General features: G+C 37.1%; 2 protein-coding genes across 2 annotated transcripts; one reads left to right on the plus strand and one right to left on the minus strand.

Moving 5' to 3' along the window:
• Positions 1 to 8,727: 8,727 nt before the first annotated feature.
• On the minus strand, positions 8,728 to 10,874 carry LOC149844845 (uncharacterized). The gene is made up of 2 exons (XM_089997358.1): positions 10,478 to 10,874; positions 8,728 to 9,391 (listed from the first exon to the last, which is right to left on the minus strand). Exons 1-2 carry the CDS (start codon positions 10,661 to 10,663, stop codon positions 8,855 to 8,857), a joined length of 723 nt encoding a protein of 240 aa, XP_089853484.1. The 5' UTR covers positions 10,664 to 10,874; the 3' UTR covers positions 8,728 to 8,854.
• A 23,468-nt stretch (positions 10,875 to 34,342) lies between these two features.
• On the plus strand, positions 34,343 to 40,176 carry LOC149844846 (ubiquitin-NEDD8-like protein RUB2). The gene is made up of 3 exons (XM_089997359.1): positions 34,343 to 34,475; positions 35,155 to 35,414; positions 39,807 to 40,176. The coding sequence occupies exons 1-3, from the start codon at positions 34,383 to 34,385 to the stop codon at positions 39,919 to 39,921; spliced, it is 468 nt and encodes a 155-aa protein (XP_089853485.1). The 5' UTR covers positions 34,343 to 34,382; the 3' UTR covers positions 39,922 to 40,176.
• Positions 40,177 to 72,089: the final 31,913 nt, after the last annotated feature.

Below are 72,089 nucleotides of genomic sequence, written 5' to 3' on the forward strand. Positions count from 1 at the left end.
ATTACTGAGTTGATGAGCACGTTTATTGAATTTAATTTTTTTGTATCACAAAAAAAAAAAATTTAATGACATGGGTTAACTAAACAGGTGGTGGATTTTGATTACTGAGTTGATGAGCACATTTATTGAATTTAATTTTTTTGTATCACAAAAAAAAATTTAATGACATGGGTTAACTGAATAGGTGGGAGATTTGGAGTAATTTTGGACTAGTGAATTCATGAGCACATTTACTGAATTTTTTTCTAGTGATATAAAAAAAATATTAATGACATGGGTTAACTCAATAGGTGGTGGGGTATTTGGATTGTTAAATTCATGAGCGCAGTTATTGAATTTCTTATTTTATTTTGTAATATAAAAGAAATAGTAATGGCATTAAATAGATGATTGCTCACCGATTTTTTGTCCAATATGTTAGAGCAACAACCGCAGGTCCTCAACAACTATATATTAAATATTGTGCACCTGTAATTGGTTGGTTTTACAACCTAGTTTAAATTAATTTTGGCTTCTTTACACATAGTTGGTGTACACGTTGGGAGTAATAAATAAATGTCTTTCTATGTGACACCTGAATTATTCAGGATATAAAACCTAGGGTTGGTCATGACCAAGATGCACACATTCTCTGTTTCTATAATTTCTTGTTATAAAAGTACCAAAATACCCTTTTGACTATCAAGGGTTGGTGAGCTATGTGCTACACTTGAATGCAGCCTTTCAAAGAAACTCCTAATCATGTTTGCTCCATGGTGACAAAAATGAAATTTTAATTTGAGTTTTAATTTAAATTTAGAAAACCAAATGTTTTTTTACAAAACCAAGTTTAACTACCAAACCAACTTTGTGAGATAAACCATGTTTATGCCCAAAACCTAATACTGTCTTACAAACGTGCGCTAAAAAAATCCATTATAAATAAAGTATTCTTTAAACTTTTGTCACCATGATATTAAAGTGCAGATTGTACAAGTAACTGTAAAATAATAAGAAAGACAATTTCTTTTCTTTGATGGCTCAATTGTTCATTTATTTATGATTAGGGCTTTGCTTGGGAGTCAATGTTGGGAGCATAGTGACAAACGTTTTTTTTTGGCAAAAATCTTGTTTTTTCAAAAAACTCGCAAGAAACTAAATTTTTTTCATAAATCTCGCATCTTTTGGGCAAAATCTCATCAAGAAAAAATAAATTTAAAATTATAAAAACTATTTTTATTAGAAAATATTAATAAAAAATTATTTAAAAATAAAAATACATGGTTTTGTCACGATAAATAACCGTTTAAAACGTAAATATCATGCTTAAATTGAGGTATTTATGTTTTTTCATAAATCTCCCAATATTTTTGAAAATCTCACGAGAAATTATCGTTTTAAACTTTCAGGCGATTTCTCGCGATATTATTGTGAGATTTATGTTTGTCACTATGGTTGGGAGGGGGTGGGAGAAAATGTCAATCAGTGTTGTGAGAGGCGTACGCCTCAGTACATGAAGCGTACGCCTCAGAGGCGAGGCGCACCCTAAAGGTACTGAGGCGTTGCTGTGATGCGCCCCTCATCAACCTCCGACCAGTTGTGACCACCAACCACCGGAGTTGCTGTGCTGCAGCTGCTGCTCAGTCTTCTCCGACCACCGGACGACGGGCATATCCCTCGCTTCCGTACCAGCTGGGCGCGTGGTCCTTCTCTTACTGCCTCCCCTCCCACCGCTTCACTTCCATACCAGTTGTGAGAGGCGTACGCCTCAGAGGCGAAGCGCAGGCTCAACGCCTCGCTTCGCCTCATCGCATTTAACAACCTTGATGTCAATTATATCCTAGTGAGAATTTAGTTGAGGCTTTGTTTGGGAGCCAAAGATGAGAGGAAGACGGTACTTAAAGAGGAGTTTAATTAATGCCACTTATCCCCACAAATGTTTGGGGAACCCTGTTTGAACACCAACCGGGGCTCCGTTTGTTTGGTAGGAGCTGTTAGTGCACATCACCTTGTGTTGGGACTTCGCAAGTTCAAAGCCCAATGGTATGATGTATAACTAGCGAGGGTATGCCTAACCCCAAGCTTGCCTTTAAAAAAAAGTGTTTGGAAACCCTGTTTTGGGAGATGAGAATGGTGTTGAAAGTGGAAGAGTTTGAGATGGGATATTTTCAACTACTTCCCCGTAAGAACGTAGCTGACAACTCCAGCCTCATCTCTTATTTTCTTCGCCACTCTCATCGCTCTCAAAAAAAAAAATCTGAAATTGAGAGACAAGATGCGAAATCCCCTCCAACATTGAGACCTCAAACTTTTCAATTTATTTCAAGATTTTACATATTACCAAAAACTTGCACAAACTCTCATGACATTCACCTAAGACTTAGGCAGATGTAAGATCCTGCAATATGTTGATCTTTTTGCTCATAACTTTGAGTTAACTGTACAAAATAAATATTAGGGATGGCAGTGGGGCGGGGCGAGGCGGGGGACAAGGTCTCCACCCCCGCCCCGCCTCAAGATTTTATCCTCCACCCCCGTCCCGCCTCCCTGGCGGGGATGGATTTTATCCTCCACCCCCGCCTTCATCCCCGTTTCATGTCCTCCATCCCCGGTTCAAACGGGGATGAGGCGGGGCGGGGATATTGCGGGGAAAAGTGGTTGGGGCGGGGTTGGGGCGGGGACGGGGCAGGGCGGGGAAAAGTGCACGTCCATCCCCGTTTCATACCCTTCATCCCCGGTCCAAACGGGGCGAGGCGGGGCCCCGCTTTCCCCCTTTCCACTGCCATCCTTAATAAATATAAAGAAAAGGAAAAAAATACTGGATCCTTGAGGCAATTAACACTCTCCAATAAGGGTGTCAATGGGTTAAGCATGACCCAATATCGACTCATACCAGATCTAATTGGGTCAAGGTTTGATAACAGAAGAAGATGTCTGATTAACTGTCCAAGTTGAACCGGTTAGCCTAATGAGCCAGGTTTGGTTTATGAAATTTTCCTGCCAAACTCGGGTCTGAACCGAGTTCCCACTAAAATGTATCATTTTGTAATATAAAAATATTATTTTATGGCATATAAAACGTTTTATATGATCTTTATCGGATCTGGGTGTAATTTTTTTCCTATGATAAATCCTGCTTGGAGAGAGAGAGAGAGAGAGAGAGAGAGAGAGAGAGAGCAACTACTACTCAATGTCAATATTAGACTTTGAACAAAGTGAAGAAGCCCTTGACATTTTTGTTTTGAAAGGCAAGCTTGAGTTAGGCAGACCCCACTAATTATTATTCAACGTACCACACTGGGGTTTTGACCCTGCTACCTCTCCCACCACAAGGAGACGTGCACTGACAGCTCCTACCAACCACCAGAGCCCTTAGCATTTGCATCTAACTACGCACTTGAAACAAAATCCTTTGAAAAGGTACGTGGACACATTTAGGGATGCCAATGAATTAGATTTTATCCATATCCAACAAAATTGGATTCAGTTTAGTAAGCCAAAACTATATCCGGTTATAAGCTGAAGTGTATATGGTTTTGATTTTTTTTCTTCTGAATCCGTAAATATCTGAATTTAACTGATATCCAAATCTATTTACATGTAAAAAAAAAAAACGAATCTGATACGAGCTTTTCACCATCCGAATCCGAATTCAAATCCATTTAGCCAACATCCGATTACTCGAATTTGGTATCGGGCACATCCGATCCCAACATGAACCGTTTCCATTACATTGTACTTGTTACCTTATGCTATGGATATTTATGTAATTTTTTTCTACAACCTACTAATTTCGAAGAGGGCCAATCCTTTTTAAATGCAACAACACTTAAAAGAAGCCATTAATGAGGATGACCATAACATGTTCACATGATGTTACCAGCCAATGAAAGGCTTCCACGTGGGTGTAAAAAAACAAAGCAATTGAAACGATCCGTTGGATTTAGCTCTCCGGTCTCCGCACATTAAATGCACGCATTAAATGGTGTTCTCATCGCAAAAAAAAAAAATGCCGACGTGGCACCGGGGCCCACACGTATTGGGGTTTAATGCCGACGTGGACGGGAGCATTGATCGCTGAGATCGCCCACGCGGGCATTAAATGCTCCACTAAAGTGGGTCCGGTTTTGAGATTTTTCTTTTTCGGACCCGATGGGTCTTTCACCGTCGTGTCGGAGTCGATGATGGCCGTCGGATGATCACGAAGCAGCCACGGCAGCCGTCAATGTCGGGCGGCGACCTGTCCAGTTTGGATAGTAGAATCAGGTCTACGTGGATAAAAATCCGGATCAAGATTCATAGTTAGGGCTTGGATGTGAAGTTTTTGGACCAAATTCGAATCCGTCACAGAATGGATCTAGGACTGGTAAATGAGCTAAACTAACTGAACAGATGATGTTAAGCTTGATTCAGTTTTTTTTTGTGTCAAGCCAAGCCAAGCCAAGCTCAATTTCTTGTGTTAAGCATGACTCGACCTAAAACTCTGAAGTCACCAAGGTTCGGCTTGGCTGATGCAAGGGGTGACGCCCATGGGATTTGAACCAAGACTGCCCATCAAACAGCCTAAGCCTCCATCCTACTAGCTAAGCCAAACCCCTTAGGTCTTACAATATAAGTAATTGTTACAAACTTGTAATTAAGCAATAGCATTTGAACTCTAAATTTATTGATTGCAAGCCAAACACATTGACCATTTTACTATGTGATATAAGATACATGAAAAATACATTTATTTATTTATTTAAGAGGCTTAAGTCTAATATGAGTTAAGCTGTGAGTGGCTCATCTAATTTCCCAGGCCTAAATGGATCGGGTGATAAAGCAGTATCACCATCAACTAGTGATAAGGTTCATCAGTTATTAGGCCATGATGAACGGTCATAATGCCTTATCAGCTATAGGTGGTGATACGGTTTGTCACCTTATTGAAAAAGCTAGGGATGAAGATGGGATGGGTCAGAGCGGATAAAATCTATGCCATAAAGATACCGGTACGACTCATGACGTGAGTACGATTTTTTATTTTTTATTTTGAAAAATAGAACGGGGCACATTTTTAAGTTCGGGTCAGGTTACAATATCGGACATTATTCAGATTCGGATCACCATTTTCTGAGTGATCTGCACTTGGTTCCAGATTGTATTTATGTGCGTGTATATTTCGTATCCAAATTACATGTTTTCGGTATTACAAAATAAAATTCAAATCCAATTCAGTTCATGTTAATCTAATGTAGTTTAGATTATAATTTAGATTTGGATGTGGTGCTTAAAATTGGGGTTAAAATTTGGATCAACTGTGATCTGGTCCATGTCAGATTCGTTTCTACCTCTACCTATTACGCCACCTTTATCTCCGGTGCGTTTTGAAATGCCCATCATATAGATCTATATCATTCTTCCATCTTTGGCATTTCTCGGCATCCATATATATGGAAACACCAAGATGGCTGGCAGGTTGTTGCATGCCCACCATGCAGCAACGCTGCGTCTTTTGACAAAACAATCCATCGAGCACATCCATAGGAATGCTGTCAATATCGTATCAGGCCATGAAATGATTCAGGTAAATCGGCCAATTCCGATTGAGCTGAATGGTATTGAATCGACCAATTTTCAACTAGAAAAATGACGTGTTGAAAATATATTAAAATAATATTTAAATTTATTAAAATTATTTAAAAAGTTAACCATTTTTTTAAAATTTTAACACATAAGCCGAATCTGCCTTGTACCATGTCGATTTCTAGCCGGCGTCCCATTCAGGCCAATTTGCACCGATGTTGACAACCTCGATCCAGAGGATTTGATGTCGAAAAAAAAGAATGAAATCAAGAAATATGAAAACACAGATGGTTTCCTACTGTAGAATATTATATAGCTGAGTGTAGCCAATTTTTCTCATATTAAATGGGTCTTTGCATAAATGAAATATGTTAAATGAAAGGTGCTAAATGGGTTTTTATGCTCTTCTGGTATTTTTTTTTTTGCAGTTTTGACCCCCATAAATATATTGGGCATGGTCGATTTATGAGGAATCCATACCTGGATCATGTGTTTTTGATAAAAAAAAAATTGTTATTTGGGGCCTCAAAAAATTATAATTAAAGATTTTGGATCATGCATTGATTCTTTTAACGTTATAAAAACTCACCCATGTGTCCGAATAGAACACTTCAATAGCTGATCCCTATAAAAATCAAAGGTTAGAATTTAAAAATAAAACAAAAAAACCTCAAAAACTCATTTAACAAGTTTCATTTAGCAGACCCATTACTATATATTCTAACCATACTTATATTATACATATGTGATCTATGTACTATATTTTATAGTGATCAGCTCTTGAAGTTTTTGATTCAGATACATGGGTGAGTTTTTATAACATTAAAAAAATCAATTGTCTAAAATCTTTATAAATTTTTGCGAAAAAACAATAAAAAGATCAAAAAAACCCATTTAGCATATTTCATTTAGCACTTACCCATTTCTCTCTCTATATATATATATAGAATAGAGAGAGAAATGGATGAAATATGCTAAATGAAACATGCAAAATGGGCTTGCTGCTCTTTCAGTATTTTTTTTCTTAGTTCTGATCCCATAAATGCGTTGGGCATGGTCGATTTATGAGAAATCCACACCTGGATCATGTGTTTTTTATTTAAAAAATGATATTTAGAGTCTCAAAATTTACAAATATTTTGGATAGTTGATTTTTTGAACATTATACAAACCCACTCATGTGTCGGAGTTGGACACTTTCAAAATTTAAAAATAAAACAAATAAAACCAGGGAAATTCATTTATCACATGCACATTATATATATATATATATATAGAGAGAGAGAGAGAGATTTGGATATGGATCCTCATCAATCACAATGAAAGAAGCGTGTGTGCCCACAAAGGCTTTGAATCGGGCCCAGCACGCCCGATCCGATCCGAATACGGGCCATTTTCATTTTTCAGCGGCTTAACGATTTAACTCCACGCTCAGCCTGGTTGTGGGATCTCGCCGAGGTGTCAACTTCGGATCCAGATCTTGGGCTTGATGATGGTCTGATAGTTCGAACCGACCTGAGACTTGGACTACGGTGAGTTGTGTCAGGAATACGGCGTACGATCTTCCGCTTGCTACGCCGTATTGATTGGTCTCTACACTCCGCAGAAGCGATCTTCTTCGAAATCCGATGGCCACAGAGAGCTCAGTAAAAGATCGCGTGCAGAGTAAAAGCAGACGACCCATATGCCCTCGATACTTGCAGGAAAATTACTATTATACCCTTTTCTGATTTTTTCATGGTCATATTTGTCCCAGGAGAAAGATTCCCCTCACATTAAATGGGCGATACTAGTGGTGTATTTAGAAATAAAGGACAGTTTATTTTAATGTATCTATTAATGAATTATGGCTTCTAATGGATGGAGGTAATAAATGAAAACGAGGCATATGGGACGGATCATGCAATTTGGGTCTTTGTTAAATGTGGATTGATGAAACCCATTAATGCAGTTGCAATTTTGGGAACTCAAAAAAATACAATCAATTATTATTATTTTTTTTTGGAGGGGGCGGGGGTGTTAAATGAAGGTAAATTTCATGTTGGTGTGCCCACATTTAATGTGATTAGCTACTGCTAATTAATGATTTAAAAGAGACATGCCACCATATGAATTAGTCCATTCTACCTCCACATGCTTGAATTGAATATGAAAAGCCACAGTTCTAACACTATGTTCAAGATGGATAAAACCATGAAGAAGAAGATTTCTGACACACAACTATGGTGATTTCAGGGTGGAGGTGGACTGGTTCTAGGTATCTTTGGGCCCCAGCCTAAGACCTAATACTGATGACCCTTTCTTAGGGTGTGGGCAGGTTTGAAAACCCAGGGCAGTTTTTCTTTGGCCTTCCATACGCCCCACTTTCCACTGTAGCTACATCAAACAATTAGTTTTCAAAGAGGGACAAGTTTTCAAACGCAAAAAAACAATAGAAATGGGTAATCTCTCTCTCTCTCTCTCTCTCTGCCCCATAGGTTTTAAGTGATTTATGATAGATTTGAACTGTTAGATGTGTATGTGTTTAACCTGCTTGATTTGTTGGGAATAGACTTTTAGACAATGTTTTTTTAGATGAAAAAACATTTTTTTCTGAGCAAAAAAAAAAAAACTGGCACCTTCATGGCCATAAGGTTTTGGGTTACCAAAAAAAACATGTATACAAATTAGATTTCAGCGATCCAAAAGCCAAAAGCCGGTTCTCACTAAACAAAACTTATAGATCACATCTACATTACATTAGAAGTGAAAAATAAAATACTTAAAACTATGATTTTTGAAGGGGCCTAACCAGACCTAACAAAAAAAGTGGGCCTAAAGAACCAATGCACTCTTTAAGGCCCCCTCTTCTCGTTAGGTCCATCAAAAAATAGTTTTTAGTATTTTTTTTCACATCTAACACCATAGTTGTGATCTGTAGGTTTTTGTTAGCAGGAAGACTTTTGGATAGCCTGAATCTGACCTGTATACAGGTTTTTTCAGTGATCCAAAAATCAATGGCTATAAAGAGATCAAATTTTTTTGGTTCATAAAAATACATTTTTCATCGAAAACAGGAATCCAATAGTCAATTCCTACTAAATCGAGCATGATAACAAACACAGTTCGCAAGTATCATAAAACAATTCAAACTAAGACTTAACTAAAAAAGAAGGCCTAATATGTTCAGTTCTCTCTATATGTTCTCCATTTTACTGTGATTAAATAATCATTACAAAAAGGCATTAACAACAATCTCCCTAGCCCAAAAGAACAAAAATTCATATATCTATTTTCTATTTCATAAATCATATTTTTTCTCCAGAGTCATTTAGATTAAAGAAGAGTTGAGATCTAAGCGGGGCTTCTTGGCCAGGGAGGAGGAGGAGGAGGAGGGCAAGGGCACGAGGGCGTCGCAGCGAGGGCATTTCGGGTTCTCGCCAGAGATGAGGACGTAGAGCAGGCAGCTGGGGCACCCCGCCGCGAACATCGCGCCGGCGGAGGGCTCCTCTGTCGCCGTTCCGGCCGGCTTCTCCCCAGAGGCCAACGATCTTTCCGACGAGGCGGAGGACGAGGACGCTGGAGACGGCGAGATCTCTGGGCGCTTCCGGCCGGCCGTCCGATGCTCGGCCCGCTCCAGCGCGGATCTGACCTTCTCGAGGGTGCAGACGCTCTGGTTGCGGACGGAGGGAGAGGTGGAGGGCAGGTTGAGCGTCAGATCGAGGGAGCCGGCGGCAAGCTTCAGTTCACGGTCGAGATCGTCCGGCCTCGCCGACGACGACGACGGAGGGGGGAAGTTGAGGTCGTGGACAGAATTTCTGCTCTCGACGACGATGGGCGCGCTTCTGTGAAGGTAGATCTCTCCGGACTGCAGGGGAATGAAAACCGTGGATTTGAGAGAGAGAGAGAGAGAGAGACGAAATCGCAGAAAATCGGGAAATGATGAAGAATTGGAGATTTTGCGGAAAATTCAGAGATTCTCGCGGAGTTGATTTCCTGAATTTGAAGAAAACGAAGGGAAAATGTACTCGATTTCAGCAGTTGGCGACGAAATTGATTTCTGGAATTTGAACAAACTGCTCGAACTCGAAGGAAGTACTTATCTTTAGAAACTCGTAAATGGAATCAGTTTCCGAGGTTAAATCCGTAGAGGAATCGATTTCTCAGATTTTCCATAATTTTAGTAACGAAAAAGAGCTGTATTTTTGTGAATTGGTATAAAACGTCTTTGTTTGGAAATAAAATGAAAACGAGAAATGATGAAAGCGGACTGCGACGAGACTTGGCAAAATACAGAAACTTAGAAAAATTCTTCTGCAAAAAGTTGTGATTTTCAGCTTCTGATATCAGGATGAGAAGGAATTAATGCGTTTATGCGTCAGTTTTCTCTGAAATTCTCCAGAAATACAGGATTTTTCAAATGGAACAGAGGAATCAGGGTCCTCGAAATCGGAAATTTCTATTCCTTTCGGGAAATGTGTACAAGAAACCGTTCAGAAAAGAACCACATGAATAAAAAAAAACTAAAAAAAATCTTCTGTTGATTCATTGGAACACTTATCTAGGTAACTATTGAACAATTCACCTGCAGGAAAATTTTAAAATATGAAAAAAAAATTCGTAACAATTTTTCTATTGCGCAAATTTTAAAAATATGAAATTTTATTCGTAAGAAACCTTTTTTTAATTAAATTTCATTGAAGTTCAACTTAGAATGATCAATGTCAAAACTCTCTTCCCTAAAATTTCTAGAAATACATACAAATCATTGCAAAAGGTAATCCTCCGCGACAAATTTTCTGAAAAAAAAAACAATCTTTTACGCAAAATATCCCCCGTTTGATTAAAATTCCCAAATTCAGATGAAAATGATTCCTCTATTTTCTTCTCTATCAGAGGCGAGAAACGAAGGCCAAGAAATTTGAACGTAAAATGGAAAAAAATGGAGTTTTACCGTCATGTCGAGCCTCTTCTCCCATCCAGAAGGAACCTTCGAATCTAGATCCAATTCTTTCGATCCGATCGGCAAGCAACCCCCTAGAAGATCCCTCGTCACCAGATTGCCCCCTTCCGCCTTCACCGCCTCCTCGTTCCCCCTCTTACTCATCATCTGAAACACGAAGCTCACGTCGGCCGCCATTCAAACTCCCCCCGACCCCCGTCTCCTCTAGAAATCGAATGGCAGAGAGAGCTACTTGCTTTCGACTGCAACAACGAAGAAGGAGATCGAGAAGAGGAAGAAAGAAGGAGAGAGAGACTTTAATAACGATGAAATCCGTTAGGACGAAGAAAGGAGAGGAGAATGGCGTGGTGCGTGTTACTGTCCTTAGCTTTCATTTAATGCCCTCCCTGAAAATGATGGCTTGGGGGTCAGTTCGGTTTGCTTGTATGTGAAATGACTAATTTGCCCTGGTGGGCTGGGACTCCGTCCATATTTCCTCGGCTTCTTCTCCTCCTCGCCGGTCGTCGCAAAATTACTCGGCAGCGCAGTCCGTAATTCGGAGCTAGTGGGTTCTTGGACCGATCCGGTTGATCGAGGTCACAGCCGTCCTGGTCATGTTTCGGCCGAACTGTGGCGTAAGGACAATTTAAGGCTAATAAATGAGGGCAGCTTTGCCAGTTCCAGCTGGGCTGTAGCAAGCTCCAGCTTGAGGCGAGCGCAGCCGTGAGCTGGGATTAAAAAACCACATTTCTCGCTGCCTACCACTTTGGAAGGGTTTTATTTTTATTTTTTTAATGTGACCATATAGATGTGATTTACATGATTTTATTAGAATGCTCTTAGACCCGATTTAGACACAAAAATAGGTTTTTATAAGAATTAAAAATTAATGGTCTATAAATTTTATAAATATTTAATGCTTACAAATCATAAATTTTATAAAAAACATGATCAGTAAATCAATCATACAACCCAAAACACCTAGTCACTTGTGATAGTAGGTTGCTGGTTGGCTCAAAACGTAGTAGGCATCTGCAATTATATATATATATATATATATAGTACCTCCACCGAATAGAAATCATATTCGCAGGTTGCATCTTCTCAATTATACCTTATAAATGTATTCAACATATTTTATTTGATAGGAATCATGTTTTTAACCACATTTGTTGGACATAAAAATAGGTTTTTGAAAGTCATAAACTTTTGATAAATTGTGTACCATCAATTTTTGGAAGATCTTAAAAAACCTACATGTACGCCATAATCACATTATCCAACTTGTTTTTCATTAAATAATAATTCTAGATCATATCTTTAATCAACAAAAAAAAAGCTCAAAATTAAAAAAAAATAAAACTTCTATCATGTGAGCAGGTGCTTCGAGAGCACCGTATCATTACTATATTTAAAAGGAAAATATAAGGTAGTTCCGTACCATGATATCATATGGTACACACTCTGGTTTGTACCAAGTGGGAGATCAAGCCCAACATATTTACTATGTTTAAAGGTTTTATCATGTCTAATACATTATAAGACCTCATTTTTAAGACATTCAAAATCAATGGCTCACAATTCATGAAAATAAAGGTGGTCTAAAAATAATATAAAACATCATATTTTAGTCAACTATAATACATAAAAAATAATAAATAAAACGTGTTAAACATGATTGAAAGGTTAGATTTTGCATTTGGAGCTTAGATCTATGTAAATTAAGTGTCTATCATCATAAGCTATGGTAGTCCACTATTTGCACAGAAGCACCCCCCGCACATAAGCATGTATCTATCTATATATAGTCACTAGAATATGCCAACTAGAAATATGAGCATTTTAACACTTTTTTTGCAAATCCAACCATGTGGATGTGCTTGGCATAGTGAATTTGCTATGAATCAACCACTGGATTGTGCATTTTCGATGTAAAAGTGTGATTTCTAAATGCTTGACTATTTATGAAAATTATGAGCCATTGATTTTAAAGCCTTAAAAAAATCTTATTTATGCATCAAAATAAGATGATTCAAGAGCAGGTTCTTATAAAACCAAACTTGCATATCACATTTGTACAAATAGTTTCAAGAGAAAAGAACAAAAAAAATTCATAAAAATCATGGTTCACACATTAGTTCTCATATTTTAGCGACTATATTTATATATAAAACTATATAAGTCACTTGTGTGGATGTTCATAAGGTATCATTGAGTTGAAACAAGCAATATCTTATTGACAGTGTTCTTTTAAGTGAATCTACTCTTATAGATATGTTCTACATGGTCAGATTGGTGGGGATGAACTTTTGAAACACCAAAATCTAGTGTGTGCAAGTTGTTTTGATGATTAAAATATCAACGACCATAAATGCATCAATTTTTACGACTTAAAAAAACGTATTCTTTTTGTCAAATTTTCATGATCTAAGGGCTGATTTTTAATAAATTGAATATGTTAAACACATCTGCAAGGTCGGGTTGAGTCAAAACAACTTGCACCTACGAGTTTCAACTCATTGATGCATGTTCACATCCGCACCAAAGACTTATTGATGCAAAGCATCATGAAGATTCGAGCTTTGAAGATGAATTGGATCCAAATCCAATTCCCAAAATCCGATCCAAGATGCGATCCATGGTAGATCCAATCGAGCAGGACCATCTGGGTCCAATTGGATCTCTGAGTACCTAGATCCGCTTTGAATATCATGTTTCAATTTTTGGGATATTTTTTTTCTCAAAAATTGTATTTTTATGTTTGATTTCATTTTGTATGTCTGAAATCATTTAAGACTTTTTATGTATTTTATTTATGTTATTTTTTTTATTTTTAGGTGTCGGTTTCTACGGATCCAGATAGTTCTGGTGCCCTGTAGGATTCTTTTGTGGCATTAGAGGGTGTATGGGGAATGCAGGTAGTTTTTTTTATTTTTCGTAATTGCATTTTCTAATGCATTTTTGTGCAAGATCCAATTCTGGTGCCCTGTAAGATTCTTTTGTGGCATTAGAGGGTGTATGGGGGATGCGGGTAGTTTTTTTTTTATTTTTCGTAATTGCATTTTCTAATGCATTTTTGTGCAAGATCCAATTCACCGTATAATCTGGATTCGGATCTCGATCCATTTCAATAAAGCCCTAGTTGGCGCCATTTGGAATGGACTATTTTGGTGAATCATTTAAGACTTTTTATGTATTTTATTTATATTATTTTTTTTATTTTTAGGTGTCGGTTTCTACGGATCCGGATAGTTCTGGTGCCCTGTAGGATTCTTTTGTGACATTAGAGGGTGTATGGGGAATGCGGGTAGTTTTTTTTTATTTTTCGTAATTGCATTTTCTAATGCATTTTTGTGCAAGATCCAATTCACCGTATAATCTGGATCCGGATCTCGATCCATTTCAATAAAGCCCTAGTTGGCGTCATTTGGAATGGACTATTTTGGTCCTCATTCAAAATCCAGCCTTGACTAGTCCAAGTCAATATGGTTGTTGGTCACTTAATGTCCTTGGCCAAAAATAGTCCAAGTAAAACTTGTTTTGGGAGCAAAGCTTGGGAAGGCCATACCATCTTTATGATGTCTCTTCCCAAAGCTCCAAGGCCTTTATGAGGGGGAGATCGACCAAGGGTGAGGGGTGGTGGCTTCTTCATTTTGAAAAAATTTCTGTTTGGTGGCTGGAAAATTCGGTGGAGATAAATCTTGTGTAAAGAAGACTCGTTTCTTCTTGGGCGTGAAGGTGATCTTGTCTAGATCGACCTTGCGAGTTGAAGCAAATGTTCTTGGTCCGAGTTGGTTGCTGATTCAAGCTACTGTTCGTGGTGTTTCATTTGGTGTCTGCTGCTTCCCAGCGACATCCCTTGCTACCTTCAACCATATCTCACATTCACGGGTTCACTTGTTCTTACATTTTCGTTATTTTATCATATATGTTTTTGTTTCTCTTAGAGCATATTACTTGTGAGTTGTAGTAGATTATTTGTTGAATATTTGGAATGAATGTTTAAAATATTTATGTTATTAAGTGATTCTACTAGTCACAAAACATCCAGTTCGATTTGTTATTTCATAATTTGGTTTCCTGTCAAAACCTGAATTCCCAAATCCTAAGTTGTCTGGGATGACTCTAAAGAAATGATCCTATCGGCCTCGATACTGATCAATTTATGGCGTTCTTTAGCTTTTCAGAAAGCTAAGACGATTATATACAACTTTATAGTTGAGGGCATTGCATAAATCAGCATTCTGCACTCTTGAAAAGTGCTCTTAAAGTGTCAGACTGACAGGAACCCACTGTCACCAGTTTGGTTCAAAACACACCCGATGGTGTTTGGTATTTTTTAATTATCTTGAGATTGCCTGAATGAAAAATCATGTTGTTTGATTTTGTAGAAAGCTAAAACCTAGATATAAAACTCTTATGTTCAGAGTCTGAGTTGAATCCTCGTTTAGGTGTCTCAAAAATATCAGTCTTTCTACTATTGTCGAATAGTTGGAAATTTAATTTATTTGATAATATCTTATACAATTTTCAGAATTCAAAAATTTGTAGTGACTCATAGAAAACTAAAAAAAATCCAAATTTTAGTTCGTTGGAAAGGTCTGAATCTGACCTACGTTTTCTCAGTTGGTGGTTTTCTCAAACTCTACTGTCTGACGGGTCACAAACCCCTTCAAACAGACTGTCTGCAGAGTCCAAAAGTTTGTCATAGATGTGTCTGTTTGTCCCAGTCCCAAGCTCGTGGAACAAACATCTCTGATCTGAACCCAGTGATTTCAAATTCGTTGGAAAGACGTATGAGTCACACATAACTTTCCTTTGGACTGCCTTTGTCAAAAAAGAGTGCACACGTCCCTAAAACCCTATTTGCCTGAGTCTTGTTCGGACTCATCTTCTTGAAAGCTTCCGTGCGTGTTAAGATCTGTTTGGATCTTGAATCATGGATCGATGTTCATCGAGTTCACATCATTTTGGTATCAAAGCGAGGGTTGCCATATTTTTTAATCTGACACGATTCTTGATGTTGTGTGGAGTAAAAAAAAAATTAGGTACCATTTACGATGACACGTCGAATGGACAGTCAAGGTGAAAATGACTTTAATAGAGGAAATGATGAACGTGATCATCATTATGAGGTGCGAGATTTGCAAAGATAACTCGCTGAGGCTAATCGCCGAGTTGAAGATTTAACTTGTCAAATGACCGAGAATATTAGAGTTCATGATCGGCAAGTTGAGCGGAGTCCACACAGTTCTCGAGGAACTCATGAGACTCATTCATGTGATTTTGATGAAGACTTTGAGTCACATCGACGAAGTCCAGAGAGAAGAGATAACCTACAACCTAAGAGATCCCATTGGAATTCAAGCTTCCGTTTTGATATCCCAGAATTCAAGGGAACTGGAACTCCTAAAGAATTCCTAGATTGGATTAGCGAAGTCTGCGAAATCCTCAAATTTAAGGAAGTCCCTGAGGATCAAAGTGTGGGATTAATTTCCCTCAAATTAAAGGGTCGAGCTGCAACTTGGTGGCGACAGCTCAAGTAAACTCGCAGACATCAGAGTCGTGCCTCGATTCAGCGTTAAGAGCGCATGGAGCAGAAACTCCATGCCCAATTTCTTTCGTTAAACTATCATCGTGAACTATATCAAAAATATCAAAGTCTGAAACAATAAACTTGTTTGGTGGACCAATACACCGAAGAATTTCATGATCTTATTGCACGGAACGACATCTGTGAAAGTAAAGAATAACTTGTATCAAAGTATATTGGAGGACTGAACTTCCAATTACAAGATATGTTGAATTTTGTAGAGTGTTGGACTGCGTTTGAGGCACATCAAAAGGTACGCCAATAGGAAAGGTCTACCCAGAGGAAGACCTTAGCTAGGCCTAGTGTAACGCCCCAAAATCCCAACTTGAAAAATCCTTTAGATTTTTAGAGATTTTTTTTTTGAAAACATTGCGCAAAGTGGAAAAATATAAGGAAAAATCAGTTGAAAGTTTTGGGCGGGTTACAGAGTGAACAACAACAAGAAGAAACATTTTATTATCACTGTTTTACAAAATGATACAGGAGAAATAAACATCATTTCCATTTTACAAGACAACTGCCAAGATCTTAAGTTCTAGAGTGTGGGTTCAGTCCTCCGCCGCACATCGAGCTCCATCGCACCATGAGAAGTCACCACCTGTATCCCCATAAAACGGGGTTAGTACTCTTTCGAGTTGGTGAGATATCATCCACAATAATCCATTTGCGAAAAACATAGCATTTATAACATGATATGCATCCAATAACATAAATAACCAAGGTAACAATACAAGAGAATATATCATGACAGAACATATAAAATATCACAAACAATGCATATGTACAAGTGGGCATATATGTGCATCGTGGTGAGACAGTTAGCATATTTGAAGTGATTAAACAAGTGCAACTGCAATAAGTGAAAAAGCAGTACAAATTATTATCAAATGGCTAGCATGACTATTTAATTAACATCAACAGTCAATGGCAATAACAAATATCTCATTAATTATAACTAAGAGCAGAAACATACGACCCTAAAACACAAGGTTGATATTAAATAATGAATAATATCATTAGATAGCAAATATGCATCTAGGTGCATAACCAAGTGTACTTGAGCATTTTAGCCATTAAGCAATTATGTAAATAAGCAACTGAACAGTTAAGCAATTACGATGATAGAAATCACTATACTCATAAATCAATTGTTAATCTTAATTAGGCATATCTAGCAACATTCCCTTCTTCTGAGGTACTTAGGCCCATCTGGCCTTGTGTTCCCCGCAGGGCAACATGATCAAAATGTCGAGGTCACACTCGAACATTTAAGAACTCTAGCTCTACAAACCAAAAGGAGTACTTCGCCGGTGAAGGCGATAACAATTATTTAACATTCAGGGTGTGATACTCTTAGATAAGTGTGCTTAGTTCACAACATGGGTCCATCGCCCATGCTTACTCGCCACGGAGTTCAAACATTCCACAACTTTTAAACCAGTGTCAGAACCCTAATATGAGGATTTATGAAATGTATCACACAAAATGTGAAAGTACGTGTAACCACTCATTTCTAACATAAGTGACCTCGACTCACGAGGTAGGTCCATCGCCCCACACTAACTTGCCACAGAGTTTCTGACATTCAAACAAGTCTCAGAAAACATAGCATTTATAACATGACATGCATTCATTAACATAAATGATCAAAGTAGCAGGACAAGCGAACATATATATGTGCGTCGTGGTGAGACCGTTAGAATATTTGAAATGATTAATCAAGTGCAACTACATCAAGTAATGAGACAGTAATGGATAACGCTAAGTAATAAGCGACAATGCCAAGCACTAACATACTTAAATAGTAACATCACATATTTAAGCAAATGAGTAAGGAAGATACTATTCTTGCATCATGATAAAAAAAAAGCAGTGTGTTCATGATAAAGCGACTAACAGGATTATGGAATTGACATTAGCATTCAACAATGAATATTTCATTGATTATATATCCAAAGTATGACACCTCTAGAATCATATCATACCAGATGTACTAAGAAAAAAAGTACGTGTAACCACACATTTCTAACATAAGTGAACTCGACTCACAAGATGGGTTCATCGCCCACACTAACTCACCACGGAGTATCTGTCATACAATCAAGTCTCAAGGACAAGTATATTTCTACAATATGCTTCAAGTTGCCTTTGTACTTACAGGACAGATCAGGTGTCAAGGGTGAATCGTGTGTCCAATGCAATCATACACAAAAATATTCAATCATTCACTGAATGCTAAGACACTTGAATTATTAACGTAATTCATTCAATACATCTAAATTCGGTGACAAGATGTGCAAGTGGAACATATTCATTCGTGCCATAACATTGATATCACATTGTTTTCATGTAGTGTGTAAGTATACATAAATCAAAGCAATACGAGTATGATATCGCATGTTGGCTAATCAAAATTTGACCATACTTAATGATAAACAAGCTTAATTAAGTCGTTGGAGTTCAGTGATAAGGTACACCATGGTACACATGAACTCTTCATTCTATCAAGCATACTACCAAATTTTTGAAATGCCAAAGTGCAAACTACGTGCATTGAACAAGTTGCATACAGTTTTACCTATGCAGTTGTACTCGTGACATGATGAACTATATGACATTTTATGTAGCAAGTTGAGATGTATGTTTAGCGAAGGAATTCATGTGGTTCATTGATGCAAAGGAGCTGCCATAGATTCAATCAAGTATAATGGAACCATCAATCACTAAAGTCAATGAGAACCACCGTGCATCATAAAAATCATAAGGTTCATGCCATCAAGGGTTGCTATAATGTCAAAATGCAGGAAAAATATTCCAGCACTATGCTCCATCGTGTGCGCCACCAAAGGGTGAAAAAGTAGCGTGTAGGAGTCTAACATAGGCTGCAACGGGGCAGCTAAGAGTCACAATTTGGCAATGTGAAAGGGGACTGTTCAAGAGATCGCTTTTCTCCAATGCTAAAGTGCACACCGTCGCCTACCGGTTTCCCCATAGGAGAAGATCGGAGGCTGTTGTGCAAGAGCACAGGTTGCTGCCAACTGCTGGGCAGATTGGAGCAAGAGGTACCCAGCCCACGGCTGGGTCAATACTCATCCCGGTCTGGATTATGGGGTGAGCACGACAACTGCACCCGGTGTCAAGCGCATCTTCATCCGTCTTGTCATAGAAATATCCGTTAAAAATCTTGTTGTTTACAAAACTATTTTATATTTATATTTTTTATTCAAAGGCATGTCTGTAACTAAGAAAACCCAGTGTGCTGGGTTGCTTGGTGTCTCAGCTGCGATGCACCCAACTCGGCCCCAAAATGAGAGAGATCTAAACAAGATAAAAAAACTATGACTTCCTACAATAGCAGAAAGCTCAATATTTTTTAGATGTTTAGGCGAAGATTCAGCCCTGACCCTAAACATAAAAGTTGTAGAGATATCTCTTAGATTTCTACAGAATCAAACCAATTAAATTTTTATTGAGGGAGTCAGGAGAAATCATGAAAATATGGGACGTTGTCCAGGGCTTTCTAAACTGAGCAGAGACTTACAAAAATCTCAATGTTCTATATTTGACAGGGATTTTGAAGGACCTTGCAGACCAAATTGGGAAAAGTCATCAACTACAAAGTTGGAGGACTGAGTCTTGGCTTTTCAGAATGTTCAAGAACACAGAAATATGATCTGTATCCAGGGAGATACAGTCAATTTATCAGAGTTGTCTCTAACAACTCTAGAATCAGGAAGAACCAGTGTATGCAAAAACTATATTTTTGATAGGGATTTTAGAGGATCATGCAGACCGAATCAGGATAATCCTTTAACTACAAAGTTGGAGGCCTATGTTTTGGCTTTCCATAATATTTAAAAACACTAAAATCTGACTTGTATCCAAGGAGATACAGTCGATTTATCAGAGTTATCTCTGACAACTCTAGAATCGAGAAGAACCAGTGTATGCAAAACCTATATTTTTGATAGGGATTTTATAGGACTATACAGACCGAATCAGGCCAAGCCTTTAACTACAAAGTTAGATTCTTGTGTCTTAACTTTCCAAAAGGTCCAAGAACACTAAAATCTGACCTGTATCCAGGAAGATAGAGTCGATTTATCAGAGTTGTCTCTAACAACTCTAGAATCGGGAAGAAACAGTGCATGCAAAAACTATATTTTTGACAAGGATTTTAGAGGACTACACGGACCGAATTAGGCCAAGCCTTTAACTACAAAGTTAGAGGCCTGTGTCTTGACTTTCCAGAATATTCAAGAACACTAAAATCCAACCTATATCTAGGGAGATGCAGTCAATTCATCAGAGGTGTCTCTGACAACTCTAGATTCGAGAAACTCATTTTGACAAAATACCGAGTATGGACTGGGCGAACGGACCAGGTCTGAACCGTGTGTTCAGACCCCGGGTCAGAGCCATCAAACAACAGAAAAGAAGAAAGAACAAAAAATAGAAAAGAAAGTGAGCCAACCGAAATGCCTCAACTACCAAAATGCACACATTTTTTTTGAAACCATGTGTGTGAGTCGTGGAATGCACCACATCTAGTGCTACGAAATGAAAGTAAAGAGCAACAACACGGATCTAATTTGCCAAAATCACATGCAACTCAACATATATGCATTGTGGAATCCAGTTTCATGTACACACAAGGAATGAAGAACACATTACTTCAAGGAACAATAAAAATGAAAATGCACATGGATAAAGAGAGAAATCTCACAATGCTATTCCGAAAATCCAAGGATGTCGACCTTCCTTTTGCTTAGAGTGTAGAGGGGAGTCCCTCACGTGGTACCCACCCCTACACACAAGCACAAAATGGGAGTAAGAGAAGGTAGGGCTCACAGTTGGGAGGAAGAGAATAGAGAGGAGGGAGAGAGAGAGAGAAGAGAAATTGCCCAAATGCTTTCTCTCTCTTTCCTCTCAAAGCTTAAATAGGTAGGGTCAATTGGTTGAATGACTGTGATTGATCCTCAAAAAAGGAAGGGCTGAGATGGGTTGCACACCCATCTAGGCCATGGCATGGTTGGGGTTTTCTAAACCCACCTCCCACGCCCCCTATGAGAAGCAAGCATTTGATTTTTCTAAAAGTTTTTTCAAAAATGCCACTAAATAAAGTCTATTATGCCTTCTTGCCTTTAAAACTTTTCAAAAAGTGTCCCATGGATGGAACCAATCAGATTACATCCTTTTAGCTACCTTTAAATTCTTTCAGAAGTGCCATGGGCTACCGCCCACATGGCCAATCAGAAACGTTTCTGAGAAAAGTCTTACCATATTTTACCATAATGCCATCGCCCAGCTTGGTCAACTTGACCAGCTGGTCTCTAGGGTTATCCATGTCTACCTATGGTCGACCATGGGCTAGGTCAACCCCTTAGTTGGTCTCAAACCCGATAGAAATTTAAATATAACCCGAATATTAAAATATATTCTAAATTATTGTTTTTCGTAAAAAACCATCTTTGGTATGACCCATGCCTCTTAAAATTTACATTCCTTATTAATTTACATAAAATGATGGGGTTTTAACATCGTTTAAATTCCTCAATTTGAGATTCTGGTTGATCTTATGCAATTCGGATAAAAATTAGGATTTTGATGACCGATGCATCAAAATATGCATGCATATGCATTTATTTCAATACGTATATAAACATTTGTCTGCATTAGGGTTTCCGATATATATATATATATATATATATATATATATATATATATATATATATATATATATATATATATACTTACACACACACACACACACACACACACATATATATATATATATATATACAAATGCACATACACACAGACATATGCATATACATATTTATGTATAAATACATAGCTAATGACAATTATGAAATTTCATCTTCTATTGGATAATTTTCTTAGAAAATTCGTGGGTCTTACACCTAGTCTTGTGACTAGACCAGCAACGCAGGTCCCAACGGTCCCCACTGTAAAAGCTATCCCACCCTACCGACACTCCAATGCGACTAACCTGTCTAGGGTTATGAGTCAAAATGCTTCGGTAAGAACCCAAGTTCACACTTCTAGTTCCAATACCCCCATCAAGTGCTACACTTGTGGGAAGTCGGGTCACAAGTCCACTGAGTGTAGTGGCAATGCCCTGTTCATTGAAGGATCGCATGTTGAGGATGATTCTAGATTGGATCCTGAATCCAATCTTGTTTATGATCAAGATCTTGAGAATTTTGAGGGAGATGTCGAAGAGGAGCATGTGAAAGAGGTGTTGTCGTCTGATAGAGGCGAAGCATTCATTTCTAGGAGGATCTGTTTAACCCTACGTCAAGAAGTGAATGATCGTTGGCTTCGAACTCACATATTTGAGTTTGCATGTACCATCAATGGAAAAGTATGTTGATTTATCATTGACTCCTATTGCTGTGAAAATGTGATATTGATCAAAGTCATGACCAAGTTAAACTTGAGTTGTAAAACTCATCCCCGTCCATATCAGATGTTGTGGCTCCAGAAGAGCATCGATGTTCGTATCAACCAACATTCTTTGGTCAATTTCTCGATAGGCAACACCTACTTTGATCAAGTTTGGTGTGATGTGCTTCCTATGGATGCGAGTCACTTGATTTTAGGAAGACCTTGGCAATATGATCAAAATGTCATACATCATGGTAAAACCAACGTCTATTCCTTCACTTTTGAAGGTAGAAAGATCAAGTTGCTTCCTTCAAAAGATCTGTCTCCTTTGTCTTCCGCCTCATCATTTGTTGTCCAATCCACTATCGTTCCTCCATCTTCTTCTGTCACCCTCATTTCTCCTCATGAGTCCCTTAAGATCGCTGCATCTCAAATCAAGGGACCCAGTGTGTTCATCGTGAGGCATGAACTTCAGGATCAACCAAAATCTCATTCTGTCATGAAGGATTCCCCACCGGACCCTTCTCCTAAATTCGGTAGTGATATTATCACTGAAGTTAATAAGGAAATCATGAAGGAACCCTCACTTGAATTTGAGGTTCCTATAAGTGCGTTCATTTTTTATCCAGTCCTTGAAGAGGTGAATACAGAACCCACCTTCATTAGAGAGATCGATGAGTTATCCGATCTTTCATCACTTTCTGATATAGAAGATCATGAAGAGTTGTCTCACATCATTTCTGACAACCCTTTATTCATGGAGAATCCTGAAGGTTGTCCAAGCTGGTTCGAGGATAACTTCATCTTTGATAATCTGCTCTATGGTGATGTTGATGAAGGCATCAAAGTTGAAGAAGCGTTTGCGTGTGAGGATGTCATCGATGAATTCACACTTATCATTAATAATCTCACTTTTGATGTCAATGTCGAAATTGAAAGGCTCGATTCTAGTATTAGAGAGTCTATCGAAATTCATGTCAATGAATCCTTAGAAATTGAAAATGCTTTCAGTAAACCATTAGAAAGTTTTGAGCCTCATGTGAACCCTAAATGTAATATGAGTAAAGCTGAAATGATAATCATGCATACCCCAAATTTATTTTGGAAACATCATGATTTAGTCAATAATATAGACTTTACATTCTTAATAAATCCTCATAGTAAATATGAATTGTTATTATATTGTATTGCTCGTGAATTGTCGTATGATTGCCAAAATGTTTATGAAAAATTTACAATATTGAAAAATATGATAAATAAGCAAATTTTATCTCTGGTTGACCCAAAATTTGTTACTATCTGCAGAGCATTGATACAAGGTAAGTTTTTTAAATATAATATTTTACATGCTTTTGAGTTTCAATTCTATTGTTCTACCTCTATTTTTTCTGAATTTCATTTTGCTCAGCATATTGCATTATATTGCATCAAATATCCTTGTCATTCTTATATAGAATTTCTTTCCTTGTTTAGTTCTTGTTTATTTGCTTTGAACAAATTCTGCGTTAATTATATTTTGAATGTATGCAGGGATTATGGAGTGACGTTTGAGTAGAAACAGGCTCCGAGGATGAAGACTTTCAACCCAGGGGGAATGATGCAGAGCATCCTGAAGATTCAAGCTTTGAAGACAAAATAGATCCAAATCCAATTCCCAAAATCCAATCCAGGATGCGATCCATGGTAGATCCAATCGAGCAGGACCATCTAGGTTCAATTGGATCTCCGAGTACCCAGATCCGCTTTGAATATCTTGTTCCAATTTCTGGGATATTTTGTTTTTTTTTAATTATATTTATATGTTTGATTTCATTTTGTATGTCTCGAATCATTTAAGACTTTTTATGTATTTTATTTATGTTGCTTTTTTTATTTTTAAGTGTCAGTTTCTATGAATCCGAATAGTTCTGGCGCCCTGTAGGATTCTTTTGTGGCATTAGAGGGTGTATGGGGCATGCGGATAATTTCTTTATTTTTTGCAATTGCATTTTTGTGCAGGATCCAATTCACTGCATAATCTAGATCTGGATCTCGATCCATTTCAATGGAGCCTTAGTTGGTGCCATTTGGAATGGACCATTTTGGTCCTCATTCAAAATCCAGCCTTGACTAGTCCAAGTCAATATGACTGTTGGTCACTTAATGTCCTTGGCCAAAAATAGCCCAAGTCAAACTCATTTTTGGAGCAAAGCTTGGGAAGGTCATACCATCTTTATGGTGGCTCTTCCCCAAGCTCCAAGGCCTTTATGAGGGGGAGGTCGACCAAGGATGAGGGGTGGTGGTGGATGGAAAATTCGGTGGAGAGAAATCTTGTGTGAAGAAGACTTGTTTCTTCTTGGGAGTGAAGGTGATCTTGTCTAGATCGACCTTGTGAGTTGAAGCAAATGTTCTTCGTTCGAGTTGGTTGCTGATTCAAGCTACTGTTCATGGTGTTTCATTTGGTGTCGGTTGCTTCCCAGCGACATCCATTGCTACCTTCAACCATATCTCACATTCGCGAGTTCACTTGTTCTTACATTTTCGTTATTTTATCATATGTGTTTTTGTTTCTCTCGTAGCATATTACTTGTGAGTTGTAGTGGATTATTTGCTGAATATTTGGAATGAATGTTTGAAATATTTATGTTACTAAGTGATTCTACTAGTCACAAAACATCCAGTTCGATTTGTTATTTCATAATTCAGTTTCCTGTCAAAACCTGAATTCCCAAATCCCGAGTTGTCTGGGATGACTCCAAAGAAATGGTCCTATCAGCCTTAATACTGATCGGTTTTTGGCGTTTTTTAGCTTTTCGAAAATCTAAGACAATTATATACAACTTTATAGTTGAGGCGATTGCATGAATCGGCCTTCTGCACCCTTGAAAAGTGTTGTTAAAGTGTCGGACTGACAGGAATCTACTGTCACCTGTTTGGTTCAGAACACACCTGGTGATGTTTGGTATTTTTTAATTATCTTGAGATTGCCTGCATGAAAATTCATGTTGTTTAATTTTGTAGAAAGCTTGAACCTAGATCTAAAACTTTCATGTTCAGAGTCTGAGCTGAATCCTCATTTAGGTGTCTAAAAAATATCATTCTTTTTACTGTTGTCGAATAGTTAGAAATTTAATTCATTTGATAATATCTCATACAATTTCCAGAATTAAAAAATTTGTAGTGACTCATAGAAAACTAAAAAAAATCCAAATTTTAGTTCGTTGAAAAGGTTTGGATCTGACCTATGTTTTCTCAGTTGGTGGTTTTCGCAAACTTCACTGTCTGATGGATCAAAAACCCCTTCGAACAGGCTGCCCATGAAGTCCGAAAGTCTGTCATAGATGTGTATGTCCATCCCAGTCCCAAGTCCGTTGAACTGACATCTATGATTCAAATTCAGTGATTTTGGATTTGTTGGAAAGATGTGCGAGTCACGCACAACTTTCCTTTGGACCGCCTCTATCAAAGCAGAGTGCACGGGTCTCAAAAACCCTATTTCTCCGAGTCCTATTCAGACTCATCTTCATGAAAGCTTTCGTGCGTGTTAAGATCCGTTTGGATCTTGGATCGTGAATTGGTGCTCACCGAGTTCACATCACTTATCATATATATTGATACTAATGAAGGTACAAAACTATTGAACTGATGCAAATTGTGCTCACTCAATTAAACCAATGTGTTTAGTATAATTTGTTTCATAAGGATTAGTCCTTGGATCATGTTTTTCATATATAAAAATATATTTATTGAGTTATAAAGTTTTGATACATTATTGGCTATCGATTTTGATCTTTAGGAAACAAACTATACAATCACATGATTCAAAGCCCTTGTTTACTAAATATAAATTTTTTATTTACTGCAAGATTTTCTTTTATAGAAAATGACTAAGAATGAGATTTTGTTAGCATGGGCTTAATTGTGAGTGCTTTCGGATTGGACCAACTCTGTTTGGGTGACATAGTTAAGAGGGGCGATGAGGGATTCATGAAATCCCCATCGTCTCCATCGACATACATGGATATCGATACAGATTGTCTTGACTGCAAGTTGCGGAAGAGATGGAGCCTATCGACGAACCAACTTACGTAAACAAGTAGAAGGAACCTAATATGAGGTGTTCAAACTCAGTTTTTCTTTGTACCCAGTCAAGCTGAGCTCGATCTACCTTGTTTAAAATAAGAAATGCATTATTTCAAAGCTTGAAGTAACATATTTTGAACTCTGTCAACGCCAACCCTGTCATCACGATAGCAGCATCCCACCTTTTTGAGTGTAGAATTGGGAGCCTTCCGATTTCTTACCTCTGCCTTTTCGGGCGGGTCGTTTAACCCTCATCAAGGCTGTTGTGCCAACCATTTCCTCACACTACATGCTAGTCTATAAACTGCTTGCGAAGATCGAAAAGCACATTGAACAACTCATGCAAAACTTTCTATGGGTGGGGGCACTAGTGCAGCACATTGGTTGCTTTGTCTAGTGTGGCTAGGCCAACCTAGAGGGGTGATTTGGGGTTGCACCCATATCGTTGATGAATAAAGCACTGGTATCCAAGTGTTGACAGTCAATTTACTACAACGATGGAGACCTTGCACCATATTTTTTCTCAAAATACGTGTTGTAGAGATCCCCACTTAGTGGACCACAAACAAGGGGGCAGCGATCATCATCCAGGACGTGACTGCACTAGTGCTAGGTATGACCTAAATTCAAAGAACAACTATATTGGAGGATTATTGACTCTTGCGCATGTCCAATTTTATAAGACATCAAAGTCATAGATTCCTTATAGCTACTTTTTTGGAGACCACTATTGATCTCCAAGCTAGAAAATAAGTCTTAAGGTAGTATATTTTATAAAAAATAATCATACTGTATGACAAATATGATACATTTTTTGAAATGCCTCACAATTTCTGTTATTCTTTTTCATGTCAAATATCTGGTTTTAAAAAAGCCTTTTTACTCTATGTACATGTGATTTTTTAAATATATATGAATTTTCTCTTAAATATGTGATTATTTTTTTACAAAATAAACTCTATTATCAAATTTACATCTCTTTCATCTGAGGTCGAAAACTTATGTTTTTATAGATGTTGAAAAGGTGAGATATAAGCCTGTAATTTTTCTGTTTTAAGTTAGAATAAAAAACCTTTCTAAGATTCTCGTTTGTACATTCCAAAACCAGAATAAAAGCATGTTCTGCAAACTGAAATGGTGTCCAAAAGAGAGAACACCAAGAGACAAAGATATATATAGAGAGAGGAAGAGAGAGTGCATGTAAACACCTGAAAAGTTTTTTTTTTTTAAATGTGTTTCTTTTTTTACTAACGCACTTTCTATGTGCATGAAAAAACCTCTTTGGCTAGTATAACCCACTAAGTAAAATAGTACCAATGAAAATGCTCTTTTACTAACACGCCAGAGGAACACACACCAGTAAGAGTTTTTTCTTGAAGTGAAGAAGGATGATTCATCAAAACAAAGGCAAATTTAAGAACCATACTAAGACAAGTAATTCCACTTAACCAAATAAAATGTTCATAAATCTAATATTGTCATATTAAATCCACACGTTATCCTGTCAAATCCATATATATCCACAAATATGGATTATTACACCTAATTCAGTCAAACTGCACGATTTTTGGCCGTGTAACGACGCCAATGTAAATTGGCCACCTCAGATCCAAGTTTATTCTGACCCAGATCCCAAGAACGACTAATACAAGGTAAATAAGCTACAAACGGATTTTCTGTTTTTTTTTTTTTAAGTGTCTTGGAAACTGTCCCCCTTTCTGTAAAATCTAACATTATGTATTGTTCAGAAATTCTAACCTTTCTCCAGATATTAAATCAAAGCCTTCTCCTTTCCTTTTATTTTCAAAAAGTTCAAGAACTAAACAACAATATATTGATAACTGGAACTACAACAATCAAATGTCCATTATACAGAATCATGGAACGATTAGAAACTCTGAAATAAAATATTTGTATGTGGAGTGATATACCATAAACCCAGAACCCCTTTAATAATTTCAGAAAAAATACCATCACTAATACGCAAATGTCAGAGATTATATAAAAGTAAAATGCTTCCTCTCGAAACCTAAAAGCATTTGGGTTTCGAGAGAGTTGCCACATCTTCGTCGGTTTGCAGTGGCTGATTACTGTGGGTGCTCGGCGGTGGCTGGCTGGCCACCTCCATCGGCCAGCTGAAGGCCTCATAAGCGTAGGTGATGTTCTAAAGAGCTGGGGTCCAGCCTGCTGTAGAGAGCAGTGTTGTCAGTATCGGGTATCGGCGATACGTATCATATCGCCAGAAAATGATATGATACTGACCTGAATCATATATTTTTAATAGTATTTTAATGTAAAAAATAATACAGGTCACGTGTAAAAATGTAAAAAAAATTGGCCGATAGCTGGTTGAGATTAAATGTAAAAAATAGCTTACAATTATTTTTTAGATATCATTTAAATACTTTTCAATGGTTTTAATATGCGTCACGTTATGATTAACAAGTAATATTTTTTAATTATTTTTTGGCCGATTCAGAACAATTCACTTGAGAATCTGTATTAGGAAACAATACAGGTGTGATTCTGATACTGACAACATTGGTAGAGAGTGGAAACACTAGCAAGGCCCTCAGCTAGCCAATGATTGCTGGTGTCATATAGCCGAGCAGGTTGTATGTTACCCCCCTAAACACGGGCCGCGTGTTCAGGGGTCCGAATCGACTGGTTGTGTATGAAGGAAGGAATATTGCAAAACCCAAGATCTTCCTCCATACATGAATGAGTGCCACGTGGCACTCATTCGGACCCCTGAACACGCGGCCCCGTGTTCAGGGGGAACATACACCACCCTCTCATCATATAGGGGTAACAGTGGACCACCCCCACCCTGTTTCAAAATCTGAACTTTCATCCCTGCCTTCCTTCTCTCATGGGGGTGGATTTTAACCTCCGCCCCCACCTTTATCCCCGTTTCATGTCCTCCATCCCCGATCCAAACAGGGGTGAGGCAAGGCAGGGCTCCGTTTTCTCTCGATTTATAGTCATCCCTTAAAGGATTGGAGACAGAGCAAGATGGGGTGGGGGCAGAGAAAAGCATAAGTCCATCCCTGCATGAGGATAGATTTTAACCTTCATCCCCGTTTCATGCCCTTCATCGCCGATCCAAACGGGGTGAGGTGAGGCAGGGCCCGGTTTTCTCCTGGTCCACTGCCATCCCTAGTGCCATATGGCTCACCAGATGTGAGAACATCTCAACCCCCCCCCCCCCCCCCCCCCCCAACAATGGTTGAGGGTTCAAATTAAAATATTAAGAACTTGAGAGAAAAGAGAAGAATAAAAGAGACACATTCAATCAGAAAAAATTCAAATTTTCTTAAAATTATAACCACCATAATCACACTCATTGCATTGGTATTGACACTGTAAGTATAGGCTCCTATTTATAATGTAGGGATCCTGCATTAGGTAAAAATCAATAAACGATATGTTCTTCTCTAATGAGAAGAGAATCACATAGCTCCATTAACTCCTACAAAACAGTGGACTATTTTCTACTCTATCAACTCTTATAATGATTCAACAACCATTAGAAACAAAAATGCCAACCAACAGGGCTCCGTGTGGTTGGTAGGAGCTGTCAGTGCATGTCTCATTGTGCCGAGACGTTACAGTTTCAAACCCCATTGGTATGACTGAACAATAACTGGTAGGGGTCTGCCTAACCCCAGCTTGCCTTTACATAAAAAAACCAAAAATTCTGATTCAAACTAAGTAAAAAATAAACATGGTCAAAGACTCAGTCAACACAACTTTAACACTACCCTTTAGTGTTGACTCTAAAACCGCAATCCCAAGTTGACCACGCAACTTCTCAAACTGAGCCACAACAAATGACTTTGTCAAGATATCAGCAACCTGGTTAGCTGAAGAAACTGGAATCAAATCAACATCTTCTGCAACTACCTGTTCTCTGATAAAGTGATGCTCAATCTTAATGTGTTTTATTTTTGCATGAAACACGCGATTATATGCAAGCAGAATAGCACTCTTATTATAACATCTAAGCAAGATGGGATAATTTGTTTTCTATCCGAGATCACCAAGAAGACATATAAGCCATGTCAAATCATTTATTGTCATAGTCACTAATCTATATTCAGCTTCTGTAAAAGAAAGTGCAATTCTAGGTTGCTTCTTACTGCACCATGAGACAACACTGAACGAAGGCTAAAATAATCTCTCTCTCTCTCTCTCTCTCTATATATATATATATATATATATATATATATATATATATATATATATATATATATATATATATATATATATGAAGTTTGCTAACTTGGGAGAAGAAACATCAGTATATATAATACCATAATCACAAGTGTTGGAGATATACCAGATCCTCTAAATACATTCAAATGAGGTCTCCCTAGATTTTGCATAACCTGACCCATAATCTCAACTGCATAAAACAAATTACTTTTTATATAATATATATTATTTATTTTTTTTATAAAATCTTTTGTTTTCAAAGGTAGAATTTTGGTACTATAAATATATTCCATTCAAAGGATAACTTTTTTTGTGAATAAACAATGGTGAATACATCTATGAATTAGGATTAAGCAAAAAACACATTAAATTATATTTCTTAGAAGTGTTTAGAATGATTTAGGACAAATAATTTAAGAGTTACTCTTTCTCTATATATGGGAGAAATATTTGTTATAAACATTCATAAGTACAAACACTCTAGATCTTCATGGTGCAACTTCTTTTGATCTAATTGAACTTCATAGATAGATTCGGCATGTCCAAAATAGTGGGGATTGGCTTTTCAATTATGTTTTCTTAGCAAAAAAATATGATTTTATGACCCAAAAATGTATAGCAGATTGTACATTGTTGATTTTTGAAAACTTATAAAAATTGCTTAGGTGTCTTAATTGGCCGATCTATGACCCAATTCATACTAAGAAAAATCATGTCCAATATCACATTTGTAAGGTTAGTTTAATGAAAAAAAAAAATAGAAAAAATAAAAAAAGAGATAGTTGTACCTACAAACGTTTGTAGCAAGTTGGTTCATATATATATATATATATATATATATATAATGTTTTTCTTTTGAAAAATGTTTTGATGTTATATAGCCTTTCTTTTATTTTGAACATTCCTTTTCTTTTTTTCACTTAAAACTCTAAATGCAGAACTCTAATTTTCAAGGTGATAAAACCATTTTCTTTGATCGCAGTATTCATATAAAATCCTTCTTTGACTTGTTCCCTTAAAAAGGTTTATTTTCATTGATTATCAACCCTTGGTGCCAATATTGTCTACTCATACTAGCCAGTGAAGTTGAACTTGAAATCATATTCGAACTCAACATAAAGCAGGTCAACAAAATCAAACCAAGCCCAAGCTTGGTAGGCTAGGCTCTAGGCGAGCTCGAACTCAACTTGAACTCATATTTTCTAATGGACCAGGCCTAAACAACCTAAAAATTTTATTTGGTTCAACTTGTTTGCAACCCTTTACAAATACATACTCCAATCAGTTATTTTCTGATACGAATGATACGATTCCTTTTACACGTGTCGGCACTAGCCACGTTTCTAACTTCTCTGGCTTATTTTCAGCGCATTAAAGGAAAATGATTGTATGTCTAGGTGTGTTTGTTTTTTTCGTAAGAATAATTTCTTTCATCCAAATCCTTCTCAATGAGAAAAAAGATTCTCATCACCTCTGTTCCCTCACGCCAAAGCTTTCTTCATCCAAATGAGATAAACATTCTCATGGGCTCCATTTCCTCACGACAAATCAATTGTAAGAGAAAGGCAAAAGAGAGTTGTTTTCTCAATTGGACATGATTTCAGATCTCATTTAATTAGGAATCGACTTTGCCAGGGCAAACCACAATGTTAAATTCGTAACAAGCATTTGAAGTGTTTTTTTTTCACCTTTCTTATTTTTTCTTGTTTACAAAAATTACCTATAAATTTTCCTTAATCCCCTTACTTTTCCTTATATTTAGAGGTGTCGGGTTTACCCGCACCAAACCTTATAGGGTCAGGTTATGGTGAGAAACAAGAAAACCTGATTAAGACCTGTGTCCGGACCTGAATGACCGATCATAGTAACAAATATCACGAGATTTATGAAAATCTCACTATAATATCGCGAGAAATTGCCTGAAAGTTTAAAACAACAATTTCTCGTGAGATTTTCAAAATATCATGAGATTTATGAAAAAAATATAAATACCGTGATTTAAATGCCATATTTACATTTTAAACAGCTATTTATCATGAAAAAATCATGTATTTTTATTTTTAAATAAATTTTATTAATATTTTTTTATAAAAAATAATTTTTATATTTTTAATTTGTTTTTTTATTACCGAGATTTTGCTGAAAAAATGTGAGATTTATGATCTTTTTTTCAAGTTTTTGTGAGTTTTTGAAAAACGAGAAATTGCCGATAAAAAAGCTTGTCACTATGGGACTGATTAATAAATGGACCCAGGTATAGTTTGTAAAATGTTATACCAGACCCGAGTTCTGATTAAGACCTGCAATTTTTCCATGTAAAAATGATAAAAAATATTACTTTACCAGCTCTGGTTTATGTAGTTCTTGTAGGCTCTGGGTATGGTTTCTCTTATAGTAAACCCGATTAAAGTCAGGTCTGGACCCGATACCATACCTGAAAATCTGATACAGGTCTGGTTTCACCTGTTAACACCCCTGCTTATACTACATGGCTAAGATTTTTTTTTTTTGCCTTGAACAGTGCATTTTTCTAAAAGGGAATGAGAGAGATACTCCAAAATAAAAAATTTCATTTTAAGGGCCAACATTTAGTCTCTAATTCAAATACGCGCTTCACATTTCTAAAATTCTAAATATGAGCCAAACCTTTTCTCCAAATAATCAAATAAGGAGCTCAGATCAACATCTATCATCTTAGCAAATATGATTCCTTTTTTCAATTTTCAATCTTTTTAATTTTCTATACTATGTTATTATCCTTTGAAAATTGAAAAATATATAGGCATTCATCCTTATTAAAAAAAAAAGTAAACAATTGGAAGTTTTAACCATAAAGGTTATTACTGCAATCCCAGTTGTGATTTAGTTTTGAGTTAAGTACAATAATAAATTCGAGTAAGAATGTGAACGGGTTGGACTCCGTTTTTATTTAAGCATTACTGAGACCAACTTAATTGGATCTACCTTAATTGGCTTATGAGTTGAAGTCACTAAAACTGAATCCGAGTCGGATTGTCTAAATAAGAACTCCTAATCCGAATGAACTCTTGTTATTAGGAAAGTCCTTATTTTTCTAACTTGTTGCCCATTTATTGAAATGCTGAAAATAGTAACAGAGTTTATTGTTTTGTTAGTATTGATGTTGGTTTTCAAAAATGCTATTAAACTTCTTCATTACTTTAACAACACTTCTCAATTATTAATGGTGGTATTTTGAATGACTATTTTTGGAAAGTGAGATTTCATGCATCTACTAGCATTTATTGGATTGCTTTGTAAAATCGGATCCAACTTCGAATCCGATTTCGTTATACCGAAATCCAACCGGTTTAGTAATCGGATGCAACTTACCTTACCAAATCTGATTAAACGGATTCGGGCCGATCGTATATCTGACCCAAACCGCAACTGTTGGCATCCCCTAATGCAGGTCTTTGTTTAGCAATTTACGAGAAAATAGTGCCAATTTCTGGAATTTCAGAAATGTGAGACCCATAACTGAAATTAGGGGAAAATGGGATTTTCTTAAATGAGAGAGGAGAGAGATTGTGCTCCAACATAAATACGACGACCAATTGAAAAAAAATTGGCGTTCCCTTGTTTACTCGGAGAGAGAGAGAGAGAGAGAGAGAGATGCAGATCTTTGTGAAGACCCTGACGGGGAAGACGATCACTTTGGAGGTCGAGAGCAGCGATACCATCGAAAACGTCAAGGCCAAGATTCAGGTTCTGTGGAGACACTAGAGATCACGCCTTCCTCTCTTTTTCTCTCTCTGCGAGCCCTTTCTTCCTTTCTTTTTTCTTCTTTTCATTTTGTTGGGCGTTTTTGGTTTGTTGGTATGGTTTTCCGAGGGATCTGTATCAGGAGAAGGAGGAGAAACCGGTGCTTGGAGTATGAAATTTGGTTTTTCTTTTTCTTCTTTTTTCGGACTACCATTTTGCTGAGTGGTAGCGACATACCCATCTATTGATTTTTTTCTTTACTCTCTCTCTCTCTCTCTCTCTCTTGATGGAAAGGGCTCCTATTTTTGGCTCTTAATTTAGGTTTTAGTTTTTGTGAGCTTGCTTTTAGAACTGAAAAAGGGGTCACAAATCCATCTTTTAGCTCTCCTTTGAAGGAATATGCTGTTTTTGGATTGCAATTTTTTCATGGATGAAGAAGTTGACGTTTTGGCCTTTGTGGGGCTCGGCTGATTTTCTGAGTTTCATCTTTTCGGTCTGATTTCTAAGGCAGAAAGATTTGCTTTATGAAGAACTAATGAGTTCCTCTCTGTTGATTTTTTTTGTTTTTCAATGGGTTCTTTTGGTCCTATTCCCTCTTTTCAATGTTCCTTCCATTGTTTTCTTCTATTGGTTTTGTGGGTGATAGTCTAAATAGAGAATACGGGTGTTATGTTTTCTGCAGGATAAAGAGGGCATTCCTCCGGATCAGCAGAGGCTAATATTTGCCGGGAAGCAGTTGGAAGATGGGAGGACTCTTGCAGATTACAACATCCAGAAGGAGTCCACCCTTCACTTGGTTTTGAGGCTTAGGGGTGGAACCATGATCAAGGTGAAGACACTTACTGGGAAAGAAATCGAGATTGATATCGAGCCAACCGATACCATTGACAGGATCAAGGAGCGTGTGGAAGAGAAGGAAGGCATCCCGCCTGTACAACAGAGGTGTGGTCTCTGTGTTTTTCACTAATTGCGGATGGGTTTGTCTGATCGCTTAGTTTAGAAATAATTATGTGTTTTCTTGGTTGAGCATTTGCATGCAAGTTTTTGTTTTTAGTGTCCGTCTGATTTATCGTCTTGTTATTTGGTTTCACATTGTTTAGCTATTCTGGAATCTGAATTTCTCTTGTCAACCTTTAATTGGTTTGCTTGGTTATTTATATCTTAAATTGATAGACTTCATTTGGTTATCTGTTCGGCTAATTTTCCTAACTGATGTTTCTCTTTTTTTTTCCATCTTCTTCGATTGTCAAGCTGGGTGACTGTCCCTAGTTGGGTTCAAACTTTGCACACGTTGGCTACTATAATGCAACTTTTAATAATCCAGCTATCATTGTAATCCGCTGTTATCTGTGCATTTGATTGTTCCCTTTCTATTTTTTATGTGGTAGCTGTGACCACCTTCCCTCTTTTATAACTGGTTCATATGATCTGTTTCTCAGTTCTATCTATTTTTGTGTGTTGGTTGTAGTGGTGGCATTTCATCTCATCCTCGCTGTAATATGTATGGTGCCGCTTGTGGGGACACAATCGAGTTCTGTCCTGAAATACCTATTAGTGTACATGCTTTATTAAAGACGGATAATGTTAACTTTTTCATCTAATTTTCTATTTATATTTTCTTTTTGTAATTTGTTGTAGATGGCTTATTGGCTATGCCACATAGGTGCGGTGCGGGTGCAGGTACGGGTGTGGATGCAGCGATGTGGCACTTTAAAAAACCTTGGGTGCGAGGAAGATATATATATATATATATATATATATATATATATATATATATATATATATATATATATATATATATATATATATATATATATATATATATATATAAACAGTTTTAAGTTAACACTACGTGTATTTGTGTGCATTTATATATGTATATATATAATATAGATAAAAATAGACTTGATTAGGGTTAACTAAATCTACTTTTGGATAGAAATGGACCTCAATGTGGTTGACTTCACCTAACACAAAGGAAGTTGTGTCCAAGTGTCACACCCACTTGGGTGTGGGTGCGACGCGGGTGCGGTGCCCTGTTAGAAGAGTCCGTGTGACATAGCTTATTGGATTAGAAAGTTTTGTTGTTTGGGAAATTTTAACATTAACCTTCTTTCAGTTTTATTTCTTGACATGTGCACATATGTGTGTGTGTGTGTGTGTGTGTGTGTGTGTGTGTGTGTGTGTGTGTGACAAACCAAGGATCTCAGTTGACCTGCAACTCATGACTTGGCAAGTCAACTCAGATGACTCAGGAGTTTTTGTTTTTAATATATTTAAAAGTAAAAATTTTCAGGAAATAAAAAATTTAAAATATTCAAAAAGTTATGAACATGTAAAAAGGAAATATAATTAACATGAAAAATTAGAAGTCGCATATCATGTCTTTTTTAGTGCTTACTTTGATAACCAAGTATATCTATGAATACCAAATCAAGTACAAGTATGCCAATTAGATGCATGTGAAAAAAGTGTAGAATGGTGTAAAATAAAAAGGTATTTGATTTACAAATTTAATCACATGGGACTTGGAGATATTCAATTAATTGCATCTACCGTTAGAATGCAACACATAGGGAGAACTCAACACATTAATTATTAGGATTTAAGAAACAGTGAAGATGAATAAGGCAACTTAAACAATGTCCTCTTTCCTTATCAAATCGAACTTCTAAAAAACAAAACAGGGAAATGTGCCCAACTTGAGCAGTTCTTAATAAGTTCGTCTAACCCAGATGAGTTGACCAGTTACACTAAGCCCCAACCAAGGTTACCAAACTAGGAAACGAAAGTAAAAAAAAATATAGGAAGCGGAAGTGGGAAGCGAAGCATTTTAAAATTTATAGGAAGCGAGAAGTGAAGAATCGATTTGAAAGTAAAATGAGAATAAAAAAGAAAGTGATATGAGAATTGAATGGGAAGCAAATAAAAACTAAAATAAAAATGATTATTATTGAATCTCATGATTTTTTTGGAGTAAGAATTATATTTTTTTCCAAACCAAAAATGATGATGACCAATTTAGAGAGGGCACATGGGAAGTGAGTGGAAAGCGTGAGACGAAGCACATAGAAAACATGAAAAGAAGTGCGAGACGACATATAGGAAGCATGGACGAAGCGTGTGGGAAGCATAGGAGAAGCGAAATTCCTATCAATTTTAAAAAGGAGTATCGTGCTTCCGAAGTGAGTTTCTAAAAGTGCGCTTCTCACCTATCTATGAAGCTTCTGATAACTCTGGTCCAGAGTTACCAGAAGCGCCTAGGTAAAAGGGGAAGCGCGAAACGTCGCACTTCCGAAGCGTGCGGGGAAGCACCACTTTTAAATGGGAAGCGCGCTTCCCTTTAATGGGAAGCGCGTTTCCCATCGCGCTTCCCCCACACTTCCCCAATTTTTTTCATTTTTTTATTATTTTTTTTTTGTATTTTTATTTTTTTCGCTTCCTAGGTCGCTTCCGAGATGATTCCCTACTCGCTCCTAAGTGGTCCCACGCTTCCCGCTTCCTAAAATTTTGAAAGTGCCTCGTTTCCCGCTTCCTCAAATGGCAACCAGTCTGGTCCCAACCGAGTTTTTAAAATTTTTTATTTTATCTCCGATCGAAAATCATTTGGGGCCCTGTTCGAACTGAGTAACCATGTCATTGGTGTGATTTGGTGACTTTGCCAACCATGATCATGTGTGTGACATAATTTGTTCTCTTAACTTGCTGCTACCATGGTGAAATGTATTGCAGCAGGTTCATGTCATCATACAAGAGAATGTGGATTCATATCTCCAGAGTTTTTGTTACATAGACACTTTGTTTGTTTCCTACTGGAAAGTGAAATGTTTTTCGGCAGGATCATGTCATTATATAAGGGGATGTGTACTGTGCTTCTGTACTGTCTGTAGCAGCTCTCTCCAGTATTTTTGTTACATGGTGATGCAGACTACGTACACCTGATCTGAGAGCTGTTCGAGTGTGAATCAGGAATATAGGGTCCAAATGAGTTTCATGTCTTATTGCAAAGATATTCTGTTGTTGTCAAATTTTTTTCTTTCCTTTGATTCAGTTTAATGTAGATTAATTTTGTAATTTACTTGCTGTGTTTTTTATTTTTTGGATAAATGGTAAGAAGGAACTTGGTATGGTTCATTCCATTTTGGTATGCTACTAGCTTTGTCCTTCCTGAAGACTTGAGGGGACCTTATGCTACTATCTTTGTCCTTGAAGACGCGAGGGGACCTTACTGATTTTGTGCTTGGTTAATTCAGGGCCAAACAGCTACACGATCATGCCCTATATTCTCACCTATATAAATTAAAAGTGTAATTGCACTTTATATTGGCATAATCTTTTGTTTCATCTTTGCTGAGGTTGCAAACAATACATAATGTCTCTTTTAAGTTTTGATGCTATAATAAATGAAGTAGAACAAATCTTTTTGTTCCTTTTCCAAAGGAACAATGTCCCTTCTTTATGATCAACCTTTCATCTGTGATCTTCCTCCGCAGTTCAATACAAGACAGGTAGAAACAAAACCTAGTGATAAATTCCATTGGAAGTATCCAATGACCATATTCTTCTCAAATTTTATCATTGCTCAACTTGAAAATTAGAGGGTTGGGAGACTTGATGCTTTCAATCTTGGTTATATGTTAAAAGTTTTTATTTTTTTTATATTCATGTTCTATTTTCCCTGGTCTAAGTAATTAATTTAATTGTTATATTAAAATTTTCCATTTTTGGAAGGAAAATTTTCTTTGCTGCTTAAAAAGAAAAAACGTGCACTTTCAAGAGATTCAGTAACATTGCAAGTTGTAATTTTTATTGCATTTCGTGATTGATTGAAGGTTGCGACTTGCACCACACTTTTCATCTTGTTCAGTTTGGAAGTGATGGCAGGTCAGGTGATATTGTATATAACCAATCATCAGTTATATTCAATCTCACTTCCCAACTCATTTGGCAACTGTGAGGTTGGTGTCCCCCTGCATCTTCATCATCAAGTGAGATGTGCGGTTGGGATTGAATGTAATTGACAAATGGGTTATATACAATATGAACTGATCTGCTCTCCTTGGAAGTAAGTCACAACCATAGTATGTGCTTGTTGTGCGTTATTTAGTATTTCAACATGATTTAATTGGCATCATATGGTTGTATGGTGGATTATGGTACAGTTGCACAGATTGCACTGACATTATCTCAAAGTGTAAACCTTGTCAATCAATGCTTGTAACTGGCATTTGCTGAGTCCTATTTGCATTTTAATGATGAGTCTACAAATGATCAAAATGCGTATGAACTTGCTTCTTTGCTTCTGTTGCATCATCAAACTTGCTGCATGCACAGGCTGATTTATGCTGGCAAACAATTGGCTGACGACAAGACGGCTCGTGAATACAACATTGAGGGTGGTTCTGTTCTTCATCTTGTGCTCGCTCTTCGTGGTGGTCGTCATGAGTAAAGATCGTCACTGCTCTATTCATACATGACAGTTAAAATATTGCAAATCCATGTACTATCTATCTTTGCATGATTTTGGTGATTTGTGTTCTACATAAACGAACATATGACTTCTGTATAATCTTTGTGAAGGCCTAAATCTTTTTATAGGCAAATGGATCCGAGGGTGCTGCCTGATGAAGGTTTCATACTGCTGTTGCACAAAAACAATCATTCATTATTGGTTTCTATTGATCTCAAATTGAAGATGCTTGTTAAGTACCTCTTGTTGTAAGGCTAGTTATTGTCAAAACCTGGCTTTTCTACAGTCAGACTAATCTTACCAGGGTTGTTAAAATGGGTTGTCATCCATGTTTCTGCAAATCGTGGTATTGGCTTTTGATCAGTAGCCTGATGGGTATGGTCATTTATTCTCTCCATTCATCCATTCTTTTCATCCGTATTCAGGTATCTCCAAGACTTCTATCAATAGATTCACAAAAAATAGAAATATGATATGGCTGGTTAGGTTGCACCATCATAACCGAACCTTCTCGGATTCGAGTCTCATGGTGGTTAAGTTTTAAATATGCCAAGAATTCTTGGTATTTTCTTGAAATAATGTTTTTAAAATTATCATCGAGATTTTCTCTTCTAGAGAATATCCCTGATTAGCAGTTATTGCGAGGTTGGAGTCAGGGACTGGCAGCTTCACATGAATGAGGTCTGTTGCTGACCTAGGATTGATAAAGAACTGGCCTGTTAAGTGGCTGAATTTTTTGGACTCCAACAAGGCTCTGTTTGGGAATTGAGAGTCCAAGGAAGTTTATGCATTCGGAAACGTGAGAGAGATCAAGATTCTAACACTATTAAAAGGTGGAAGTACATTTTCTGTTTTTAATTTAACAAGGGGGTGTGGGACCTGGGAGAGATCGATGCCCTGCTAGCCACCTCCAAGCAGTTAAAACCCTTCGACCACCGCTTTTGCTTACCAATGACCCTGTTTTTACGGCCTTAGGACTATTGAGTGTTGAATTCTTGACATCCTTCAACTTGCCATGTTTGCATAGCTCTTGTAGTCTCTAAGATGTGGTAATTACCAAATCTACTTTTAGTGCAAATAATTTTTGTCTCGGGCTAAAAGCCAAGGCTTCATGGTATGCCCCAGTGTACCCCATGGCCTTTCAAGTGCACAACAAAAATTGAAGTGATCGTTGCTCGTCAAGCATGCAAGGGCAATCTCATAATAAAAATAAAGTTAATCGTTGCTCTTCAAGCGTGTGGGTGCAATCACTTATATAAATTGAGTGAGCAGACAAAGAGAATAGAAGAATGCAAGAACTTCTGTTAACAAAGTTAACGAGTACAATGTACCCGAGGATTCTAGACAAAGTCCTTTACAAGCATTGCAAAGTGTTGAGAGGTATTTAAATCAAGAAAAAAAAAGTGAAAAACATGGTGGTTTTGAACACGCTTTTCAGCCTAAGTTGGCATCGTCCTTAGCGACAATCATGGTGATACTCCTCCACAAATTGATGGTGCTTCACATGTTAGTTGCTTTCTCTCAAGTAGCTTCACTCTTTGATAAACATTTTTATTGAACCAAGTACTTGTACACTTCACCAAGATAGTTGTTGGAGTGATTGAGAATAACTTTCAGTTCTCTGACTAGAATGTTGGTTGACGAAGACATCCATTGTGAGATAAGAGCATGCTAAGATATGCTTTGTTGTGGATCTCCTTCATCTTCATATAATGACTTTATGTTGGATATGTGGAAGACTGAATGTACTTGAAAATCTACTATCAAGTCCAATTTGTACGTCAAGTTTTCAATGCATTTTGTGATGTTGAATGAGAAATTATATTTGCCAATTAGGCCTCAGTGGTGTCTCCAAAAAATGGTTGTGTGTTTGGTAAGAACTTCACCAACACCTTATTTTTAATGCGAAACTCTGCAAGCCAATGCTTTTCATTCATCGATTTCTTCATGCGCTTCGTCGCCTTGTTCAGATATACTTTCACCATTTTGTCTGGTTCTGCCAGTTTCTAACAGACTGATATGCATAAGGCGCTTTCCCACATCCTTGAGTAACAAGAAGGTATGGAGTCTCTGATTGTTATTCCATTGCAACTTCAAACAGACTGTTGACTCGTTCTTTTAGAGGTTGTAGTATAATTGAACATCATCAATCATATCTACTCATTCTCTTTGGTTGACACTAACAAAGTGTCGAAGATACTCCTCCAATATGCTATTAATTCGCTCGGTATGCCTATTTGTCACGGGATGAAAATTGGTGCTGAAAAGCAAGTCTATCCCCATAGTGAAATATCTCACGCCAAAACTTTTCAATGAAGTGAGTATCGTAATCGCTAACAATGCTCTTTGGGATTCTCTAATATTTGATCACGTATTGCACAAACAGTTTTGCAGTGTCGGCAGCTGAGCAAGTGGTAGGGCATGTACAAAGATAACATACTTTAAAAACCTATCCACAATCGCAAGAATTGAACTGTATCATTGTGCCTTCGACAGGCTGACTATGAAGTGCATGGTGATACACTCACAGACGACTCATTACTGATAATGGCTCCAATAATCCTACTGGGTTTTGGTTGACAACCTTGTCTTGTTGACAGATCAAGTAAGTGTGCATATATGCATATACGTCATCCTGCATTTGCGACTAGTAGACCACACACTCCAACTTCGAAAAGACACGAGCCTTACTTAACCGATTCAACAAGTCCACAATCAAAAGAAGCAAATGCTTGTTATTCACAGTCATTTTGTTTAATACTCGATAGTCTACACCCAAATGCTTTGACCCACCGTGCTTTTTCTGAAATAACATGGGTGCTTTGAATGATCGAATAATTCTGGCTTTGAGCATGTTATCCAGTTGTTGGAGCAGTTCCTATAGTTCAAGAATCACCATACAATATAGTGTCATTGTGTGCGGTCATGCACTTGGTACTAACTCAATCTGATGGTCAACCTCACACCGTAGAGGTAATTTCTTCAATAGTTCGACGAACATTACATCATCAAATTTCTTCAACACGAGCATTAAGACCACTAGGATCTTTTTCTCTCAGTTCATCATTAGACTCGAGTGAATCTGGATGTTCTTCTTCTCTGAGTTCATCCTTGGCTTCCTAGTTTTCCTTTTTTGCGAGAAAGTGAATCTCCTTATTCTTCTCACTCGGCTTGCATATTTGTATTAATCTAGGTCTGATCTCCATCCAGCCTTGCTATCTTTGTTTTCCTTGTGTGGCACAACTTGTTCTTTTGCTTTGGTGCATGAACTGGACTCACCTGAGCTAGCTGACGTGTCTGGCTAGACTCCCTAAGGGGGCGTTTGTCCATATCACAAGAGTTGCATCCCAAGGGGTGCATTTGAGTGACGGGACAAAAGCTGCACGGTGTTTGTCCAGGATGCGCTGGTCACACCCCAGGGGTGAGACTGGTACACTCCAGGACCACTTTGTTCCTGTGTATTAAAATGCGGGACATCACCCGGGTAGGGACCAGTCTGACCCTGCTAAGTTGTGCCCCGCAATTCAAACACACCCTAGTGGGTCCAACTTATGTTATACATGCCCATAATATCTCTGTTCATGTAGTAGGGACTACTTGCTAATGTCACCAAGCTGAAGGGAGATTTTGAGTTCAAAATTATTCACATCTCTTGCTGAGAGGCTGAAGCTAGGTGGATCATGTCTTTTGGGTCTAAAAATATAGTTTTTTGAGTTGTAAATTTTTAGTGCATTATCTGCTTTTGATTTTTGAAACCCTTACAAAACATGCTTACATGTCAAACACATGATTCAAAACTAGTTTTCTACTGAACATACCTTGTAGATCACATTCATAATGTCTAATTTACAAAAATAAATAAATATCATAAAATTAAAAAATCTAAAAAATATGTATTTAATAGTTTCATGACTTTAATAGCACTACATGTGTAGAGAAATGAAAACCTACAAAATGGTCTCTTTGCTAAATGAAACATGATACTGGATTTCAGTGTTTTTTTCAAAATTCTGACTCCATAGACATGTTCAACATGATTTTTTTACTAGAAATCGATACTTGGATCATGCATTTTGGATGAAAAAAAAATGGTATTTGAAGCCTAAAAAAAATCATGAAAATTTTAGGCCGTTGATTTTTCAAACCTTAAAAAAATCTATTCGTGCATCGGAATCAAATGCTTGAAGTGATATTCGTATAAAAATAAGCATATAGACCACATCTATATGGTTATAATTCCAAAAGAAAACCCAAAAATCCAATAGCATGTTTTATTTAGCGCCATGCGCTTTTATAGGTTTCCATCTCTTATATATATACATCCATCCGTACCAAATGAGCACAATGTTGAATGAAACATGCTATTAGATTTTGGTGTTTTGTTTTTCACAATTCCATCCCCATAGATGTGTTTAGCATGACTGATTTACTAGAAATCGATACTTGGTCATGCATTTTGGATGAAAAAAATGGTATTTGAAGCATTAAAAATTGTAGACCATTGATTTTTTAAACCTTATAAAAACCTATCCATGCATCGGAATCAAATGTTTCAAGAATTGATTCTTATAAACACAAGCATATAGATCACATCTGTAGGGTCAGAATTTAGAAAAAAATCCTGAAAATCTAATTACATGTTTCATTTAGCACCGTGCTCATTTAGTATAGATGTAATACCCATATATATATATATATATATATATAATCCAACTAGTCAGCCATGCACATAGGACTTGTAAATGAGATGAATTAATGGAATAGAGGGTGGTCAAGCGGCTAGCTTTTGCGTCGAGTCAAGCCAAGCTCGAGCTCATGGCAGAGTGAAAATTAAAAGAGACGTACTCAAGCTCAAGCTAGCTTGTTCACAAAAAAATGCAGTTTAAAATTTTGAAATGCCATAAGTGGACTCTAAACCTCCTGATGTACTGTTTCAAAGCTGTAAGCAATAAAGTTTGTACTCTTGAACTTCTTGCAATCCCAACGCTTCAATCTATATACTCTACTAGGGGTGGCAAAACCTGACACGACCCGCCAACCCGCCTCTTAGGCGGGTTCGGGTTGGGCTTAAGCCAACCCGTTTAATAAATGGGTTGGCCGGTCGTGTCGGGTTACCCGTTTATTAAACGGGTCGGGTTCATGTTTGCCACAGCCGACCCGTTTAATAAACAGGTCGGTTCGGGTTGAGGTATGCTGACCTGCCAACCCGTCGGGTCGACCCGCCAACCCGACACTATTGCCACCCCTATACTCTACGATATAAATATGATATAAAATATATGCAAAAAATACTTATTTCTAGTTAAGAAGCCTATACGACCATAACCGAGCCGAACACTCAATATTCACGTTCGATTTGCCAAGCCTATTTTAAGAAGTTCCGATAAACTACTTACGAGCCGCGAGCAGCTTGTCTCATTTTTTCCAGCCCTACATGCATACCATTGCTTGTGCAAAAGTAAAGATTCATCATCCAGTCATGAATGGGTGGTTCTGGCTGAAATCCCTTAGCAGATCCGTCCTGCTTTCAATTTGTTTTGTGATAAATGGACATCAAGAATAGAGTACATTTTCAAGAAACCACGGAAACTGGGAAGCTGCCTGGTAGACTTTCCCACTGAAAAAATGAAGGATTTCCTGTGAGATGGTTTAGTACCCGGCCGGTTGCTTTTTGGCCAGTCCGAACTGAGACAATGAGAAGTTGAAAGTATGTAGATCATGGAGCTTAAGATGCTTCAGAAAAGGATTAAAAGCACAAGTCTAACCTGTATAACGCATGAAGCAAGATTCAGCCGTTTCTGCATTCTCCACATTTCTGCTGGATATTGCTTTCCCTTGGTAATTTTTATGAGCCATTTACACGGAGCAAATGTACAGCATGGAAAGAGAAGATCAGATTGCTGGTTGGTCCTCAGCATAGCTGCTCTAATATCAAACATCTCTGAGATGATAATCCACCTGGTCTGGTGTAAGCTTATTAAGCTCACATATCGTACTAACTGGGTCACCATCATTGAACTTTGGGCAACTTTTTTCTGTATTTATTACCCAAGAAAATTATTTAAGCATCTGATTGAGCATAAAAATGAACTGTTTGAAAGACCGAATAGATGTTTATCCAGAAAAGACATAAAAGGATAAATTTATCCAAAGATGGATTGTGTTGGCAAATTTGTGTAGGTTGCAAGTGTTTTTTGAACTTATAGAAAACCCATGGGAAACACGTTTTCCATTGAGTGCAAAAACTGTTTCCCATCATATCAGAAACCTGTTTTATTTTTCTGGATAATTGAAGGGGGCCCCCCGTTATCACTATAGGGATGGCAGTGGACCGAGGGAAAACGAGCCCCCTACCCCATTTGGACCGGAGATGGAGGACATAAAACAGGGATAGAGGCGGGGATGAAAGTTAAAATCAAAACCCGTGCGAGGATGGAGGTGAAGATGGACTTATGCTTTCCCCTGCCCCCAATCCCCGTTAGTAAAATAACTAAATTACTTTTAAGGATGGCAGTGGACTGAGGAGAAATACGACCCCGCCCCGCAACACCTTGCCTCGCCCTGCTTGAGCCGGGGATAGATGACATGAAACAAAGATAGAAATGGGGATGAAGGTTAAAATCAAAACCTGTGCGAGGATGAAGATGGAGATCGAGGACAAAATTTTGAGATAGGGCAGGGGTGGAGACCTTGTCCCCCACCTCCGCCCCGGTCGACTGCAATCCTTAATCACCACCACCACATTAGCTGGCCTCTCGAGTTGGTAAAACTCTTGAGCTCCTCAGTATAGTTTGCATTAAAAACACATTTTGTATTCATATATACGACTATATTTGCACTTTTGTTACAAATACGGCCCACAAACATACACATGTTTCCTGTTTCCCAAGACTTTTCTCGTTTCGATTTTCCTTTCTGGTAAACCTTGGGAAAGACAGAAGCTAAAAGGAAACTGGTTTAAAAAACTAATAGAGACTACAAACACATTTTATTATTATATTTGCACTTTTTAAATGTACATGGATTGGGAGGTGAAAACCTCATAAACTAGCTTGGGAAGTTGAACTTCAAAACTAACCTCACCCCATACTGCATAAATAGATACTCAGAAGAGATGGGAGAACGAAGACCAGAAACCTCAGGAAAATCTGAGGTAGGTGGGGAAGGGATAATCTTTTCGGATGAGTAAACAATATCAGCTAACAGAATGTGGAGGTTGGCGCAGCGGAAGGACCTCCGGTGACAGCAACAACAAAAAGAAAGAAAAGAAAAGTGGAAGTTGTTAGAGACTTGGAGGTTTGCTTCAAAGGCCTCTCTTTCTACAAAGTTGGTTTCTCTGTGTGTATGTATTAGAGGCTCGACCCATGAATATATATAGCCTTTGGTTTCCCTCTCTTGGCTCAACAGTCGGTTGAGAGAATCACCATGAGTTCGATGTTTTTGATAAATCAAAATAAAAATTTTGAATAAAAGGTTTGTTTTGAAAACCGACTCTACTTATCCATGAGCAGACCTACTCATGGATAAGCACAACGTGCAGCGCATGGCCACACGCACCAACAAAGAACCCATATGAAATCCGTATCCATGCACGTAAGAGAAGATAAAACATTCAAAGCAACATTCTACAAAGCATCTAAGCAGCCACAAGCAATCCCCACAACTAGGCTGTTGATCTTCTTGAAGATGCCCTCTAACGCAGAATCACTTCTCTTATTCTAGCAATGTCTGTTATCAAGTTGAGGCCTGCTTCTTGTACCTTTAGAGTGGGGACTTCAGTTGTTGATTCATCAGCAGATATAGCCTGTGTTTTTTTTATATGGAAGCAATATTGGCCCTTCATTTTTTGAGGGTCCTCTACTGTGAATGGTGCTAGTGGTGATCTGTTTCCAAAGGAACAAGCCATCATTATGAAAACGGTGAATGAAAAAATCACCACCACACCCCTGCACTACAATGCTCATCCTCCCCAAGCATCTTTTTACAGACTACATGAATAACATAAAGCAATAACTATGAAGATGAAGTCACTTCTTGCTAACCCAAAACAATGATACAATCATCTCGATGGTTGGTGAAGATCAATATCCTATCGTGGGAGATCTGGCGGTTTCACTTTCCTTATTTCTCTTTTTGCTTTCTGGCATGTTTATCCCTTTACTTACTTTCCCTATCTCTGTGGGACTGTTATTATAAATACCTCCTCCTGTTGTACTCAAAAGCAAGAGAGAATAAAAGATGTATGATCTTCCTCCGTGGATGTAGGCTACACTGGTCGAACCACGTAAACCGTGTGTCTCTTCTTCAGTGTTTTTGATCTCTTCATGGTATCAGAGCCAGGTTCATTTCCTAAGCAAGGCTGATCGTCACGGGTGCTGAAGGTCATGACGGATCACCAAGATCACTCCATTGATGAAAACGCTGGACGGATCTCTCATGGTGAAGGATCTACCACCAAAGTCGTGGTTCACGAACAAGGTAATCCGAGTCTCAAGATCACCAATACTCTTTTAAATGGATTTAATTACCTTGCTTGGTCTAAAGCTGCTACTCTCTTCTTGAGTGGAAAATCCAAACTTGGTCTGATCAATGGAAGAAACCCTAGACCTCCTTTGAATGATCCTAAGTATGATGATTGGGAGTCCAACAATCATCTTGTAATGTCATGGCTCCTAAATTCTATGGAGCAAAAGATAGCAGATGGTTTCTTATTTCTTGAGACTGCTGAAGCCATATGGAATGCTGCCCGTGAACTATACAGCGAGCAATACAACATTGCTCGCATGTATCAACTTACTCAAGAGATCCGAAATCAAAAAAAGGGAACTACTCCTTTAAGCGAGTATTTGGGCACGTTGAAAGGAAAGTGGGACGAACTGGATTCCTACATTCTTTCCACCACAGATCCCTCGTAGATCAAAAAAATAAAGGAACAAGAAAGAATTTTTCAAATTCTTGCTGGTCTTGGAAATGAGTATGAACAACTCAGGAGTCAGATTCTCATGACCCAAGATCTTCCTTCTTTAAGTGTTGTCTGTTCTACTCTCATGCGGGAAGAATCTAGACGTCGAGCAATGGGAACTCATCATGAAATCGTTTTGACTGATGATGCTGGAAAAATAGACAAATCGGCTTTTATTAGTTCACGAACTAATGCTAATGAAACTGAAAATAAGTTTCAACTAATGGACCGAAAGCCACGGTGCTCTCACTGCCGTAAGGTGGGGCATACAAAAGAAAACTGCTGGTTCATTATAGGTCATCCTGGAAAGAATGGTGGTTATAATCACAAAAGGAACTTTGATCGAAATGACTACAAAGGGAAGGCGAATCAGGTCTACGCTGAAGATAGCCAAGTTACATTGGAAAAATTGGCTGAGATGATTAAATGTCTTCAAGCTCAGAAGTCGGCTGGAATGGTTGTTGAAACAACAGAGCCGGCATTTGCTAATGCAGGTATGATTCAAAAGTCTGATTGTTTTTGTAATATTCAATGGGTTGTGGACTCGGGAGCCACTCATCATATGACGAACCATGGCAATATCTGTAATAATCTTGTTTTATCCAAAAACAACAATCCGGTTATTGCCGCCAATGGTTCTCATATACCGATCGAAGGAAAAGGCACTATTCGGCTGCTTGATCATAACTTGGATGCTCTATACATGCCAAACATTTCAGAAAATCTTCTATCAGTACCCAAAATTACAAAAGATCTAAATTGTTATGCCATTTTTTCTGACTCAAATGTGGTATTTCAGGACAAGACGACTCAGAAAACGATTGGTGAAGGAAGTCTTACTAATGGACTTTATCGTTTAAATATGATTGACAGAGCTCTCTTTGCAGGAAGTAATGAAGGAAATAAGTGGCATAGAAGGATGGGTCACCCTTCTTCTCGTGTTCTAAATTTTTTGTTTCCCAATGTTCAATTCAATAATAGTCTTTGTGACATTTGTCAGCATGCAAAAATGACCAGACCCGTTTTCTCCACTTCTGAAAGTGTTAGTAAAAATGTTTTTGATCTGATTCATTCAGACGTATGGGGACCAGCTCCTATTGAATCCATTCTTGGATTCTGGTACTTTGTACTATTTATTGACGACTACTCCAAAGTTACTTGGATCTATTTGATGAAAAGCAAGTCTGAGGTTTTCAATCACTTTAAGGCATTTTACAAAATGGTTGAAACTCAATATGCTCGCAAGATTAAAATGCTTCGTACTGACAATGGAACAGAATACGTAAATCATTGGTTTGAGGAATTCATCAAAGATCAGGGCATTATTCATCAGACCTCTTGTGTTGACACCCCCCAACAAAATGGGGTCTCTGAAAGAAAAAATCGTCACTTACTTGAAGTTGCAAGAAGTCTTATGTTTCAAAGCAAGGTTCCAAAACAGTTATGGAACTTTGCTGTTGCCACGGATTGTCACATAATTAACCGAACGCCTAGTAGACTTTTAGGCTACAAGAGTCCTATTGAACTTCTGACTGGGTCCAAGACCAACATCCATTATTTTTGCACTTTCGGGTGTACTGTTCATGTATGGATTCCGCCTCATAAAAGAGACAAGCTTAGTCCCCGAACTAAGAAGTGTGTGTTCGTTGGATATAGCTCCAGCTCAAAGGGGTACAAATGCTATGATCCAGAAAGTGGTAAGCTACATGTGTCACGAGATGTATGCTTCAATGAAGATGTTCCTTTCTTTGTCTTAAATGATGTTTTTCAGGATAAAAGTCAGGGGGAGAACACTACTCAGACAATGGAGGACTATGACAATCTCCTTTGGACGGTTGAGACTATCTTAGAGAGCAATCAGTCTGTTAATCAAACGAATTCTCCTATGAATGTTGATCCAAGAGAATCGACTGAAAGCTCCTCTCAACTCAGAAGATTTGAACGCGTTCGGAGCACTCCAAGGTATTTAGCTGACTATGAGACTTACTGCTCTACTGCCTGCCCCATAGAAAATCACATTGGTTATAACCATATCTCAAAAGGCTATGCCGTGTTCATCAAAGAGCTTGATAGCAGAAAAGAACCAGAAACTTACCTCGAAGCTAAAGATGACAAGAACTGGAGCAAAGCCATGGAAGAGGAGCTTGAAGCTTTAGAGAAAAATCATACATGGGATTTTGTGAAACTCCCTCAAGGGTTCAAGGCTGTGGGATGCAAATGGCATTATCGATTAAAATTCAAGAGTGATGGAACCCTTGACCGATACAAAGCTCGTCTCGTAGCCAAAGGCTACACCCAAACTCAAGGTATTGATTACGAAGAGACCTTCACTCCTGTGGCTAAAATGAATACTCTGCGCATTGTACTTTCTATTGCATGTAACTTTGATTGGACTCTTCATCAACTTGATGTCAAGAATGCATTCCTTCAAGGAGAGCTAGATAAAGAAATTTATATGACACTGCCACCTGGGCATCCTCAAGAAGGTACTGATTCTGTCTGCAAGCTTAATAAAGCCATATATGGTTTAAAACAATCTCCCAGAGCTTGGTATCTTAAGCTCAGCAAAGCTCTTGAGAAAATTGGATATTCCAAATGTCATACCGATAACACTTTGTTCATGAAGAAGAACAAAGTTAGTACTACATACATTCTCATATATGTTGATGACATCATTCTAACTGGTAATGATGCAAAAGAAATAAAAGACTTAAAGGAATATCTTCAAGTCACTTTTGATATCAAGGATCTAGGAAGAATCAAATATTTTCTTGGTATTGAGATAGCTCACTCCTACAAAGGGTTGTTCTTATCTCAGCGCAAATATGCTCTTGACATCCTTCGAGAAACTGGGAAGATTGGTGCTCGACCAGTTGATACTCCTATGGATTCTAATTATAAAAACAGTGCTCAACAGGATGAACCACAGGTTGACAAGGAAAGGTTTCAATGTCTTGTTGGACGATTAATATACCTTACTGTAACTCGTCCTGATATATGTTATGCTGTTAGCTATGTTAGCAGATTTATGCATGACCCCCGGGTGACTCATATGAATGTTGTTGATCGAATTCTTCGCTATATAAAAAGATCACCTGGACAAGGGCTTTGGTATAAAAGGAACAACAATGCTGACATCACTGTATTCACAGATGCAGATTGGGCGGGTGACATCCTGGATAGGAAGTCCACTACAGGGTACTGTGTGTTTGTCGGAGGAAACTTAGTCACTTGGAAGAGCAAGAAGCAGAAGGTTATAGCCAGGTCCAGTGCTGAGGCTGAATACCGTGCTATGGCGGATGGAGCCTGTGAACTCTCTTGGACAAAGAATCTTCTCAAAGAAATGGGGTTTTCCACAAAAGAACCTATCGATATGTTCTGTGACAATAAAGCTGCTATACATATCGCTGCTAACCCTGTCTATCATGAAAGAACTAAACACATAGAAATTGATTGTCACTATGTGAGGAACAAAGTTGTTGATGGAGAAATCAGAACTCTCTTCATTGAAGGCAATGAGCAAGTTGCTGATGGACTAACCAAAGGTATATCAAAGTCTGATCTACACCAAGCAATGAGTAAGTGGGGATGTCATGACATACATGCTCCACTTAAGGGGGAGTGAAGATCAATATCCTATCGTGGGAGATCTGGCGGTTTCACTTTCCTTATTTCTCTTTTTGCTTTCAGGCATGTTTATCCCTTTACTTACTTTCCCTATCTCTGTGGGACTGTTATTATAAATACCTCCTCCTGTTGTACTCAAAAGCAAGAGAGAATAAAAGATGTATGATCTTCCTCCGTGGATGTAGGCTACACTGGCCGAACCACGTAAACCGTGTGTCTCTTCCTCAGTGTTTTTGATCTCTTCAGTTGACATGCTTTCTAAGTGTACACCATAAGAAGTTCTTAATACAACACATTAAAAGATGATGAAAAATTAACGTATGAAAGAGCACTGGACTTCAGATTTTTTATAGGAGCTCTTATATTTTATAATTCAAACTCACTTCCATCCAACTGAAATTTTGTTCTGACCCAACACAACGCCGCACACATACACAGAGTAGAATGACAATCACCTGTTGCAACATTGGTCAAGGTGATTCACATTATATACCAATGTCCAAGATCAGGTAAAAATTAGGATTCTTTCCATGGGCCCAGTCATGTATAGCTGAAAATGAGTTGATTCAATTGAACCTATGCTGGAATCAGACAAGTCTGGAATAAAATCCAATCTTGGTTGTTTCATGTCCAATTGGACTTGGCTCAGGGAGGTCTAGATCTGGATTTGGACCTGACCTATGCAGTCAAAACTCAAAAGCATTGGGCAGTGCTCAGATACCAGGCTCACTAGTGCCTAGATGGTGTCGAGAACCCAAACAGATACATCAGTTTATAACCATTCAAAAATGTAAAAAAAAAAAAAATTAAAAAGTTGAGTATAAATCCTTTTTAACAATAAAAAAGAACAACTTTTATATTCAGTGACCTGCACCTAGGTACCAACCAGCGTGTAAGTCACCTATCTGTGGTTTTTAACTAGAGAGGTAAGATACAAACACAGGAATAACCCCTATTTAAAAAAACACTATTTCTAATATCTGACATTTTTCTTGATTTTTGTATTATCTAGATAATGATAATTTGAGGCATTTTTCATGATTTTCATGTATTTGGATGCATTCTTATATACTTTTTGAGAAGAACGATATTTATTTCATCGAAATCAAGGTCGTATCGAGTCTGAAACGTGTCTGACAAGTTTCAAGGGCATTATGGTCAATTCAAGTTTGTTCCAGAGGCATTTGCATATTGAGGGTCATAGTCATCCAACCTAGAGTTGACCCAACTCAGTCAAATGTGTGAGATACATGGTTGGCATTTGTTAATTTGTAGGAGTGGCATTTTTATAGTATTTCTGTTTAGAGGAGGTTTGGTTTGGGTCCCAAGGAACCCAATAAGACTTCTTTTGTCATGCAAGGGCATTTTGATTCTTGCAGGTCCTGCGCTGCCGCCCAGTCCAGCCAACCCCAGTAGGTCAAACCCTACCAAGGTCAGTTTGACCCAGCCAGGTGGTTGGGCCATGTCTTGTCTTGTTCCATCTTAGTTGAACTAACTATGAATGGACCCAGTTTGCCCGTCTAACACCCTTTAGGGTAGTGAAGATCCAGTTGGATCCGACCAAGACCAGTTCCCTCTTTAAGACCTCTCTCTCTCTCTTTCCCTCAAACCCTCTCTTCTTCCTTATAGCCCTCTATTCCTCTTTCATTGGTACCGATGAGGTGCGTCTCCCCCTTCCACCGTCTTCCTCTCCTCACTGCCTGCGTGTCGACCCTCATCCCTCTCTCCACTTGCTGCCACACCCCTCTCCAGCTAGCTATTGCATGGTGGAGGACGTCCCAGTCGAGAGACATTAGAGGAAGGACCGACCCAGGGTAGGTTGGCCCCTTCCCTTCTTTTTATTCTTCTTGTTCTTTTTCTTTTCGCTTCTTATATATATATATATATATATATATTTGTTGTATTTTTGGTTTGTTTGGGCATCTTCAAGGTAGAGGACGAGCTGCAGCGGGGCTACTGTAGCAGTGAGTGTTGAAGGTTTGTGTTTGTGCATTTTTGTTGCCCTATTCTTGTTGGATTTACATTCTAAGGTAGAAACTCGACACTCTCTTATGAATAGCAGCATGTATAGGCGTGTGTGTTTTGTTTTGCAGCATGTATATAGAAGATAAGTTGAAATGTGTTGAGAGCATTTTGAGAGATTTTTGTTTGTGATCGAAACTGCAGTGTTCTAGCTTATAGACTGGTTTCAAATTTCTTGTTGTTTAAATTCTTCTTGCTGTAATTTAAATTTTCCAAATTTTGTTTTGACATGCATGTTGTATTTTTGACCCATGCTAAGAATTTTGGCACATGCTCGGATGTAATCCAGAATATCTAATTGATTTTCTCTAATAGATATGTATGCAGGTCACATATCTTGTTTTGAAGTTTTTCTTTTTTTTAAGCTTATTAAACTATTGAAAATTGAGTTACTTTCTACACATTATATGTAATTAGTTTAACAAAAATTATATGATTCATATTTAAAAAAAAATTATTTTCAATAAGTATGTTGTCTATATGATTCATATTTTGAAAATAAAATTATTTCTAATAAGTATGTTGTCTATATGATTCATATTTCAAAAAAAAATGTTTCTAATAAGTATGTTGTCTATATAATTCATGTTCAATTTTTTTTTTTGGTTTTTAATAAGTATGTTGTCTATATGATTCATATTTAAAAAAAAAATATGTTTCTAATAAGTATATTGTCTATATGATTTGTTTTGAAAAAAAATTTGTAATGTGATAAAAAAATTTAATTTTGTTTCTAAGTGACTATCATGTCTATACGATTCATTTTTGAAAAACATTTCTGTTTCTAAGTAAGGATGATGTTGCCTATATGATTCACTTTTGAAAAACATTTTTTCTATAGCATGTATGAATGTTGTCTGTGTGGTTTTAAGTTGATTTTTTTTTGTAGCATGTGTGCATGTTGTTCATGTGGTTTTAAGTTAATTTTTTTTTCTGTAGCACATGTGCATGTTGTCCATGTGGTTTTAAGTTGGATTTTTTTTTTAGCATGTGTGCATGTTGTTCATGTGGTTCCAAGTTGATTATTTTTTTCTGTATTAAGTATGTATGATGTTCATGTGGTTCTACTTAGAAAATATATTTGTATCCATGTATGAGCTGTCTATGTGATCTTATTTTTGAGAAAAAACTTTTGTAGCAAGTGTAGGTATTGTGCACATGTGATTCATTTTGGGATATGGTTGTATCCTAGTGTATGAGCTACATCATATGAGATGACACAATTTTTGCTCATAGGCGTGTGTGCGCGTGAGAATGGGTATGCACTATCTCAATAAATAAGTATATGTGTTTGCGCCATAGTTAAAATTTTGGTTAACACCATGAGTGTTGAACTTGAGAACTCTATGCAAGTATGATGATAGAGTGTTGCAAGGTACATGCATGTTGTTATGAGTGTCTTTATGCAAGCATGAGATAATTAAGTTTTTTTTCTAAATCCATGCATATAAATAGGAGTTAATTATAATTTAGTGTGTGTTAAGCAATAGTGTCTATAGAATTGATCCTCTTTGAGATTTGATGAATATAAAAATTTCTTTCTCATATTTAATTATTCTCTTATTTTTGACGAACGTTAATTGAACTGAAGGTCCGAAGGTTGCGGCATTAAAAAACATAATGAACCCTTTCATATTATTATGTTTAAATGAAATATGGACTTAGTTATAGGTTATGTATGGGCTATATTCTTTTGGACTTGAGAATGTTCTGCTTATTGTTTTGGTTACATGAGCCTTGTTAGGTCACGTATGATGTTGGGATTTGTAGAACTTAAAGTTTATGATTTTTTTGAATTTCTCTTAGTGTGGACCATGAAAAATGATTTTCTCATGTGTGAGCCTAGAGGGCAATAAGCCCTTAATTGAACATGATGTTTTTGGAGCATGTAAGTGATCCCCTGTGTGCAATAGAGTAATTGCATAAATTAATCTCATAAGTTAAAGAACTAGGTGAAGTTTTTTTGGCAAGACTCTATGTACCTAGAAAGTACAATGAGAACTAATGTAAAAATAAATTTCAATTAAATATGAAACAAGTTACACAAAAATGTTTGATTATGCCCTGAAAGATGGGGTAACTCATCACCTTGAGTGACTTTGTACTTGTCTTGTAAGTGAGTTTGCACCAACCTCGTGGGATGTGTCGAGTTGTCGATGGTCTCCTTCACAACTGACGGTGACAGGTTGTTGTTGTGGGCCCAGTCTTGGTCACTAGGGTGGACCAGTCCCCAATCACAGTAGCTTAGGGAACAATAACTCATTTGTGCTGGAAGTTCTGCTACATACTCAAGTGATAGTACATTACGACTTTGTCTAAAGAAAAGAATGCCTTGATAAAGTGTTTTGGCCCTTGGTGCTGGTGTAATTGATTGCTATTAGGGTTAACAAAAGAGATAAAATACCAGTGTTTGAAAATACTCCCCCATGTAGAGTGATGAGCCTATAGTGGTTCGGGCCAATGGTGCTCTAGTAAAAACAATAATTAATATTAAAACAAAGTAATTATATTAAAATAATATAAAAAGCAAAAGAATAACTCAAATGAAGAAAGTAATTAAAAGATGTCCATGCATCTAAGCTATGCATGTATTGTTTTTCTGCTTGAGTTAGAGGTTGAGTCGAGTCAGATCTCGTAGGGAGTCAGGTGTTTGACTCGTGTTGAGATATGAACTTACACTACAAGAAAATACGTTGTTAGCGACGGGCTGTAGCGACGGAATATTTTCGTCGCTAGTTAGCGACGGATTAACGAGCGACAAACATCCGTCGCTATAATTAATAAAAGATACGAAAATAGCGACAGAATATAGTCTGTCGCCCAGTCCATCGCTACTTAGCGACGGATTTTGCGACATACTATTTTGTCGTTACGACCGCACCATTTGCCGACGACTCTTGCGACAAACTCTAGTCTGTCGCTAATTAGCGACGGACTTGGCGACGAAATATAGTATGTCGCTCGTTTCATAAATTTGATTTACGTGGGCTTAGCGACGGATTAATTCTGTCGCTAAGCCGTCGCTAAGTTTCGAATAACCCTAATCCCAGACAACTTTTCCTTTTCTTCTTTCGCTGCTCCCGTCGTTCGCCAGTCCCACTCCTGCCGTTCGTCGGTCCCACCTTCAGCAGGCCCCACCGCCCGGAGACAAGTAAAGGACGCCCCCCCCCCCCCCCCACTGCGTTTTCCGGCAGGGGGTCGACCCCCTGCCGGAAACACAGGGGGTCGACCTCGGGCAGGGGGTTAACCCCCTGCCTGCTCAGGCAGGGGGGCGACCCCCTGCTGTTCCGGTAGGGGGTCGACTCATTGGCGGAAAGGCTGGGGGTCGACCCTATGCCCGAACAGGGGGTCAGTTAACCCCTATGTTCCGTAAGGGGGTCGATCCCCTACCAGAACAGCAGGGGAGTCGACCCCTTGCCGGAACAACCTTTTTTTTTCGTGGTGACTTTATTTTAAAACAGTGTTTTTTTGTGCAGATTTTTCAACGGAACCAGCTTGTGCTCAGCCACCTGTGGTAAGTGTCAAAAACAATGCAAATCGGGTAAATACCCGTGGTGAGTAAGTGATGCACGCGTATCACATGTTATTTAATTTATTAGATGTAACACTTTATTGTTCACACACTCACTTAGTTGTTGATATTTAGGTTTGTTGGAGTTCGAAGATCATGCTGAGCATGATTTTAATGTATGAATATTGAAGTGTTCTTATTTTTGGAGTACAGAGTCCATGCTAGGCATTGTAGTAGTTAGTGAGATATTGAAGTGTGTTTGCTGCAGGTACATGTTTGTCATTTGTTTGATATGAATGATTACGATGTATTGCAATGTTTGATGTAATTGTATTCATGCTTGCATGTAGTTACTTTCAATTTGATTATGACTTCCATGTGAAATTGTATATTGAAAGCATGTTTCAAATGATTATATCGTGTCATTAATAGTTTGCACATGAAAATATTAAGTTATCAATGCATGCATCAAAATTCTTGTTATTGTATAACATCATATATTGCATGATAAATTTGATATTTTCTTCATCGTAGCATTCTGATTGTTCTCTTTTAATTCGTTAGGCTATTATTCGTAACATTATAAGAAAATGACTGTAAACCGTGAATGGATGTACCGTAGGATAGTGGATAATGAGTTATCGCATGAATATATGGATGGTGTTGACAGTTTTATTGAATTTGCAACGGCAAGTGTCAGTACAGTGGATCCCACAAGTCAGATTAGGTGTCCCTACAAGATTTGTAAGAATAATCGATTTGTAGAACCTCATAGCGTTAGACATCACCTATAGAGGAAGGGTTTTGTGAGTGATTATCAGAACTGGACGTTTCATGGAGAAGAATTTAGAAACGATTTTGATGCACCAGTGAATGTGGTGCACGATAATCCATATACGGATTTGATATTTGATGCCACAGGAACAGAATTGGGTTCTGCTATGAGTTTTAGTGATGTAAGAACTGCCGTAGATGAAGAATCACCAAACGATGCAGCTAGTAGATTTTATGATTGACTTAGAGATGCTGATGAGCCACTTTGGAACGGTTGCGAGAGTCACACTATCTTGTTTGCAGTTCTTCAACTAATGAATTTGAAGTCCGAGTATAATTTGAGTCAATCATGTTTTTACCGTTTGTGCATGATTGTGAAGACTATGTTGCCCAAAGATGAGAAATTGCCACAAAATTTCTATCGTGCAAAAGTTATGGTCAACGCTCTAGGTATGGGTTACAAAAAGATTGATGTTTGTCCAAATCACTGTATGTTGTATTTCAAGGAGCAGAAAAACAATATATCATGCCCGTCATGTGGGCATCCTTGGTTCAAACCAAAGACAAGAGGCAATGGTAGCACGAGATCAAAGGAAGTTTCATACAAGTCGCTCTGCTACTTTCCTATCACTCCTAGATTGCAGTGATTGTATATGTCTTCAAGGATAGCTAAACACATGAGATGACATGCAAATAAAGTTCGATACGATGAAAACAAGATCACGCATCCTGTTGACGCTGAAGCTTGGAAGCACTTTGATTGTACTCATCAGAACTTTGCAATGGAAGTGCGAAATGTTAGACTCGGTCTATATACAAATGAATTTAATCCATTTGGGGGTAGATCAACTCCATACTCATGCTGGCCAGTATTTGTAACTCAATCCAACCTTCCACCAAGCTTGTGTATGAAACGTCCAAATCTTTTCTTGTCTCTATTGATCCCTGGTCCGACCTCACCTTGCCAAAATCTTGATGTATATTTAAAGCCATTAATTGATGAACTAAAAGTACTGTGGGATGACGGTGTTACCACGTATGATGCCCACAAAAAACAAAATTCCAACATGAAGGTCGTTGTTCTATGGACAATCAGTGACTTCCATGTATATGGTATGCTATTTGGTTGGAGCACACATGGAAAGTTGACATGTTCGTACTGCATGGAGGATTCCAAAGCTTTTAGATTGAGGCATGGAAGAAAACCTTGTTGGTTTGAGTGCCATAGTCGATTTCTACCCAACGACCATCCATTCCGACGACAAAAGAATGCGTTTAAAACATGCACAACTGAAACAGAAGGTCCATCCTCAAGATTGTCTGGCATAGATATTCTAAGAAGATTGCGATACTTTCCAGATGTATTAACAGATGTCCGCAGTCCTACACCCTTCCGTGGATTTGGGAAGGATCACAATTAGACGAAAAAATCTATTTTTTGGGAACTATCATATTGGCCGACCCTATTGATATGACATAATTTGGATGTGATGCATGTGGAGAAAAATGTGTTTGATAATGTGTTCAATACAGTAATGAATGTTAAAGAAAAAACGAAGGATAATCCGAAGGCCCGTATGGATTTAAAATTAATATGTAAAAGACCATAATTGGAACTCAAAGAGTATAATGGCAAAGTACTGAAACCAAAAGCAAAGTACGTGCTCAGACCTGATCAAATAAAACATGTATGTCAATGGTTGAGACAATTGAGATTTTCAGATGGATATATCTCTAACATTGCTCGGGCTGTGAAGATTGACGATAGACAGTTATATGGGTTGAAGAGCCATGATTGTCATATCTTTATGCAACGATTGATACCCCTAGCATTTCATGATATGTTAAACAAACCTATATGGGGGGTATTGTCTGAGTTGAGCGGATTTTTCAGAACATTGTGTGCATCGGAGGTCGTAGTATCAGATGTAAAGAATCTCGAGGACTCTGTCATCACCACTGTTTGTCTGCTAGAAAAGATATTTCTGCCAGCATTTTTCGATGTTATGGAACATTTGATCACACATCTGCCATATGAAGTAAGGGTTGGTGGCCCTGTGCAATATCGATGAATGTACCCATTTGAAAGGTATATGTTTTTTTATATTTGTCTTTTTAATAACAGATATTTAAAATTTGAAATGTATATTTTTGCCAGATGCATGTTTGACCTAAAAAAAAGGTTCGTAATAAAGCAAAAGTAGAAGGCTCTATTTGTGAGGCGTACACTTTAGAAGAGATTTCAAATTTCTCATATATGTACTTCGAACCTCATATTCCAACACGTTACACATGCCCGCCCCGTAACGATGATGGAGAACAAGTAACTGTAGTTGACAAGTTGTCGATATTTCAACCACTTGGGCATGCATTTGGTAGTTGCCGATCAAGGCTCTTGACAGATCGAGAGCAAGACGCAACACACATCTATATTCTTTTTAATTGCTCAGCGATCGACCCATACATCGAGTAAGTATATGTAGACACAACACAATTATAAATCCTTTTATGTTCTATATGTGGATACATGACTCAGTAATATAAGTATTTGTGGTTTGCAGACGATTTGATCTGGAGTTGCAAAGAAAAGTTTCACATCTCACTGATGTAGAAGTACAAAAAGAACGTGAAACTAAGTTTGTGGAGTGGTTGAAACAATTGGTAAAGAAGCTAACATAAATTTTGTACTTATAAACAACACTAAGTTACTTAATTGATCGTGATCACAATTATTGTTTATGTATGTGTGTAGGTCCGCCATGGTGATGTTAAAGATCAAGGAATATGTGATTTAGAAAATGGTCCGACCAAAGTTGTGCAATGCTACAACGGGTACATCGTAAATGGTTATCGATTCCATACAAAAGATTACGGTATAAACAAATCAACGATGAATAGTGGCGTGTGTCAAGGGTAGCAGCTACGGTGAAAATGAACATAATTACTACGGTGTTATAGAGGAAATAATAGAGTTAACTTACTTAGGCATAAATAACAGGGTAACTTTATTCAAGTGTCATTGGTTTGATCCAACTGCAACAAGACTCAACAAAGCTTCAGGCATTGTGGAGGTGAATCATAAATCCAGGTTTGGAACATATGAACCATTCATATTAGCCTCGTAAGCTCAACAAGTTTATTATACTTCATATCCGAGTATAAAAAAGTCAGATAGAAATGAATGGTTGGCAGTTTGCAAGGTGAAGTCCAAACTATACCCTGAGTATGATCAGTTACAGGAAGATGAGTTAGCTGAAGACAGTGATTACTATCAATCAGATGATGTCTATGACTTCGCTTATGGTCACGATGTTGCTCATGATATACATGTCATATCTCCATTGGTCGATGAAACATTCATAGAGGAATGTGATCCAAATGATGTACCAAGTGGGTGGGCAAACAATGAAGAAGAAGAAGAAGAAAGTCAAACTAGTGACAAGGAAGAATTCTCAAGCTAGTAAGCAAAATCTTATACTACAAACCTCTATTGAAATGCATTGCAGTACTTGATGTGAATGATTTGAATTATTTGAATGTATTGTAATACTTGATGCAAATGAATGAGTTGTATTGCAATACTTGATGTGAATGATTAAAAATTTTATTTGAATGTATTGTAATACTTGATACGAATGATTCGAATGCAATGTAATACTTGATGTTAATGATTTGAATTATTTGAATATATTGTAATACTTGATGCGAATGAATGAGTTGTATTGCAACACTTGATGTAAATGATTCAAAATTTTATTTGAATGTATTGTAATACTTGATACGAATTATTTGAATGCATTGCAATACTTGATGTGAATAATTTAAATGTATTGTAATACTTAATATGAATGATTCGAATGCATTGCAATACTTGATGTGAATGATTTGAATTATTTGAATGTATTGTAATACTTGATACGAATGATTCGAATGCATTGCAATGCTTGATATGAATGATTTGAATTATTTGAATGTATTGTAATTTATGCAACAAATGATTTAAATTATTGCAATACTTGATGTGAATAATTTGAATTATTTGAATGCATTTTAATACTTGATACGAATGATTTGAATGCATTGCAATGCTTGATGTAAATGACTTGAATGCATTGCAGTACCTCATATGAATGATTTGAATGTATTGTAATACTTGTTGCGAATCATTTAAATGTATTATAATACTTGATGCGAATGATTTGAATTATTGTAATACTTGATGCGAATGACTTGAATATATTATAATACTTGATGTGAATTATTTGAATGTATTGTATGACATATGTTATTTGTTAGAATATGGTTCGTGGAGGTTACAGTGGTTGCTCATCCAGTAGTAGTCAGGCCCAGCCTTCATCTTCACGGGCTCCTGTGATATGTATATCATTTAACTAATTAGATGCTTGATTAATTCAAATGCGCATTTTAAGAAAGTCTAACGTATTTTTTTACATATGATGTTTCGCCTGTACACGACCCACCTACACCAGTTGATCACACAAGTCATGAGCCAACACAGGAAGCAGGGTCTTCTCAGTCTGGCACAAGAAGACTCATTCGAATAATGTATATCGATAATCGACCGTAAGTATTTTATTTTCAATTATTGCACATCTTATAAATATTTTATATTGATATTTACTGTGTAAAAATTCATGTGCAGCACGAGGTTTGAGCCACAAGAAGTAGTACGAGAGATTAGGAATTCACTTCTTCAACATCTACCAGGACCGGTTGCTCAATGGAAAGAGTACCCAAATGAGGTGTTATACAGATTATGGTTCTCATTCACGGTATACCGTTGTTCCTCATAGATAATGTGTTTCATATTTAATTTATTTAAGTAATGTCTACTAACTTTCTGAAAATATTTGTAGGCTTCGAATCACTTCGCAACTACGGTGGAAGAAAATGATGCAAGAAAGGTATGGCAGAAGGTGACTGTCAATCAATTTGCAGACATACTGCACAATATGAAGACTGCAGCAAAAAAAACATCTGGCGTAATAGATAATCCACTACAGTGGAAGGGCCATGGCCCTATTACTATCTGGAGAGATTATTGGGATGAAATGTGCGATAAGTGGGCGAGAGATGCATTTCGAAATCGCTCTGCGAAGGCTGCACAAAATTGAACGAAAATGCCCGAAGCCCATCTACACACAAGTGAATCTAAGACATTTGGGAGCCACCTGAATAAAATGGTAACTCATCAATATATAATATTAATTTTATAAGTATTGTTGCAAACTTGTAAACTAAATCTTTTATCCTTTAACTTCGCAGGAAGCAGAAAAAGGAGGCACTGTACCATATAAGGATGTGTTTGTTGAAACACATAAAAAGAAGATCACGGGAGTCTTCGTATCAGAGAAGGCGAGAACGACAATGGTATGTATTTATTCTATTAATAATCATTGCAATATGCAAGTTATCATAATGTTATTATTAATTATTAATGCATACTTTAAACATTATTTTGTAGGAGGCATATGAGCAACAGATGGTAGAGCGATATGGCGATGACGCTACTCAGCATCCATCATTTGATCCTACAGCATGGGTGACTGCAGCAGGTGAACCCAAAAAAGGTCGTGTGTTCGGGTTTGGGAGTAATCTGAACACTTCACCAATTATTGCTTCTTCCAGTTACGGCTCACAGACTTCTTTCGCCGACATAAGCTCCAAGCAGCAGCCTATTCTTTCCAGTGATGATGTGCACCAGATCATTAAGGACACAATGAATGACTACTTCCATGACACTGTCGCCCCCTTTCTCCGAGATGAGATCAACAATCTTGTGCTGAACAGGGGATCTTCGATTGCAGATTCCTCTCAGGTATAATCACATATTCAATTTTTTGTCTGCCTTAGAACACATATGAGCATAATCGAATCATATATATAACTTTTTGCCTGCCTTAGAGCACATATGAGCATGATAGAATCACATATAGAGTTTTTTGCCTGCCTTAGAGCACATATGAGCATGCTATAATCACATATAAAGTTTTTTGCCTGCCTTAGAGCACATACGAGCATGATAGAATCACATATAAAGTTTTTTTTACTACCTTAGAACACATATGAGCATGCTATAATCACATATTCAGTTTTTTGACTGCCTGAGAACACATATGAGCATGTTATAATCACATATTCAGTTTTTTGACTGCCTGAGAACACATATGAGCATGCCAAAATCACATATAGAGTTTTTTTACTGCCTTAGAACATATATCATTCATGATATATTCACATATAAAGTTTTTTGCTTTGCCTGCCTTAGAGCACATATGAGCATGGTAGAATCACATATAGAGTTTTTCTCCTTGCCTTAGAACACATATGAACATGCTATAATCACATATTCAATTTTTTGACTGCCTTAGCACACATATGAGCATGATCGAATCACATATATAGTTTTTTGCCTGCCTTAAAGCACATATGAGCATGGTAGAATCACATATAAAGTTTTTCTAGCTGCCTTAGAACTCATCTGAGCATGATATAATCGCATATAAAAAACTTTTAATGCCTTAAAACACATATAATTCATGATAGAATCATATATAGAGTTTTTTTCTGCCTTAGAGCACATATGAGCATGATAGAATCACATATAAAGTTTTTTTATTGCCTTAGAACACATATGAGTACATGATAGAATCACATATAGTGTGTAATTTATTTTATTATATTTTGTTTATCAATACTGACTGTTCTTTTCTTGTGTAGGCTGCTAGCGATAATCAACGTAGTGGAGCTGAAGGGACAGATAAAGGCAATGAAGAAGAAGACGCACAAAATCTTGGCGATGATTAGAGAACTGTGTTGAAGAAGTTCTATTTTTTTTTTGTTTCTTAAATATAATTGTTGATAATTAAACTTGTTAATTTTAAGGTGGAACGATTAATTGTTGTAGATTCCTTTTATATGGAATTTTTTGTGTGGTTTGTTTTTTATTTACAAGAAATATAAATTATACAGGAAATATAAATTGTATCGTTCTCACTATTTAATTTTTAAATAAATTTTTTTTATTTTTTTTTGTGTTTGCGATGGATTAGCGACGGAACCATCCGTCGCTATGCATATAAATCTAGCGACGGCTTAGCGACGGACGTAAATTCGTTGCCAAGCCGAGGTTGCCGTTTAGTACCGACGGATTGGCGACGGAATACATCGCTCGTTAGTCTGTCGCAATTAGCGACGGACCTAGCGACAAATTTATTTCGTCGCCAGTTAGCGTCGAAAAATTCGCGACATAAGCATATCGTCGCCTCGTCGTCGCTAATTCGTCGCTAAGCCGGTTAGCGATGGATTAGCGATGGAATAACGACAGAATGTGGTCGTCACTAATCTACTGCTTTGTTGTGGTGTTAGTTGAAGTTCAATTTGGCTCATCGATCTATCCATGTTCGTTACCGCGAGATGGAAGATCAAGTTTTTTGTTGAGACTTGTGTTAGGTCTCACCCCTGCTTACTTTCATTTTTTTAGGTACCCACGAGTAGTCATGCTTTGGTGGCGATGGATGTGGTGGACTCGAGTATCTCTGAAGCTATATCATGAACTCATTCTAGTCTTGGAACTTTTGTGTGTCTTGGGACTGTCACTAATGTTATATGAATTAGAAATTTTATACCATTTCAAATATGGAATTTTTGTTTATCTAAGCACCATTTCAAATATAAAATTTTTGTGCATATGAGCATGATTTCAAAGACTAAATTTAATCATACATATGCATTTCATAACATTTGGAATTTCTGTGCATATGAACACAGTATCAAATCTAAAATTTAATCATACACATGCATTCCATAACATATAGAATTTTTGTACATGCACACTATCAAATGTGAAATTTAATCATATATATGCATTCTATAACATCTGGACATTCTATAACATCTGGAATTTTTTTGCATATGTGCACACTATTAAATCTGAAATTTAATTAAACACATACATTCCATAACATCTGAAATTTTTGTGCATATGAGCACACTATTGAATATAAAATTTAATCATACATATGCATTCTATAACATCTGAAATTTCTATAAATATGATCACACTATTAAATATAAAATTTAATCAAACACATACATTCCATAATATTTGGAGTTTCTGTGCATATGAGCACATTATCAAATCTGAAATTTAATCATACACATGCATTCCATAACATCTAAATTTTTTTTGCATATAAGTACAATATCAAATCTAAAATTTAATCATACATATGTATTCCATAACATCTTTAATTTTTGTGCATATGAGTATAATATTAAATATGAAAGTTAATCATACATATGCATTCTATAACATCTGAAATTTATTTACATATATGTATTCCATCAAATCTGAAATTTTCTTTACACACATGTATTCTATTAAATTTGAAAGTTCTTCTCACACATGCATTCAATCAAATTTGAATTTCTTTTCATGTATAAATTCAGATTTGCATAAAAACATAGTTCTAATGCATGTATAAATTTAGATATGCATAGCAACACATTTCTAATATATGTATAAGTTTAGATTTGCATAAAAATATATTTTTAAGGCATGTATAAATTAAGATTTGTATAAAAATATATTTCTAATGCATGTATAAATTCAAATTTACATAGAAATATATTTCTAATGCATGTATAAATTCAGATTTGCATAGAAACACATTTCTAATGTATGTATAAATTTATATTTGCATAAAAATATATTTCTAATATATGTATAAATTAAGATTTGTATAGAAACATATGTTTAATATATGTATAAATTCAGATTTGCGTAAAAATATATTTTTAATGCATGTATAAATTCATATTTACATACCAACATGGTTCTAACATATTAATACATTCTGATTTATATAGAAACATGATTCTAACACATGAATAAATTTTAATTTACATTTAACATGGTTCTAATATACATATAGAACTCAAATTTGGAAAAAATCTTAATTCCTACACTTGATTACTTAATCATTTTCTAACTCTTGATTCTGTAGGTCCATTTTTGAAGAGCCTAGTGACATGCCTAGATGGACCCTAGTTGTTGGATCTTGGGTTATACTTCATATCGAGACTACTGAAACTCGTAACCATTTTTTGATGACTTGGATTCTTGAGAGGATCCGTTTGGGAGTCCTTAGAACCTTTGGCCATCGGTGTGGGTTTTAAGAATAAACAATAGTCCGGTCAAAGCACCTTGAACATAGATTCAATTTTTGAAAATTTGGTTTCCTAGATCTCCTCGAGGTCTATGGATATGAGAGACCACACCATAGAGTTATAATTGATAAGGTTTCTTCTTTTATATCTTTCATGGATATACTCAAACTTTTGTTCCTGTTACGCACGATCAAGGTATTCATTTTTTGAGGTCCACCGTCAATGTATCCAAACTTTTATTCCTTGTATGAGAGCAGGGATCTGAAGATCCAAATAATCAGACTGAATTGAGTTTTTGAAAAATTTCACATAAAAAAATAGAAAGCTCTACAAGCAAAGTTGTAATAGAGAGGATAAACCAAAAGGAGAACAACCACGAAGCATACAATATCTTAACCAAAATGATCTAAAAAAAGATATTTGTGGTTCAAATTTAAATCCTAGATCTAAATGTCATGCAATGTCTCAATAAGGATTTCAAGACTTTTTTTTCAAACAAAATATAAAAATTACACAAAACATGATGCAAACAAGGACATGACTAATCTAGGTCTCTAACCTAAATGAAATGCAAAAAATGGCTTAAAAAATGGGTTTCCAAGCTCAAGACACAACGAGAATAGAAAACTAGAAATCTCTAGCTTTCAAACATCTCAAATTTCACTAAAATCTAAGATCGAACAACTAATATATGGCCCACATAAACCTACTATGCAAGGAAAAATGAGAGACCCAAGTTACTATTTTCTGTTTGGGTGGGTGCCTTTTTTGAGGTAGAAAAAAAGATTTTTAGACAAAACACCTAAAATAAAAAATAAACTCAGATGAGTCAGAAATCAGGATAAACAAATTTCTCAGGGATCTGACACTGGATCACCGAGATATGATCTAAATATGGAGGACTGTCCATAAAAAGAACCATAAATTTTTGTATCAATTTTTATTGTTTGGATACAGATTTGAGGCACATAATGACATTTTTAGAAAAAAAAATTCAATAGAGAAAATGATCTAGAATAAACAACCTTTCGGGCAGAATAAGTTTCACTAAGGCTCTGTGTGGAAAGTGGCATATGGGATGGGAGTCTATGCATTTGGTAGATACATGGTCAAACTACCTTGGTGATGGGTGTTTGGAAACTGGTAGTTGGGATGAGAGTTTATACATTTGGGAGAGGAAGTGAGACTGTCTCCCCTTTATATTTGCATTAAAGAGTGGATTTGGTTGCTACCACCTTTTGCATGTGGTATCTACCAAATCCAAGATTTTGGCAGCTACCACTTTTAATTCTAAATGCATAAATTCCCTTCGACTACCAGTTTCCAAACAAAGCCTAAAAGAAGATCTCAGATCACTGAGATACAGGGTATGACTGAGACGTATATCCTAAGCTTAAAAACACAGAAACAGAAAAAGACCAAAAAAATAAAAGAACATATCTTTCAAACAAAAAAAATAACATCTCAGAGAGCTGATCTCTGAGGACTGAGATATGGCATTCGGAAGATAACATATCTGAAACAGATCTAGAGGCAATTCAAGATCTAAGTCCAGATTTTAGTGCCAATTTGAGGGGTTGAAGGATTTTTCCAACCCAGCACCAAAAAGACTCAGCTTTTAGTAAAAAAAGAAAAAGAAAATTTTTGAAAAATGATATTATGAGGCCGAGATATCCTTCTTGGAACTTGGACAGATCACATATTTTTCCCAAAAGGCAAGCTTGACTCTTGACTTTTGTGCAGATTAGAGGTATTTTTAAATGAGTACTTCTAGGATTTAGGATGGATCTTGGACTCAAACTCTTGAATCCGGATTGGGTGCAATGAACCATTTGGATTGGATCTGGATTAATGGAATCAGACCCGTTTTGACATAAAAATTTGTTTTGGCCATAACTCTGAATCTAGGAGTCTCTTTAATGTGATTTTTAGCTTGCTGGAAAGCTTAGGAACTCTATTTTAATTATTCTTTTGAATGAAAGCTTGAAACTGTCATTTTTTAGGCCAAAAATGCACTTGAAGTTTACTCATTGACTCCGAAAAAGAAGATTTAGTCAAAAGGTATTTTGGTCCAAATTGGGGTGTCTACATGGTTTACACGTGTGTGTGTTGCGTAAACAAGGATAAGCATTTAGTATGCCAATATATTTAATTAAAAATACTTAACTGATGTATAAGTTAAAAAAAATGCAATCATATTATGACCTACCATTATCCTTAAATTCTAGATAAGAATCAACTTTTCTGAAATTACTGGTATAGGGTTAACTTTTTCTGCAAAATTGGCAAAAAGTGTCCTGAAGTTGAATACACACAATTAACCTTGTGTTAACGTACGTAAAATGACCTAAATGGACTTATTTTAAATCCCTTAAGAGTCCAAAACTGGATTTTAAATGAGTCTACTTCTAGATTGACATTGCACTCAAAATTTACAATATAGCTCTAGATCTAATAATGATTGGAAGGCTTGTGTTACTAGTTATATAACCTTTGTATTTACTCGGATGCAACCTAAATCCAAATAGATCCTAGATTGCATGCATTTTAGATCTAACTCAGGTCCAAATTTATGCTCCTAGATCCACATTGGAATCAGACCATACCTGACACTGGTTCACATTCAAGTTAGGAATCAACCCATGTTGCATCCTTTGGATTAGATCAGTCATGATTCGTTTACATCCAGATCAGAGTCAGACCGTACCTAACACAAGCCCAAATTCGGGTTAGAGATCCAACCATTTCGTATCTGTTGGTTTTGGATCAATCATATTCGTTTGAATCCCTAATAGGGAAAATCTTCACCCTCACCATCTTCTGTGAAAGATATCTAAACATTGAGAATATATGTGTAGTTTTATTTATAAAAGAAAGGGAAAATGACAACTTTTGGGATTTAACAACTCCTCATTGATAGCAGCCAACTTCAGGTCTGTTGACAATTCATAGAAAAAGTGGGTTTATCTGCTATAGAGCAAATTTTAAAAGGTAAGTGCAAATTTATTAGCAGAATTCCATATCAAGAAAGGTTGATTTTTCTATTAGGGCATTGAGAAGGAGAAGAATGTTTGTCCTACAAGAGCATAAAAAAAATGTGTGTAAAACCTTTTTATTAGTGCATCTTTAAACATCTTCTATTATATATGATGGTTAGGGGTGTCAACGGGTCGGGTTTTGTTTCGGACCCAAGTGGTACCGAACTTGGACCCAGTTTTCAGATATGGCATCGGGTCCGGACCTGGGTCTAATCAGGTTCACTATAAGAAAAACCATACCCAGGCCCACTAAGAACTACATGAACCAGACCCTAACCATACCCATTAAACCATATTTTTTTATCATTTTTACATTGAAAATTTGCGGATCGATCTTAATCGAAACTCGGGTTGGGTCCAGGTCTGGTATGGAATTTCACAAACTATACCTGGGTGCATGTATTAATTGGACCTTCTGGTCTGAACTTGGGTTTTATTATTTATCACTATACACGGACCCTGTAGGGTTTGGTTCGGGTCAGGCCCGGGTAAACCAGGCCTGTTGATGGTAAATGTGTTTCTTATTTTAAATTCTTGGAAGGGCTAGGATCCCTGCCCACCCCCATTTAGTTCCATCCCATGTGAGAGGCAATAGATTATGGAAGCCAAATTTATACCTGTCAATTATGCTCACCAGGCCTGTCACCGATGTCTTTTGTTCCGGTAGGGTTGTAAGTCTATGGCCAAATATATCACAGAGTTTCTCACCTGAACTTTCAACAGTTGGCTTTAGAAATCAAAGGATTAGCATGTTATCACAAGCATTCGTTTTGCTATTTATGATAAAATGATTTGTCACATGGTTTGAAGTGTGGATCAAGCGGCTCGGCAAAAGATCTCTATCAAAGAGTTCTCTCAGTCTAAGGGTGCTTTCCCATCTCCGGGAACGCTTTCGAATCATGGTGATGCTAAGGTTGCAAACCTGAAGGATTCCAACTCACTCCCACGAGTTGAAGATTCAGGACCAGCGTACAACACTAGATCTCGTGCACCAGCCATGGATAAAGGTGTTTCTATTATG

The sequence above is a fragment of the Nuphar pumila genome, chromosome 2, assembly GCF_984573655.1.
Source record: "Nuphar pumila chromosome 2, dmNupPumi1.hap1.1, whole genome shotgun sequence".
Lineage (NCBI taxonomy): Eukaryota > Viridiplantae > Streptophyta > Magnoliopsida > Nymphaeales > Nymphaeaceae > Nuphar > Nuphar pumila.

What these genes read in the sequence shown, in the direction of transcription:
- LOC149844845 (XM_089997358.1), bottom strand. Translation starts at nt 10,663, where the DNA reads ATGGCGGCCGACGTGAGCTTCGTGTTTCAGATGATGAGTAAGAGGGGG. An exon ending in AGAAGAGGCTCGACATGACG is followed by an intron (nt 9,392 to 10,477) that starts GTAAAACTCCAT and finishes ATTCCCCTGCAG; the next exon opens with TCCGGAGAGATCTACCTTCA.
- LOC149844846 (XM_089997359.1), top strand. Translation starts at nt 34,383, where the DNA reads ATGCAGATCTTTGTGAAGACCCTGACGGGGAAGACGATCACTTTGGAG. An exon ending in ACGTCAAGGCCAAGATTCAG is followed by an intron (nt 34,476 to 35,154) that starts GTTCTGTGGAGA and finishes TGTTTTCTGCAG; the next exon opens with GATAAAGAGGGCATTCCTCC. An exon ending in ATCCCGCCTGTACAACAGAG is followed by an intron (nt 35,415 to 39,806) that starts GTGTGGTCTCTG and finishes CTGCATGCACAG; the next exon opens with GCTGATTTATGCTGGCAAAC.